At 43.3% G+C, this 72089-nt stretch overlaps 1 protein-coding gene across 2 annotated transcripts; it reads left to right on the top strand.

Moving 5' to 3' along the window:
* Positions 1–13931: 13931 nt before the first annotated feature.
* LOC141113686 (cytochrome P450 3A24-like) lies at positions 13932–69619 on the top strand. 2 transcript variants are annotated; one of them, XM_073606951.1, is made up of 13 exons: positions 13932–14157; positions 21322–21415; positions 26373–26425; positions 32788–32887; positions 33891–34004; positions 39295–39383; positions 39864–40012; positions 40134–40261; positions 41754–41838; positions 56763–56923; positions 58244–58470; positions 67104–67266; positions 67502–69619. In XM_073606951.1, exons 1-13 carry the CDS (start codon positions 14087–14089, stop codon positions 67595–67597), a joined length of 1530 nt encoding a protein of 509 aa, XP_073463052.1. In that variant the 5' UTR covers positions 13932–14086; the 3' UTR covers positions 67598–69619. The 2 variants fall into 2 exon arrangements, with proteins under 2 accessions (XP_073463052.1, XP_073463061.1); XM_073606960.1 differs by lacking the exons at positions 13932–14157; positions 21322–21415; positions 26373–26425 and adding an exon at positions 32156–32179.
* The last annotated feature ends 2470 nt before the right edge of the window (positions 69620–72089 follow it).

The following is a 72089-nucleotide window of genomic DNA, read 5'->3' as shown; positions in this document are numbered from 1 at the left end:
TTTTTCTGCAGCTCTGGGGCGTGTGTGGCACAGCGGGAGCCAATCAGCAGGTCCAGCAGACCCCGATGTCCGCCGGAAACCCGGCGATCATTCTGAGAGAGGCAGAACGGTGGTCTGCCTATGTAAACAAGGCAGATCACCGTTCTGCTTGTAAGGAACAGAGATCTCTCTCTTCCTGAAGTTAAGCCAACCCACACAGTAAGAAATCACTCCCAGGGAACACATTTAACCCTTTGATCGCCCCTGATGTTAAACCCTTCCCTTCCAGTGTCATTAGTACAGTGACAGTGCATTTTTACACTGATCACTGTATTAGTGTCCCTGGTCCCCAAAAAGTGTCACTTAGGGGGTTATTTACGAAAGGCAAATCCACTTTGCACTACAAGTGCATTCGCTGTAAATCTGAGGGGTAGATCTGAAATGAGGGGAAGCTCTGCTGATTTTATTATCCAATCGTGTGCGAGCTAAAATGCTGTTTTTTATTTTCCTTGCATGTCCCCCTCGGATCTACAGCGACTGCGCTTCCAAGTGCACTTTCAGTGCAATTTCAAGTGCAATTTGCACTTGTAGTGCAAAGTGGATTTGCCTTTAGTAAATAACCCCCTTAGTGTCAGGTTTGTCCGCCGCAATGTCGAAGTCCTGCTAAAAATCGCTGATCGCTGCCATTACTAGTAAAAAAATAAAAAGTCCATAAATTTATCCCATAGTTTGTAGATGCTATAACTTTTGGGCAAACCAATAAATCTACGCTTATTGGGATTTTTTTTAACAAAAACATGTAGCAGAATACATATTGACCTAAACTGATGAAGAAATTAGATTTTTTTTATTGGATATGTTTTATAGCAGAAAGTAAAAAATATTGTTTTTTTTTCAAAATTTTCGGTCTTTTTTGTTTATAGCGCAAAAAATAAAAACCGCAGAGGTGATTAAATACCACCAAAAGAAAGCTCTATTTGTAGGGAAAAAAGGACGTCAATTTTATTTGGGTACAGCGTCGAACAACGGCGGAATAGTTAGTTAAAGCAATGCAGTGCAGTATCGCAAAATATGGCCTGGTCATTGAGGGGGTAAAACCCTCCGGGGCTGAATTGGTTAAACAATGCACCAAAGGACTTTTCAAAATGCACGGCAAACACATCAATGTGAATAGTTACATAGGATTTAAAGGGGAATCATTTTCATGCACTTTTGTCACCCTGGAAAGGTATGTTCTAGCATGACAAAATTCCACCTTTTCGAAAGGGTCTGAAGAAAAGTATTTGCTTAATTCATGCTTTCGCAAACAGTGTGAATTAGAAGCCTAAGCCACGATACGAAAATCGGAAGTAAAATTTCGTCCGACGAACGATCTGACGATTTTCGGATTGTTAGTATGGTGCTTTTGACAGCCGATTCTGGTTTTTCGTCTGACAAAAGCTGGATGTGTAGACTATAACATTTTTGTCGGATGTGAACACAACGTCTGATTTTTGTATAATTAGTACGGTTTTCTTACAAAAAAAAAATCGTAAGAGCAAGACTACACATGCTCATAAACAAAAGAATACATACAAAACTATTCAACACATTACGTCACTTTTGAAGTTGTATTCTGTCGTCCGAAAATTTTTGTATGGTGAGTATGGATGGGCGAACGGTTCAGCCCGAGCATAAGTTCGGGCTGAACTTTCGTTGTTCAGTCGTTCGGCGAACAGCCAAACAAACGGGTCGTTCGACCGTTTGTCCCCCACCCAAACCGACCACAATGCATTGCGGCGCTGTGCATTGGAAGCCCCGATTGGATGAAACAGTGAAAGCTTCAGCCAATCAGGGCACAGAGCACTGTCAGAGTCATGATTGGACACTGTCATCATGACTTTATCCAATCATGGCTCATTCCCGCCCCACAGTATAAAAGTATTCTTTCAATGGCAGCCATTTTCAGTGTGATTTCAGTGTGGAGAGAGATAGAACAAGGCTCTGTTCAGTGCTATTAGTTAGTATGCTATACTGCTTCAATTGTCAGTGTAGAATAATAATTTAGTGTCAGTCTAGGGATAGTCTGAGTGTAGTGAGGAGGACCTTCATTCAGCTTTGCATAGTGTGTAGCTAGAGTAGGGACAGCTCAGATAGTTTCACTGTAGTGTAGTGAGACCGTGTCATTCATACATACATTAGTGTAGAGTAGGGATAGCTCATATAGTTTCAGTGTAGTGTAGTGAGACAGTGTATGTAATCTTTATATTGGTGTATAGCTAGAGTAGGGACAGTTCAGATAGCGTCAGTGTAGTGACAGTCGAACACGGTCTATTTGATTGCATTACTGCCAGTTTAACGCCATTTACTTCTGTGTGCGTTACTGCCAGTTTATGGCCATATAGTTCTGTGTGTGTTACTGCCAGTTTAACACCATTTACTTCTGTGTGTTACTGCCAGTTTAACGCCATTTACTTTTGTGTGTGTTACTGCCAGTTTAACACCATTTACTTCTGTGTGCGTTACTGCCAGTTTAACGCCATTTACTTCTGTGTGTGTTACTGCCAGTTTAACGCCATATAGTTTTGCATGCATTACTGCCAGTTTAATGCCATATAGTTCTGTGTGCATTACTGCCAGTTTAACGCCATATAGTTCTGTGTGCGTTACTGCCAGTTTAACACCATATAGTTTTGTGTGCGTTACTGCCAGTTTAACGCCATATAGTTCTGTGTATCACTGTACGTTTGGTGCAGTATAATATAGTATATCTGTGGAGTGTGTCTGTAGGGTGTGTAGTCAAATTAAAGTGCACCAAACACCTCTTTACATTGATTAAAGTGCATCTACACACAGATTTCATTTACTTCTTTACATTTGCTTATAAGCACCGCCCCCTCCCTCCCAATAATGTCTGGGAGGACAACAATGAGAGGTAGACGTTCCTTGGCACTGTAAGGGGGCTAGCAACAAATGTGTCCACAGGCAAAGGAGGACGTGGTGGTCAGTCCTCAGGCAGGGCATCATTTCCTCTGTTTAGTGAGTTTGGCCGTGTTATCCAGCCACAGCATGCAGAGGTGGTGGACTGGGTTACTAAACCTTCCTCATCCTCTGTCACGCAAGCAGAGACAAGTGTGCAGTCCCCTGTAGTTGCCAGAATGGATAAACCTGCCTCCTTGTCCACATCTATTCCTGCCATAGCCCTAACAGCCATTGAGGAGTCAGCTGAGTTATTTGACCACAGCATCAGCCACTTACTCCTTGATGATGCCCAGCCATTACTGGATTCAGATGTTGGTTCTGGGGTGGCAGGAACATGAGCCTAGAGAGAAGGAGGAACACTGGTAGACAAATTGGCATTCATGTTCCCCAAGCTGCAGCTGTATTGCCAAGTTGTCTCCAGTGATAATGATGAAGATGGAGGAGATGGAGATGATGATGATGATGGTGGTGATGATGAGGTCACTGATGCGACTTGGGTGCCAGATAGAGCAGAGAAGGAAACTGAAGGTGAGGCGGCACAACCCCTAGTAGGCCGACATCAAGAAAGAGTAGAGAGCAGCCACCCTATTCCATTACATTCTGCAGCTCTTATCTCCCGGCCCACTCCCCAAAGCTCAGCTGTCTGGGCCTTTTTCAGCACATCTGAAGCGGATCCACTGTTGCCATCTGCAAATTGTATCTCAGGCACATCAAACGTGGCAAAAACACCAACCATTTGGGTACCACATGCCTAACAAGGCATTTAACGTCCAACCACTAAGCCCATTGGCAAGAGCACCTAAAAGCCACACAAAAGGGGCACAAATCTGTCCCTCCTCCTCCTCCTTACCCAATTCAGACTGCCCCTGCGATACCTTTCAGCAGCCTCCACTGACAGGGATGATGGTATAGCACAGGGTGTCCCAGGTCCTAGCAGCACATCTGCCAGCAGCACACCACCAGCTGTAGACTGTAGCTAGCAAATTTCTCTGCCCCATCTGCTGCAGCAGAAAAAAAATACAGTTCCTGCCACCCACATGCCCATCATCTGAATGCAAGCTTGTCAAAGCTGTTGGCTCTCCAACTTCTGCCTTTCAGCCTGGTGGATTCTGCCCCCTTCCCTGAATTCGCACAATGTGCTGTACCACAATGACAGGTTCCCAGTCGCTACTACTTTTCACGTAAAGCCGTAAAAATCCACCTTACTGCTGACACGTGGTCCAGCAATCATGGGCAGGGACGATATATTTCGTTCACAGCACACTGGGTAACGCTGCTTGCAACTCGAAAGGATGCAGGACAGGGCTCGGTGCTGCAGCTTATTGTGCCCCCACGTCTCCATACAGCTGGTGGTGATGATGCCAGACCTGTGAGCTCTAACCCTTCCTCCTCCTCCTACGCCACCTCCATGCCCCCCTCTGCAGAAATGTCCTATGAACATCAGGTACCCCCTAAGCGTTCAAAGGGCTATTCCCAGAGTCAGGCTAAAAGGTGCCATGCAGTGCTTCAGCTGGTGTTTTTAGGGGACAGAAACCACACCGGAGCAGAGATTCTTGCAGCTCTGCGGGGACAGGCCAAGGAAGTTCATACCATGCCAGCTGGAGCCAGGAATGGTGGTGTTAGATAATGGCTCAAACCTCCTGTCCGCCCTTAGACAGGAGAAGTTGACACATATGCCAATTTGGTGGTGCATCGTTTCCTAAGTACGTACCCAGGGTTGCAAGATGTACTAAAACAGGCCAGAAGAGTCTGTAGCCATTTCAGGCGGTCATACACAGCCAGTGCTCGGTTGGCTGAAATTCAGTGTAAATTCCACCTGCCCGTAAACCACCTGATTTGTGACATGCCCACCAGGTGGAACTCAACTTTGGGAATGCTCCAGTGGCTATACATGCAGCAGAGGGCTGCCAACAAGCACCTGTGCCAGTACGGCACGATGACAGGCTTAGGCTGCCTCGGCTTTTTTTTCCCCACGCCAATGACTGATCATTAAGAAAGCATGCACTGTATTGTCACCATTTGAGGAGTCCACAAGGATGGTGAGCAGTGACAGTGCATGCATCAGTTACACAATCTCGGTTGTGTTCCTGATGGAGCAGACTCTGCGTGGCATTATGGACAGGGCACTGGAGGCAGAGCAGCAGGAGGAAGAGGAGGACTTCATTTCCTCTCAAGGCCCACTTTATCCAGACACCATGATTCCTATGTCACAGAACACACAGGAGGAGAGAGGGGAGGAGGATGAGGAGAAGGATACTGGCACTTTCATAGGCTTCGAAGAAGAGGAAGACATGCGTCAATCCTTAAGCGACCAACCCCAGGACACTTGGGAGTAGTACGTGGCTAGGAGGAGGAGGAAGTTCCAGATGCTGTCATCCTGAGTGACCCCGCTTCACAAGCCTCGGAAAATTTGAGGCGCATGGGTAACCTCGTGCTTCAAAGCCTGTGAAAGGACTCGAGAATACGTGGCATAAAGGAGAAGGATAATTACTGGTTTTCAACCCTCCTTGACTACCGTTATAAGGGGAAGGTCTCAGAACTCATCCTGTCCCCACAGAGAGTCCAGAAGATAAAATCTATTGAGGACATGTTAAAGAGGATTTTATTGGACGGTTTTCCTGACTCCAGTATGTTACAGTGTCGTAGAAAACTTAATTTTGAGTCTCCTGTCGGTCAAGAGAGGAACGTTGGAGAAGGCATCCGCCTAAGTGAGGCATTTTCAGAATTTTTTTAGTCCTCGCCGCCCAGGGCTGTCAGCTTCCACATCCCATCGGCAGCATCTGCATTACATGGTGGACGATTACCTCGGGGCCAAAATAGAAATGGAGAGCTTTCCAGCTGATGATCCATTGACTTACTGGGTCATGAGAATAGACCACTGGCCAGAACATACCTAGTATGCTATTGAGTTTTTGGGCTGCTCTGCATCCAGTGTGCTTTCAGAACGGGCATTCAGTGCTGCAGGAGGTTTCATTACTGATCATAGAACGCGTCCACAGACTCCGTGGACCGTTTTATAAAAATAAAACATGGACTTTTATAAAAAATAAATCAGTCCTGGATTACCAGCTATGAAGCCCCTGATGCCGATGTCACTGATTAAGTCTTTTTGGGATGTGGAATCTCTGCAGGACTTCGAGGCTGCCTAGCTTTGAGGGTGTTCAATCATTTTATCTGGAAGAATGTTTTTTGTATAGGTTTCATGGGCACAATTAACACCCAAAGACCAATTTTTCAGCACCTGTTTGACAGGTGCATATCATTGCAATTTTTTACAGAAGGCCAATTCTTGCTTTCATCAAGAGTACCTCTATAGGGTTACGGTGGAAAGGCACCACCAACACCCAAAGGCCAGTTTTTCAGCACCTGTTTGACAGGTGCATATCATTGCAATTTTTTACAGCAAGGTCAATTCTTGCTTTCATCAAGATTACCTCTATAGGGTTATGGTGGGAAGGCGACACCGACACCCAAAGACCAATTTATATGCACCCGGTACTTCTATCCAAAGTCAAAGTGACACCAGAATGTATCCAAAAAATCCATAATCTTGTTCCCAGTGCACTACATTGTGGTCTCGTCATATACACTGGCTCCCCAGCTGTTGCTGAGCAAAAAAAAAAAAAAAAAAAAAGGCAGCTTGCAGGGAAAATGTCATTTTTTTTTGGCTTTATAAATGCAATTATTGCTGCAGCAGATTCTAGAAATTGTACAGATCTGCCACTTTACAGGTAGACTAAGGGGACACCCCAGGCACTATATTGGAAGGAATTTTTCATTTTTATGCTTTCACTTTAAAAATCCAAAAATCACTGCTCATTTAAAAATGACATTTTTCCCAAACTTTTTTTTTTATTGATACATGTCCCCCAGGGCAGGACCCGGACCCCTATAACCATTGTATGCCCAATTACTTGCATTATAAGCCTTCAAAATGGGCACTTTTGATTTTTGACGTTCGGGTACCATTGACTTTAATGGGGTTCGCTATTGGGGTCCGAACTTTCGTGGTGTTCGAAAGTTCTGGTGCGAACCAAACAGGGGTCCATTTGGCCCATCCCTAATGGTTAGTAACCTCTTCACAGGGCATACCTGGTGGTCCAGTGTGGATGGCTTCCCTGGTGGCCCTGGGCGGCTTCCCTGGTGGTCCTGGGTGGCTTCCCTGGTGGTCCTGGGTGGGATCCGAGGGGGGGCTGTGCTGATAAACAATCAGCACAGACCCCCCCCCCCCTGTCAGGAGAACAACTGATCGGCTCTCCTCTACTCGCGTCTGTCAGACTGACACCCCGCAACAACGATCGCCGCAATGTGCGCCCCCCGGGGGCGCGCAGCGGGTCAATATCCTGAGGACGTCATATGACGCCCAGTCAGGGTATTGAAACCACTTTGCTGCCATCATTCTGCTATATGGCGGGAGGCAAGTGGTTAAATTATATGTACAACCAAAACTTTTTTTTAGATTTGTGTTCAGTAGGAAACCACTTGACCCCCTTTCATGACCAGGCCATTTTTGGCTATACAGCACTGCGTTACTTTAACTGACAATTGCACGGTAATGCAATGCTGTACATAAATTAAATGTATGTCCTTTTTTCTCACAAATAGACCTTTCTTTTGATGGTATTTGATCACCTTTGGGTTTTTCATTTTTTGTGCTATAAACAAAAAGAGACCGAGAATTAAAAAAAAAATATTTTTTTTTTTACTTCCTGCTATAAAACACATCCAATAAAAAAAATGTAAAAAATCTAATTATTTCATAAATTTAGGCCATATTCTGCTACATATTTTGTTGGTAAAAAAATCCCAATAAATGTATAGTTTGCGTAAAAGTTATAACGTTTATAAACTATGGTATACTGTATATACTGGGATTTTTATTTATTCATTTTTTTCTGCTAGTAATGGCAACAATCAGGGACTTATAACGGGACTGCGACAGACAATCTGACACTGACATTTTTGACACTTTGTGGGAACCAATGACCCTAATACAGTGACCAGTGCTAAAAATTTGCACTGTCACTGTACTAATGACACTGGCTGGGAAGGGTTTAAATATCTAGGGTGATCAAAAGGTTAAATGTATGCCTAACCAGTGTTTTTGTGTTTACTATGTCTGCTTTCATTAAGGGATGTGCTGGATTTTAAAATCCAGCACATCCCCTCTGACAGGACAGAACTCTGCCTTGTTTACAGGCAGAGCTCTGTTCTGTCATTCTCCTCGCCGATCAGCAGGTGCCGGCTGACCTCCATTGGTCAGCACCCACTGATTGGCTTCTGTTAGGTACATGATCCGGCACAGTTGAGTCACTTTGATGTCGTTATGTGGTCGACAAATGGTTAAACCCCTGTCAGATTATTTGCTGTCCATGAAATTTTTCTTTCACTTCCTGTCCCTGAGACACAACAGGAAATTAGAGGAAATCTACCAAACTGAAGGGAAATCCCCTCTTAGACAGCTGTCCCCAGTGTCTCAATTGGAAGGTTTACTAATTCTTGTTCTCAGGACAACTCTAAACTTTGGATTTCCTCTCACGTTCTTTCTTGGTGACAATGATCTCCAGTAGAAATAGAGGGGGGGGATCTCCCCATGGGGAGAAAGCAATAAAAACTTGACAGAGAATCAAACCCTCCCCACTTATAATTCATTGTATAGCCCAGTGGGCCTGTCTTAGACCTTCTTTACACCACATTGGATTTAGAAGAGCAGCAAATGCAGAGTATAGAAATATATATATGTAGATGTGCCACTCCTGCAGCGTGGACGTTTGATAAGGGGAAGTAGTAGAAGTAAATAGACTGCTGTAGACTGAATGCTGCAGAAAACTCCCTGCCCTAGTTATGAAGTGTGAACTGAGCCATTCAGCTTACTAAAAACTTGAAGATCCAGAAATTTGGGAGATATAAATGCTTTGCAGGGGCCTGAATACTGCCAGGAAGGGCCAACATGATAATGACCAAAAACACAGGAAGTACCGGGACATAACCTCACATATCCCAGGAGGCTGCAGGACCAGTCTCATGGCAGTCCGCGTCTTGCACACGTTCAGTATGGAATTGGCTGTGAGTCATCTTGAAATGAAGATGGCGCGGAGAAACAGGAACCCAGAATTATTGGCTGTGTAGAAGACTGTTTGCACTGATAATATCTTAAAAATCAGCAGCTATGATATTTGTATATTTCCCATGCCCTATTGGAGTTCTGCTTTAGAGCAGTATTAACCATTTCAGCTCCATAAGATTTTACCCCCTTCATAACTGGGTTATTTTTTGCTATTCGGCACTGCGCTACTTTAACTGGCAATTGTGTGGTCATACAATGCTGTAAGCAAACAATTTATATCACTTTTTTTCTCACAAATAAAGCTTTTATTTGGTGGTACTTTCTGTTATAAACCATATTCAATGAAAAACATTTTAAAAATAAAATTTCTTCATACATTACGGCCAAAATGTATTCTGCTATATGTCTTTGGTAAAAAAATCCAAATAAGTGTATATTGATTGGTTTGCCTGAAAGCTATCGCGTCTGCAAGCTATGATATATATATATATATACTGGAATTATTTTTTTTTTTTATATATAAAGGTAATGGCAGTGATCAGTGACTTATAGTTGGATGGCGAGCAATCTGACGCTAACTGACACTTTGTGGGAACTGGCTAACTGCCACTGACATCTCCAGTGACACTAATACAGTGATCAGTGCTAATAATATACATTGACATTGTACTAATGACACTAGCTGGGAAGGGGTTAACATATGGGGCAATCAAAGGGTTAAATGTGTGCCTAACAATGTTTCCTGTGTGTAGTGTGTGCTGATTTTACTAAGCAATGAGCCAGCTTTTATTCCCTGTAGGGATACAAAAACCGGCACATCGCCGCTGTCTGAAAAAAGCTTTGTGTTGTTTACATACACAAAGCTTTCTCCTACCACTCGTTCCGAAGATCAGCGGGTCCTGGCCATAAATCATTGGCTGGGAACCCTTGATCAGCATATGCTGGAGCCAGGGATAGCACAGCCAGACACATGCGTGCGACTCCTACCTGGAAATGCAGAATCACGTTTATATAACTTGATTCTGTGCAGCCGGCATACACTGTAGCAGCAAAACTACAGTGCTCGGTCGGCAAGTGGTTAACCCCAAAAATAAAAATGTAATATATTGCAGCTCACTGATCCTTAAATGCAATGGCTGCATTAGCTTTCTTGTTTGAGGGCTGGTTCACAAGAGAATTGAGTTCCGCGTTCCTGTGTGATTCCTGTGCATTCCCCTGCAGTGCGATTTTGCAGCCCATTAATTTGCAAGGGGCTGCAAATCGTATTGGAATACGCAAAAGGTAGTGCATGCACTACTGTACTCAGTATTATGGTAGCATGCGATCTGGGTTTTGTCATCTGCGTTTATCATCTGCGTTTGGGGTGCCATTTACATTTTATTTGCATCCACTGCAGACCATAAAGGCAGTGTTTTTTGAACACGGTGTGGGAAATGCGCATGGAACACACCTTTCCCATACTATGTTCTTGTGTGACCCAACACTTAAGCCCCGTAGACATGATCAGAAATTCGTACGTACAGCGCTCAGCCAGTCTCTGAGTGCAGGGATGACAGCTTCCGGTGCTGATGTCTGATGTCATCCCACACTGGCCAATTAAGAGGCCTGAAGACCTGCACTGAGAATAAGATGCCGGCACCGGTGAGGGACCATTGGACAGGTGAGTATTAATCCTTTCATTCCCACTTTAAATTGTTACTCAAGTCCATCCAAATCTACTAAACCTCTTTCCAGATTGGCAATGTGTGAAAAACAAGTATATTTTAGTGCAAAAGGTGAACCAGTATTTACATCTTTAATATAATTCCTTGGTAGGAACCAAGCTGCGGCAATTCAATAACCAAATGTCCATCCAGAACAATCCTCTTTATCTGGCTCCAGAGAAGGCAGCAACACAAAACAAGTGCAGCAGTGATTGTAGATCTACTATTACTGTCATCTAGAGCCCAGGTGAACATGCCAAACTGCACCCCCCCCCTAAGATGTATGGGCATTATGTTTCAGCAAAAATCCCCCGACAAAAACTCTGAGCACTAGTCTGCATGCTTACCCCCTAAGCATAAATCCCCCCTACTCCCAGTACAAATCCACCCCTTTCTTAAATCCCCCTTCCCAACACAAATCACCACTCTTAGCACTCCCCCACCCCCAAATTTTCCCTCCTAGAACAGTACTTACCCCCTGCCACCCCCCACATTCCCCCTGCCAACACAAATCCCCTCACGCCATTCTCCTTGTGGTGCCCCCCCCCCCACTTCACATAATACCACAGTGTCCAGGGCAGCTGTCCCTCCTGCCCACCCCTTGTCCCAACCCTGTATGCTGTTATCTTCAGTTTGAAGAGTTACGCTGGTCATACATTATACAATTTACTCGTATAATTTCTTGACCTCATATTACTTGGTTTTGGGTAAATCTAAAGGAAATTACAAGAAAATTGTATATTGTATGGCCAGCAAAAAAATCTTTTACTGCTTATTTAACCACTTGCCGACCACCCGCTGCAGATGTACTGCGGCAAGGTGGCTCGGCTGCGCAAATCACCGTAACCGTACGGTGATTCGTGGACTAGCTTTTGTGGGCGCGCGTGGCTCCCCCCCAGCGGGGGAGCCAATCAGCGGTCGATCGTTCCCAGAATGGGGATCTGCCAAAGTAAACAAGGCAGACCTCCATTCTGTCAGGGGATGACACTGAGATCTGTTGTCCTGCTAAGCAGGAAGACGGATCTGTGTGTTTCCCCAGACACACAGTCCCCCATACAGTTAGAAAACACAAACAGGGAACACATTTAACCCCTCGATCGCCCCTGATGTTAACCCCTTCTCTGCCAGTGTCATTAGTACAATAACAGTGCATATTTTTAACACTGATTACTGTAATATGTCACGGTTTCCCAAAAAAGTGTCAAAAATGTCAGTTAGGTGTCAGATCTGTCCACCGCAATGTCGCAGTCCCACTAAAAATCACTGATCACCGCCATTACTAGTAAAAAAAAAATAAGATAAATTAAAATGTCATAAATTTATTCCCTATTTTGTAGACGCTATAATTTTTGCGCAAACCAATCAATATACGCTTATTGGGATTTTTGTTTACCAAAAATATGTAGACGAATACATATCAGCCTAAACTGATGAATACATTTGTTTGTTTTTGTTTATATATTTTTTTGGATATGTATTATAACAGAAAGTAAAAAAATATTGTTTTTTTTTTTTTTCAAAATTTGCGGTCTTTTTTTGTTTATAGCGCAAAAAATAAAAACCGCAGAGGTGATCAAATACCACCAAAACAAAGCTCTATGTGTGGGAAAAAAGGACATCAATTCTGTTTGGGTACAATATTGCACTACCATGCAATTGTCAGCTTAAGTAACGCAGTGCCATATTGCAAAAAATGGCCTGGTCATTAACCACTTGCCGCCCGCCCACCGCCAAATGACAGCGGGGCGGTGCGGCTCTTTTTCTATATGTTCTTGTTCTAGATTCATATGACAGCATCCCAGGAAGGCCGCTCTCGTGAGCCCACAGGGGCACGCAGCACAGCGATCGCGGCTGCTCCCTGTTGCAAGGACACAGTGCGACCCTAATCTCTGTAAAGAGCCTCATCCGCGGCTCTTTAACCATGTCTAATCACAGCTGGTCACATGTAAACAGAGAGATGCCGGTAATCCGCGCTCCTCGCCTCACACTGACAGGGTGTGTGGCGAGGGGAGCCAATCAGCAGCATCTCCTTGCAGGGGACAACAAAACATGTAATCAGGGCACTATAATGATCACCAGTGCCCTGATTACATTATAGTGCCAACAGTGTCACCAATCAGTGCCAACAATCATTGCCCACCAGTGCCAGCCATCAGTGCCCACCAGTGCCAGCAATCAGTGCCCACAAGTGCAAATCAGTGCCCATCAGTGCTGCCTATCAGTGCAGCCCATCACTGCTGTCCATTAATGCCCATCAGTGTCAATCATCAATGCCCATCAGTGCCCACCAGTGCCGCCTATCAGTGCTCACCAGTGCAGCCTATCAGTGCCACCTATCAGTGCCCATCAGTGCGGCATATTAGTGCCTCCTCATCAGTGCCACCTAATCAGTGCCCATTAGTGCCGCCTCATCAGTGCCACCTCATCAATGCCCACCAGTTCAGCCTATCAGTGCCACCTTATCAGCGCCCATCAGTGGAGGAGAAAAATTACTTATTTACAAAATGTACTGACAGAAGCTAAGTTGAAAAAAAATTCCAAAATTGTTAGTCTTTTTTTTTTTTTATAGTAAAAAATTAAAAAAACAGCGGTGATTAAATACCACCAAACGAAAGCTCTATTTGTGTGAAGGAAATTATAAAAATGTAATTTGTGTACAGTGTAGGATGACCACACAATTGTCATTCAAAGTGTGACCGCGCTGAAAGCTGAATAATGGCCTTGGCAAGAAGGGGGTGTAAGTGCCCTGTAGGCAAGTGGTTAAACATTGGGTATCACTGACACCTTCCTGTGCTCTGGGCTTGTGTCTCCAGATTGACAATGCTTCTGCCCAAAGGAGTCTCTGTTGCTCTTCCATCACCAGGTGAAAAAGGAAAAAAAAAGCTTAACGAGAGAAAATGAATACAGCTACTGCATTTAAAGATTGGTAACCTGCAATATATCATAGTTTTGTTTTTTGGTTTATTGCCACTTTAAGAACAATGAGAATGAGCACCCATTTGGGATCAGTAACATTACATTATAAAAATAAAAGTATAAAGTACGGTATGTGTACCACAGACTCCAGAGATATAAGCTGAACATTTGATACTCTAATATTCCCTCCTTATCTGTACTCCCTCCTCCAAGCTTTAGTGCTCTCAGTAAAACATTAATATGTGCTTTCTCTGCACACACCCATACGCTGGGCCTCTGGCCTTGTCACTGATCTCCACCTATATTATGACGTCACCACCCTACAGGAAACAGTATATCAACAGCTGCCATAGTGCAGACAGTCAGAAGAGCAAAAGAAGAAGAAAAAGAAGAAGAAGAAGAAGAAGGGAAAGACCTAGAATATACAAGGGAAGGTCCAACAACTAAGGAAGATATAAACATGTATTTCCTCCCAGAGTTCTCCAAGGAAACATGGATTCTGCTAATCCTTTTGCTGGCACTTCTCACTTAGTGAGTATATCATTGTTTCCTAATGAACCAATTACTTTCACACACTCTGTCTGCACACGTGTGTGTATTTTATTTATATCGTTTTTGTATAATTCTTTTTTTGCTGTGTATTTATTTTAAATTGTGACTGCTTTAAAAAGGCATTGTTTTTTATTAATCAATTTTAAACCTTTTCCCCAAATCAAAAGCATGACATGATATGATATTCTTGTTGCCTTTTAAACACTGACTTCATAATGACACTTGAAAGTTGTCGGATTGATACAGGCAATGAGAATTTTTTTTTTATTATTAGAACAAATTTTTTACATGAGGTTCATAGCGACACTTCTACTATATATAAACAGCATCCTTCTGAAAAAAAAAAATCAATCAATATTGCCACAGCCCAGTAAAAACAGGACTGTCAGCTCTAATTATGGGATTAGTGTATTGAATATTATTATCACTTAACCCTATCCACGCTCAGCAAACTGAAATGAATGTTGCTAAACACTCAGAAAAAGTAGAGGAACTTTTTGGCTCCATGTACACGGGACTTAAAAAAAAAAAAAACAAAAAAAAAAAAAAACAGTTCCCTTGCCAGAAAAAAACGCTCATATAGAGCGTTTTTGTACAAAGTTTAGGCAAGTTTAGAAGGGTTTTGCATTTTTTCTGCCAGAAAGCTCCAATCAGAAACACAAACCAGAAGGTTTTTTTTCCTGCCTCTAAATGCTGAGCTTAAAATATACCTGTAATCATCCTAATGTGCATGGACACATAGGATAACATTAAGCTGCTTCTACAGACAAAACACAAAACTCCTATAGAAGCAGCGATTTTTAAGCCCAGTGTGCATGGACCCTTAGGGGCATGATCGCCTGTTTTGGCCTCTATAGACTTTAATTCGAACCCCTCAAAAATGCCTGAAAACGTGGATCTAACAACCATCTCCTCCTCCTAGGAAGTAAGTTTCCATTGGCTAAATAAAAAATGCTCAAGCCTAAAAATGCTTAATTAAATGCACAAAAAAACGCTTTAGGCTCCATGCACACTGGCTTAAAAAACGCTAGTTCTGCAGTTTGTTTGAGTTGTGTGTTTTGCCTGTAGAAGTAGCTCAATGTTATCCTATGTGTCCATGTACATTAGGACGATTACAGGCATATTTTGAGCTCAACGTTTAGAGGCAGGAAAAGATAAAAAAAAACCTTTTGGTTTGCATTTTTGATTGGAGCTTTCTAAAAAAAACAATGCAAAACTCTCTTAAACTTATCTAAACTTTGTACAAAAAAACGCTCTATATGAGTGCTTTTTTCTGCAAGGGGAACAGTAATTTTTTTTAAGCCCATTGTGCATAGCGCCTAAAGCCTCGTACACACAATCAGATTTTCTGATGGGGGTTGTGTGATGACAGGCTGTTGGCAGAAAATCCGACTGGCTGTATGCTCCATCGGACAATTGTTGACGGATTTTCCGTGGACTAATGTTGGATGGCAGACTTTAAAATTTTCCACGGACAAATGTCTGTTGTCGGATTTTCCGAGTGGGTGTACACAAGTCCGTCGGACAAAAGTCCAAAGTACAAACACACATGCTCGGAAGCAAGGACGAGCCAGAAGCGATCGGTCTTGTAAACTAGTGTTTGTAATGGAGAATTAACATTTGTGACGTGGCAAATTATGAAATCTCCAAATGCAGCGCACAATTCTCTTCTTCTTTAATGGGATAATAATGAAGTTGCTTTGCTGGTGAAACTGATGGAGTTTCGGCAAACGAATTTTCAAACAAAGAAAATTAGACATGCTATCTGCCAATAGAACTTAACCAAAAAGTGCATTCTATGTATCCAAAAATATAGAAAATATACCAAATCAAATCATTATTCAACCAAACAAAATAATGTCAAAGCAAGGGCCAATAATAAATAACACGTTATCTCCTCCAATTCCGCAACATGGCTGGTTGACGAATGGCCGTTCAGAAACGAACTGAAAAGCGCAGAACGAAAAGCGCAAAATGAAAAGCGTGAAATGAAAAGCGTGAAATGAAAAGCGCAAACTGAAAAGCGCTAAATGAAAAGCGTAAAATGAAAAGCGCAAATCAACACTCGCCAAACTTCTACTAATACGAAATTAGCAGAAGGAGCCCAAAGGGTGGCGCTAAAGATCTGAAAAAAACTTGTAGTACGTCACTAGGTTTCATGTTTGTTGGCCGACAATTTCTTGCCATTTGTATGCAAGACAAGTTCCTGGCCAACGCCCTTCGGACAAAAGTCTGAGGTTTTGTCTGTGGAAAATCGTGTGTACAAGGCTTAAGGCTCCATGCACATTAGGAGCAAAAAAAAAAAAAAAAAAGTCAGCGTTTTAGCTTAAAAAACGTGGCATAAAAAACACAAATTGAAAGCATATTGTACAAAGTTTAGGTGTGTTTATGAGCATTGATGAGCGTTTGAGTTTACAGGCATTTTTTGCACTTAACAACATTCCACTCTGCAAAAGTTAAAGGGGTTGTAAACTCTCAACTGCATAGGTGATTAAGGTGAAAAAACTTCTGTCACTTACCGGCCCCCTAGCCCCCTCGTTTTACTCACCTGAGCCCGTTTGTTCCCACGCCGGAGACGTGCAAACCCTCTCTGGCCGAGCTCTCGGCTCTTGATTGGATAGATTGATAGCAGCGCAGCCATTGGCTCCCGCTGCTGTCAATCAAATCCTTTGATGTGGGGGGCTGGGCTGGGCCGAGTCCAGCATTCTGTGTCTAAGGACGCAAATGCTGGACTCAGGAGCGCGCCCACACGGTAACCCCCCAAGGAGAGCACTTCTCCTAGGGGGTAGGAGCCGCGAGCGCCGTTGGACCCCAGAAGTCGAGGATCGGGGCCACTCTGTGCAAAATGAACTGCACAGTGGAAGTATGATATGTTTGTTGAAAAAAAAAAATCACAAGGGTTTACAACCCCTTTAACTCCCAAATAAAAAAAAAAAAAACGTTAAAACTTTATGTTCACAAGAGATAACAGGAGTTTAGGAGCAATTGACGTTTTTACAGCTCTTAAACTTCTCCAGAAAACGCGATCGAGAAGGTTTTTATTTCCTGCATCTGAACGTCCCTGTCAGAAAATGCCTGTAGTCATCATAATGTGCTTCTACAGGCAGCTGAAAAAAACATTAAATGCCTGTAGAATCAACTTTTTTTTTTGCCAGTGTGCATGGAGCCTTTGTGTCCATTTACTCTAGAAGCAGAAAAAAATGCCAGAACCTCTGGCAGAAAAAGCGGCAGAAAAAATGCCCATAGTAGCTTTTATTGCACAACAGTTTAGGAGAGTTTATGGGCATTTGCATTTATAAGCGTTTTCCTCCAAAACAGTTCCCTCTGCTCATTTTTCACTATAATCAATGTACACTTGAAAATGTTGATAGCTCCTAAGCGTGCGTGTTTATGAGTGTTTTGCATTTTTATGCCTGAAAACCCCTCTCAAAAAGGCATTTTTTGATGGAATTTTTTTTTTGCCTTTAAAAAGCCCTACTGTGCATGAGCACATAGGATAACATTAAGCTGCTTCTACAGGCAAGAGAAAAAAAAACGCAAATCTCCGGTAGAAGCAGGAGCAGAAAGACGGCTACGACACGGTCCTAATTTGCCGGGAGGGCATCCATAGACGTCCTCCCGAGCTCGAGCAGTCTGCGCACCCCCTGCAGGACTCTGTGATCAGCGAGTCTGAGACTCGGCTGATCACAGATCGGAGTAAGGGGTTGATCCCGACCCCTCACCACGTGATCAGCTGTCAACCAAAGACAGCTGATCATGTGATATAAACAGAGCCAGTAATCGGCTATTTTTTCTCCTCAAGCTGGTAGTGTGAGAAGAAAAGAAAAAGCCGATCAACGGCGGCTGTGAGAGGGACAACAGTCCCGATCTGGAGAGCCTCTGCAGAGGCTTCTGTGCCCACCTACCAGTGCCCACCAGCGTCACCTACCAGTGCCCACAGTACCACCGATCAGTGCCCACAGTGTCACCTATCAGTGCCACCTATAAATGTCACCAATCAGTGCCTCATCACCAGTGCTGCCTATCAATACCACCTACCAGTGCCCATCAGTGCCACCTACCAGTGCCCATCAGTTCCACATATCAGTGCACATCAGTGATATCTATCAGTGCCACTCATCAGTGCCACTCATAAGTGTTACCCATCAGTGCCGTCTTATCAGTGCCTATCAGTGTCGCCTTATCTGTGACTATCAGTGTCGCCTTATCTGTGACTATCAGTGCAGCCCATCAGTGCAGCCTCATAAGCGAATATCAATGAAGGAGAAAAATTACCCGTTTGCAAATTTTTATAACAAACAAAACTTTTTTTTTTTTTAAAGAATTTCTGTCTTTTTTTGTTTGTTTAGCAAAAAATAAAAACCCAAGTGGTGATTAAATACCACCAAAGAAAGCTCCATTTGTGTGAAAAAAATGATAAAAATTTCATTTGAGTACAGTGTAGCATGACCACGCAATTGTCATTCAAAGTGTGACAGTGCTGAAAGCTAAAAATTGGTCTGGGCAGGAAGGGGGTTTAAGTGCCCAGTAAGCAAGTGGTTAAGCACAGTGTGTATAGATCCTTAAAATTCACGTAAATACACTCACAATCAATAGTGAACCCGGGCTTACTGCTCTGAGCTTGTCTTTCTTTTGCAAAGGGAATCACGCTGTATAAAGTTTGTCACTGAATTTCGGTGATGACCTTAAAGGACACCATTGTCCTATATAACAAAATATTATGGCAACAAAATTATTGTTTAATTACAGGGAGGGACACAGGGAGTACAAGGAGAGGTAATTCATAAAATCCATCACTACCCTAGTCTCAAAATACCAACCTAATCGCCATCTCCGTTCTTCCCAAGACCTCCTGCTCTCTAGCTCCCTCATCACCTCCTCCCATATCCACCTCCAGGACTTCTCCCGAGCCTCGCCCATCCTCTGGAATTCCCCACCCCAATCTGTCAGACTGTCTCCAAATGTATCCACTTTTAGGCGATCCCTGAAAACTTTCCATCTAACTTCCATCTAACAACTGCACTATTTTCTCCATTAGCTCATCCCCCACAGCTATTACCCTTTTGTATAACTTGACCCTCCCTCCTAGATTGTAAGCTCTAACGAGCAGGGCCCTCTGATTCCTCCTGTATTGAATTGTATTGTACTTGTACTGTCTGCCCTAATGTTGTAAAGCGCTGCGTAAACTGTTGGCACTATATAAATCCTGTATAATAATAATAATAATAAAATGTAATCTATTCTTAGGGCCAGTTACTGTGCCAATTCACAAGAGAAATCTCCACCTTAAAAATAGGAAGAAGTTCAGGTGGCGTCTTCTAATGATCCCTGTAATGTCTGTACAGAGAGAATACATGGAAATCAGCAGCACACCAGGGCGGAAGACGCGGCTATCTGTAATCTGAGAAAATAACCGCTAAAATCTTAGTAGATTTATTCTATGGAGATGTAGCCTGTAAATAGAAATTGTATGTGAGCTGTAGGCTCATTTGTAAAACTGGACCAAAAGAAAATTAGTGCTATTCCTCGTGACAGTAATCTGCTAATATTGCTTATTTTTTAACCTGTACTAGAAAATTAAAAACTACAGTAGATCCGTATTGGCTGCTCCGTGCAACTTCTCCATGTTGCAGCAAAATCTTATTACTCTGCAGGTTCTGCAATTAGCAGTGAAGTAGTTCAGTCCATCCTAAAATACTTAAAGCCCAACCTCAGCCAAACTCTTTGTTGTAGTTTTGAATAGAGTAGGGAAGGGTTGAAGTGACACTAATCTCTGGTTTAAAAATATAAAGGTCTATTTGAGTATGTATCCTTAAATGCGTTTGTAAAGGGGAAAAAAAAAATAAAAAACAACAAAGATTTCTATACTTACATGCTCTGTGGAATTTCACACAGCGGTCCCAAACCTCCTCTTCTTGCATTACCCCGCTGGCGCTCCTGGCTCCTATTCTATGCCCAGTGCCCCCTTAGGAAGCTGCTTCCCATGGGGGCACTTGTGCGTGCTCACTCCCGAGCCCCGCTGCTGCGTCCATTGACACAAACAGCAGGACTCGACCCCGCCCCCTCGTCACTGGAGTTGATTGATAGGAGCAGAAGCCAATGGCTCCCGCTGCTATCAATCTGCCCAATGAGGTGGGAGACAGCAGCAAGCGCCACTGCTCTCGTGCGCATATAATGCATTAAGGTAAAAAACCTTGAGGCTTTATAACCACTGTAACTTTAAAAAGTGTCATCTATTGCTCTTAGCCCCCTCTAAATCTCCAAATTCCTTTTTTTTCCTTTTGCTGCTTGAAGACAGCTTCCTGTTAGAGGGTGGCTAAATTCATTCCCCATGATCCCACTGTATTTAGGAAGGTAGCCACCCCTTCTTGATTGCTCCTGAGATAGACTAGATCAGTGGAGGCCTGTCCATAAGGGGCGCAAGGACGCCGCCCCCCTAATCCATGCGCCTGGCCCTTAATCTCCATGCAGGGTGCCGGACACATGGATTTCAACGTTTTTTTTTTTTTTTTTTTTAAGCATGTGTTAACAGCCTGAAGCTCTAATTAGCTTCAAAAACGGTGAGCCCACCCACTTGTGTGACAGAAAAATTAATATTCGCTAATGTCTTCCTGCGTCTCCTCCCGCCAATCAGAAAGCTGGTCCTGAAACCCGCTTGGCCGGGAGTCCTAAGACCCAACTGGTCGGGAGTCCTAAGACCAGATTGTCCAGGAGGAGAAGCGCCCGCCAAGACTTGGGAGGAGATGCAGGGGGAAAGCAGCGACCTGGATGTGGTAATTGCGGGGCGACGGGTGAGCGAAGCGGCGATCGAGTGGGTGATTGATCGATGGAGCAACGGGGGTGGGTGGGGGTAGTGAGGGGGCCAGGTTTGTTTGCCACCCCCCTCCAAAAAAAAAAATGGAGCACCACACAAGGAGGCAGAAAAAAACACAATAAGAAACAATCACATGAAATATAAATTACAGGGCCATTCAGCAGTGGATGTGTATGAATTATATCTGCAGAAAAAGGGTCACTGTTTAGTGTCACTTTAAGCTGAACTTCTGTCTGTTTTTTTTTGCTGTTTTTCTATTTATTTATTTCCCCATTGACATCTGACTTTTCATGTTTACTCACATCTGTCATCTGCTGTTTTTTTTTCAGCTATGGGATTTGGCCTTACAGAATTTTCAAAAAGTATGGAATACCAGGTCCTAAACCCCTGCCATTTATTGGGACTTTTCTTGAAAACAAAAATGTAAGTATACAATCTTAACCTATTTATGGCAAAGTTTTATGTTAACCAGATTTAGAATTATCTTTAAAATCAAAGGGCTCGCTCACATATATGCAGTGACAGGTGTTTTTCTGCACAGGATAAACTTCAGTCATTGCAAAGACATAGAACACATTTGTTTTCTAGGGGCCCTAAAAGATATGACGCTGCTCCAGGTGGGTCTGCTATCACAATTCTCCACATATTCACATGTTCGGAGGCATTAGCTCAGCTCATCTAGGGGTGTATAGTGGGAAATCAGAAGAATCTGGACAGCTGCATCCAGAAAAATAATCTGTCTTTATTGAAGATACTGTATAAAAGCACCATCACACAGAATACAGCAAAAGACACTATGGGAATAGAGGGAAAATCCTTTTGTTTCACACCTCCACTAGCGCTTACCAATGACTTCCAATTTGGACATTTGGAAGGGCTGATTAAAGTAAACTAAGGGTTAATAAGGGGTTAAACAGAGGAACATTTTATTAAATATTTTTTTTTTTTTTTTTTTACTGGTCAGGTTGCTTTAACTGACATTATCTGCAAATCTAAATTCATCTCTTTGCTCTTTGATCTGCAGAGGAATGAACAGAATGATACAAATGTAAAAATATGTTACTTTGTATCTATGCATAATCTAGGTCTGGAGCAGTGTTGTTTATAAACACTGACTCAGGCTGTTTTCTTGACAGCTAGAGCTGACCACTTCTTTCCTAAAGCCTCGTATTTTCCACAGACAAAGCGTTGGACTTTTGTCCGAAGGGCATTAGCCAGGAACTTGTCTTGCATAGAAACGGCACACAATTGTTGGGCAACAAACACAAACGTAGTGCCATACTACGTGGTTTTTCATCTCTTTAGCGCCACCCTTTGGGCACCTTCTACTAATGTTGTGTTTGGTGAGCATTGATTCAGAGCATGCGTGTTTGTACTGTCGACTTTTGTCCGACGGACTTGTGTACACACGCTCGGAAAATCCGACAACAGACCGTTGTCCGCGGAAAATTTATAAGCCTGCCATCTAACATTTGTCCACGGAAAGTTGGCCAACAATTGTCTGATGGAGCGTACAGACAATCGGATTGTCCACCAACAGCCTGTCATCACACAATTCCCATTGGAAAATCCGATTGTGTGTACAAGGCTTTAGGCCAGCCATAAAGGGTTCGAATCTCAGCTGGTTCAGCAGGAACCTGCCGAGATTCAAACCGTTAATGGGCAGGCTGAATGTACCAAGTTGATCTATCGATAAACTTGGGTACAACCTGCCTGCCAGATTCTCTTGTGATTATCGCTAGCGGCTGCTATAGCTGTTAGTGATAATCACTGAATTCTTGTCTCCCCGGTGGGAGCAGACAGTGGCTCGGTAGTAGTGATTCCCCTATCAGCACCGTCTGTGTTGATTGGGGAATCATGCAAATTTCCTTCCTGCAACCCATGGTTGCAGGAAATAAATTTGCACCGTGTATGGCTGACCTAAGTATAAGTATGATTAATCACAGCCAACAAATATGGTATCCTGGGGGGGGGGGGGGCAGAGAGTCTGGACACACCCTGTGCACAATGATAACTTCTTTTGGGCATGTGTAGCACACCCAAAGCCTGCAACTAGTTACATGTATTTTTACTTTACGTTTTTAAATTTAAAGAAGTTAAGAAAGGGATTGAGCAATGCAAGAGATGTATTCACATTTGTACTACATTGATATATACTATATTTGACACATTTTGACAATTTTTGTTCAACTTGATCCAAACTAATAACTACTTTTATATGGTGAAAAAAGGAAGTGATACTTTATGGAAAACATGATACATTCTTTTAAGCCCTCCACACACATTACCAGTTGATTGTGTAATCTCCTTTATGCTAGCCATACATGGCGTGAATTTTGGAGGATTCCAATAAAAATATTCCATACCACAACAAAAAGTCAATAAAAAAAATGACTGAGCTGGGTGGAAAATCCCCAGTAGAACAGTGACTGAATCCAGAAGGAGTCACTGTCTGGGTATTCAGACTCAGGTGCTGCGGCTGTCTGAATACAATAGCCAGCAGTACAGACTACTCCATCTGTGTTGTTCTGGGTGGATGGAGGAACCTGTTTATTTTTCAATCTAATGCCGCGTACACACGATCGGAAATTCGGCCAGCAAAAGACCGATGAGAGCTTTTGGTCAGAAAATGCGACCGTGTGTATGCTCCATTGGACTTTTGCTGGCCGAATTCCAGCCAGCAAAAGATTGTGAGCATGTTCTCAATTTTTTAGTCGGAAAAAGTTCCTATCTGAAAATGCGATCGTCTGTAGCAATTCCAACGAGCAAAATTCCTACGCACGCTCGGAAACAATTCAACGCATGCTCGGAAGCATTGAACTTCATTTTCTCGGCTTGTCGTAGTGTTGTACGTCACCGTGTTCTTGACGGTCGAAAATTCAGCGAACGTTCGTGTGACCGTGTATGCAAGGCAAGCTTGAGCAGAATCTCGTCGGAAAAGCCGTCATATCTTTTTCCGACCAAAATCTCGATCGTGTGTATGCGGCATAAGGCTGGCCAAAGATGGATTGAAATTTGGCCAAATCAGCAGGGACCACACAAATTTCGATCCATCTATGGCCATTTCTGACAAAAGTTGATCTTAACGATTTGCTTTTGTCAAATGGGATGTTGGAAAATGTTCATTTGATCAGCAGCTGCAGTGCTGATTACTGTATTCTGACAGAGGAGGAGTCCCCGCTGTCAGAATACAACAACACAGTGGGAAGGATTCCTCCATTCACTTTGCATGTGTGGATGGGGGAATCCGTTCAGCTGTTTTTTGATCAGCTGTCTGGCTGATCGAAAAATAGATTTATATATGGCCTTCCGTAGTTTATATGGCTAGTCTTAGATTTACCAACCACTATGAAATGAAAGGAACCTACCTGATCATATATAAATATAATTACTGTTTTCAAACGACTTTGTTGGTAATTCTTAAGGATATTGTACAGTGTGTGGCTAGCTTTAGAGTACATCATTAGAGTACATCATTGGAGTACATCATTGGAGTACATCATCTGGCCACTAATCAAGGAAACTTTTATAGCACACAACTTTAAACACACTGCCAGAAATTCTTTCCTCGCACAATAAACTAAAAAATGTGTACACTGGTTTCCAGAAATAAGCAGTTGAGTTCAATGGCTATTGGCCAGAATCAGATCACGGTTGGTGCTCTTTGACTTTTCTGACCTGGATAGATGAAAACCTTCACAGTATAATGAGAAAATAAATGATACGTCTTTATGAACAGAACAGGAAACATACAAATCAAACATACTAATCAGGGAGATTAGCAATGATTAACTTATATATGAGACCAAACATAGCAGAGTAAATAGTTTCCCAGGTTACATATCGTGGGAATTACAATAAATGGAATAGGAACAGATTGTGTTTAGGGAACAAGGCTAAAGTCCAATCATTTCAGCAACAGTCTGAAGCCACATTTACACTAGCAGTTGTCACTGCTACAACTAAGAAATCTGTGGTTGGATCGCTTTTCAGCGATATTTGACAGGCGGCAAGGAGGCAATATGTGGCGTCCCCACTCCTTGTGTTAACCCCATATATGCTGCACCACTGCAGTTTCAAAGTCGCCCCATTCACTTGAATAGAGGATAATTTGCTAGAATGGGGTGATATTTTTTATTAGTAAAAAGCGAAAGTTAAAGATTTATTTAATTTGAAGAAAAACCAGAGTATTATTTTTTTTGTTCTCCAATAGTACCCCTATTCATGGGACCCTAATACTGTCCCCCAGTATGAAGAAGTTAGGGGTACATAGTACCCATTTTCATGGACTCCCAATAATGTCCCCCCAGTGTGAATGAGTAGGGGTTCATAATACTTCTACTCATGGGACCCCAATCCCACCGTGTGAATAAGTAAGGGCTACATAGTACCCCTATTCATGGGACCCCAATACTGCCCATTCAATGTGAATAAGTAAAGGGTACATAGTACCCCTACTTATGGGACCCCAATACTTATACTGCACCTACCCAATGTGAATATGTAAGGAGCACACAGCACCCATACTTATGGGCCCCTGATACCACCCCCATGGAAATGAGCAAGATGTACTGAGTACACCTACCCTTTCACGTGTCCTCCCACACATCCACATATTGCCATGCCATCCTATATCCCTGTTGCAAAGCATCACAGCCATGGCATATGTGGAACCCCATCCGCTACATTTGCAGCTTACGGAGGAGAAGTTAGGGGGCTGTAATCTTCCCCTAACTGCAAGTCTAAACATAATTTTATACACTTGCAAACTTTGTAGAAGCCTTTCGTTTGTCTGTGTTACATGTATGCAGAATTGGAAGTTTTGGCATTTCCTTAGTGGAATATGATCCTATAGACAAATGTCAGATGTTCAGGAAATAAGGGATTAAAATATTTCTGCCAATTTCTGTCTAAATACTTACAAAATTACTGTAGAAAGCGGTGTCAGTATTTTTAAAAGATCTGTTCTTAGTATAATTCTCACTGACACTGGAAACACAAAATAACCTTAAAGTGAAACTAAAGGCAAAATTTTTTTTTCAATTTTTTACAGAGTAAGGGAGGGTGCTTTCTCTTGACTTCCTGTCACATAGCTAAAACGGGGAAGGGCCCGGGGGTGTCCTTTAATTTCCTATCTGTTACTGGACAGTGAAAGGAGAAGTAGCACAGCAATGAGATCACCTTTCTGCTTTTCTCTTCCTATTAGCATGCTTCTTCTTTCTATGTGCTGCTTCTTCCTCTCACACTCCAGCCATAGGCTAAAACCAGGTCAAAGTTTTTTTCTCAAAATATACTGTATGTTCTAACTTATGACTGCAGTACTTCAAATCATATACTGTATTTTGCACTGTCTCACTTTCTGTGAACTTCTCTTTACCAGGGTCTTGCTGAATTTGACATGGAATGTTTTAAAAAATATGGCAAAATATGGGGGTAAGTTCTCTCTTTATTGTGTTACCCAAATACATTACCTTGCAGAAACAGCTGAGCAATTAGTTGTGTATTTTACTGGTCTTTGAAAGTGTAGGGCTCTGCTTCTATTCACAATATAGAGAACACATCATGTACATTGTTTTGAGTCCCACTCTAAATTTGCTTACTGGATCTTATAGGAGGCTACAGGTGTCTATAGACATTAGATGACGGTCTCCTGGATCGAATAACAACTTACAGTGGTGTTCCAGCCGCAAACATTTTTTAAAAAAAAGTCAGCAGCTACAAACACTGTAGCTGCTGACTTTTAGTAAGGACACTTATCTGTCCAGGGAGCCCGGGATGTCGCCCCCCGAGGCCAATCGGGTGCAGGTGCTACCATTCTAACTAAGGGAAATCAGCAGTGGAGCCTTCAGGCTTCACCGCCGCTTTCCTACTGCACATGCGGAAGTCGTGCGGCACTCTCCGATTGGCCCCGTCGTCTTCTGGAGCACACACAGGTCCCAGAAGGCAGCGTGGGAGCAGGAGGAAACGACACCCTGGGCCGCGGCGAGATAGGACGGAAGTACACTTAATACGTCAGAAAAGGCAAGAAAGAAAAAAAAATGTTATCCAAAAACGATTGATGGAGTGGTGGTCTTTCCTTTAAGATAAAGTTGTAAATGTGGGTGGAACTCCGCTTTAACATCTATGAAAGCACCCACAGATGCAACTGGCTAAGGGCATAGTAAGCATTTGGGTTTAGTGACCTGGCTGACCACTATGAGATGCATGATAGTAATTATAACTAAACTTGGTGATATGAAGATGTTTGAGATACATTTATGAATGTACAGATTGTGATTTTTTTAAACTTTTTTTTTTCTTTTATGTTGAGTTTCCCAGCATTCTAATAGTGTAGATCATTATTTGCAGGGTTTAGATACTAGGTTTCAGTCTGAAATTGTAGTTCCCTGCTGAAGGCACACTGGAGATGTGACACTAATGGGTCAGATAGTTTAGGTACTATGAGGAAAGCAGCTTTAAATTTTTATATAACCTCAGATATCCACAAAACCTTTGATTTTTGTATTACTACTAATACAAGGCCTACTGGTGTGCCAATCCCACATCAAGCTTTGAGTGCTCTGTGGCCAATATTTTGCATAGTACATAAGCACCATCATTTTAATGTGCAGATTTGTGTTTTTTTCCCCAGATAATGGCAATTTGTGGCAAGAAGTAGGGGCACATTATGAAACAACAATGCTAAGCTGCAGTGATTGTTTTACAAAGGGAAATCTGGGGCTGTGTGGTCATTGATGGGATTGAGATAGATGGTGAACTTGGAGCACTTTTTTTTAAGTTAGGTATTGTATATATCAGGGACGTGCAGTCAGGGGAGGCAGGTGAGGCAGGGCCATGAACATTAAAAAAAAAAATGGAGCTTCAAGGGTCATAGCTCGGCGACCTGGGGTCACAAAAATTGGGGGGGGGGGTATGTAGCTTAAGTCCTACCCCACCGCTGGTAAAAATTTGGGGCTCTTACGACATATGGTTCCAGAGATATGGGGCTCCTTGCACAGCCTATCAGAAACTACATACAGAGTGGCCACTTTAAATACAAGCTGACACACTCTGTTTGCAGCAGACTGAGAGGATGAGCTCACAGTGCCTCACTTCTTGTCAGAGGCACTGAGCTCAATGGACAGCTTGGCGTCTTGGACCATTGGTAAAGTACCACTGGTCCTAGCTGTCCAATAAAAATGCTGCAGTGGAGGCACGCCTCTCACTGCAGTGTCATAGAAGGGGCATGTGTCTAAAAGACAAATACTCCTTTCCAGCCCAGCCCTCTTAACGACAAGGAAAAAACATCTGTTTATGTGTATAAGATTTACGCACGATCCAATGTTTTTCTCACACAGTTAAGAGGGAGAAACTGAATCTGCAGAAAAGGTACTGTTATATTCATGCTAAACCATATACTTAAATGTTATATGTTATAACATAATTTATTATTTATCTATTTACTGTGAAATTACTGGTTGGAAGTTATAACTTCAAACTTCAGTAATTTGTCTAAGCCATCTGCTTGAGTAAAGATTTTGAAAATATAGTAAATAACCTTAAAAACAATATATTATAATTATTTGTATATTACTTACTTATGTTAATAAGCCCCTTGCCACCCAGGCCAATTCTGACACTTCTCTCCTACATGTAAAAATCATAATTTTTTTGCTAGAAAATTATTCATGACCCCCAAACATTATATACAGGTATATTGTTTTAGCAGACACCCTAGGGAATAAAATGGTGGTTGTTGAAACTTTTTCACACGGTATGTCACACGGTATTTGCGCAGCAATTTTTTTTTTACGCGTTTTTTATTTTTTTTTTAAAAAAACAGTTTCATGAATAAAAAAATAAACACTTACATTAGCCTGATTTTTTTGTATAATGTGAAATATGATGCTTTGCCGAGTAAATAGATACCTAATATGTCACACTTTAAAATTGCGCACGCTTGTGGAATGGCACCAAACTTCACTACTTCTAAATCTCTATAGGTGACGCTTTAAAATTTTTTACAGTTTACATGTTTAGAGTTAGAGAAGGTCTAGTGCTAGAATTATTGCTCTCGCTCTAATGATCACGGCGTATGTAACTTGTGTGTATCTGGCTCTGATACTAGCCAGTGCCTCACCAGCCACTGACCTCACTGCACGTCCCTGGTATATATATATATATATATATATATATATATATATATCACTTGATTCCACGCAGACTTGCGGATTCCTCAGGGATAACAAAGTGTTTCTGACTATGTTTGCTATTGCACAAAAGGAAATTCAAACTCACTGAAAATTCACTGTGTGCTGGATACTGGAGATAAAATTGTTATCTATGTCACTACTGACAAGAAAAATTGTTAAAGTAGAACTACAGGCAAATCTCTTTTTTTGGGGGGGCTAGCGTAAGGAAGGGTTATAACCCCTTTTAGGTTTCTTTTCCACCATATACAGTTGTGCTCATAAGTTTCCATTTACCTATCCTACCAAATCCTATATCGTGCATAAATGTCCCATTGCAGAGATTTCCCATCACTTCCTGTCCCATAACAGGAAAATTAAGGGAATTTCTTGGGGACCCCCGAAAATAAAACCGGGTCTTAGGCCCCTTTCACACTGGGGTGGTGGGTGCGTTGGCGGTAAAGCGCCGCTATTTTTAGCGGCGCTTTACCGTCAATTTTGCGGCGCTATTCGGCCGCTAGCGGGGCGCTTTTACCCCCCGCTAGTGGCCGAGAAAGGGTTAAAACCACCGCAAAGTGCTGCTGCAGCTGTATAGCCGCGCTGCCCCATTGATTTCAATGGACAGGAGCGGTGTATACACCGCTCCAAAGATGCTGTTAGCAGGACTTTTTTTAGCGTCCTGCCAGCGCACCCCTCCAGTGTGAAAGCCATCAGGGCTCTTTCAGGGCACTTTGCAGGCGCTATTTTTAGCGTTATAGCGCCTGCAAAGCACCCCAGTGTGAAAGGGGTCTTATATTAATTTTGACTACAAAAAATGCATTAGGGCTTATTTTCAGGGGATGTCTTATCTGTCCCCTGTCTTCTCTCTCCCTCTCCCTTCCTGTCAGCTCAGGAGTCAGCATCTCTGTAATCCCCAAAATAAACTTTAGGTAAAGTCCTTGTAAAATCATGTAATCCACTCTGTAAATGGATTATATAATGTCCAGTGTGTGTCTTTATTTAACATTGTAGTTGATGTGATAGTAGCCGTATTAGTTAAAATTGAGTACTGTCTGTGATACTTTTTTTATTTGCACTAATATACAATTTTTCAGGACAAGCTTGTCCTGAAAAATTGTATGTTAGTGCAAATAAAAAAGTATCACGGACAGTACTCAATTTTCTCTGTAACATTGTAGAAAATAACTTATTTACAGCACCGCTGGGCGCTCACATGACCTGCCGAAGCTCTTCTTCCCCACTCCGAGCAATGCTGAGGGAGATGCCAAGATCCTCGTTGACGTCAGCCGGAAGGAGAGCTCCGGCAGGTCACATGAGCACCCAGTGGCGCTGTAAATAAGGTATTTTCTACAATATTGTTACATAAAGACACACACTGGACATTATGTAATCCTTTTACAGCGTGGAATACATGATTTTACAAGGGCTTTGACTAGGGCTTATTTTCAGGGTAGGGCTTATATTGCAGCCATCCTAGAAAATTGAGATAGGTCTTATTTTTGGGGTAGGTCTTATTTTTGGGGAAACACTGTATTTCTTACTTTCTCATCAGATAAATATGAAATCTTGTAGGAAGAGTGATTTACTGGTTTGTGGTGAATAGCTTTATTAACCTGTGTTGTACATAGATCTGAGTAGCTGGAAATCAAATTATATTCACAAATAGCTGAATAGGACATGCATGCTTTTACCTCTCTCCTAGAAGATAGGGAAGATAGGGAGCCTTTGGGGTTTTCATGTAAGAGCAATCAACAAGTGAGACAGCCCTGTGTAAAAAGTTGGTCATACATGGCTTAAAATTTCTGCTGATTCTTGCTAAAAGGGCAAAATTTGAACCATGAGTGGCCAGCTCAACAAAAGTTGACTTTAAAATTTGAAGAAGCTAAGTGGAAAGCTATCAGCTGAACGGTGACTTCATCCAATTAGATGCTGTCACTGTTGGCTATTCAGGTAGCTGTGGATGCTGTAGCTGTCCGAATACAGTAGCCGTCAGTGCAGATTCCTCCATACGCATTAACCTTAAGGCTGGATTTACACTATCCTCGCATGTGGCTCACACTATCCTCGTATGCGGCTCACAGCAGGGGTCCAGTGCGTCCCCATTCACCTTTTCAGGTACGATTTCTGCCTGAACTTTTGGCTGAATTCAGACCTGAAATGGACCAGAATACTTACAGGGCTCCTGTGCAAATTCGCACAGGAGTCAGTCAAAATCTCCTGCTATTGCAAATTGGATGCAAGGAATCCACATCCAATTCGCAATAGTGTGAACCCAGCCTAGATATTTCTGTAAATATTGTTCTAGATCATGTACAACATATAATGTTGTTGTTGATCATGTCAAAAAGATCAGAAGTCGGATAAAAGCACAGGTCAAATGCATACAAATATTCAGGTGATTCAAAAATGTCAGAATCACAGATTTTTCCAATTGGGTTACCAATAGCTAGGAGATAATTGGGTTTCAATAGGGTAGTATGAATAGTGTTATACGTTTGCAATTGCTGTTTGCTGTTGTTTTTGCAGATCCTTTGCATAGATTGCGTGCCTCAGCCTCAGCCTTGTTATGTTTAACTGTGATGTCATATATTGATTGGTAGTGTTGGTGTTCAGTTGGTATCAGTGGCAGCATATAGGTGCCTTTAATTCAATACCTATATGTGCATGGTGTCCTGAAAAGTCAGAGTAGTTGACTAGCTAAGATTATTGCTGGTAAGTTCCCAGTATGACCTACAGGACCATGTATTGTGTTTTGAGTCTTGTACAATTAATGTCCATTACACCTTTCGTTATGTATAAGGATGTGCCCCTAAACTATTGTATGTATTTATTTTTTTCTTAAAGGTTATTGGGATTCTGAACCTACCACAGACTGAGTGCGTTGGGCCGGTTGTCCGGTGATCCATGTAGTGTCTCAGTTATCTGCTCCTGAGGCTGAGTGCGATGGTCCAGTAGGCGGAGATCCATGCTGTGTCTCAGCTACTATTTGAGCCCGATTAGGCTTTGGCCTGATTGTGTGGTACCGTTCTTCATGATTTCTTCGTTCTATTTCTATTTGTACTATATTTATTTTTTTCTACATTAGTTCTGGATTTTGGGCAAACCGTTTGCAGTGTATGGATTACGGTAACTGCAGTCTTCTCACTTACCTTGAGTTGAAGTGTAGTAGTTACTGTAAGTACTGCATTTTCTAAACTAAACCAGTGGGTTATGTCTTAGTATCAGCACCAATTTCAGATAACTGTCATTGTGCACTTTCATTATTAGCAGTAGCCCACCCTACAAATTAGCTTCCTTGTCAGCATCTGATGCTGAAAACTGTCTTAAGAAATGCCCGTGCCAGAAAAAACAACAGCAGCTGTTCAGGTTTAAATCCTCATCATTAAGTGACACTTGGAAAATAAACATTTGAATCTTCTTGGCTGCTATTATTTGCCTGAACCATTAAATCACAGATATTCATATTATAATTGTATACAGTTCTAGGTAAGTTGAATCTGATCACTGCAGCATACATTAGGCTACATTGCCTGCAATCACTGGGTATTGAATTGATCAGTTTCTGTAGATCATATAACATAAGCTCACATATCATCTTAATACTTATTCAATTCTTTTTTTCTGCAGGTTTTTTGATGGTAGACAGCCAGTTCTAGCTATTATGGATCCAGTAATCATAAAAGCCATTCTTGTAAAGGAATGTTATAGTGTTTTCACCAACAGAAGGGTAAGTGGCTGTACTGTATATGAATCTTACTACAGTTTGTAAAATATTTTTAGCTTTTAAGTGTTTCTCCCTTAGTGTGTTCTTTCAGCCAAGGCGCTTGTTTTACTTATTCTCATATCAATTTTTATTCATTTGATAAATCCTGTATAAAAATAATTTTAAATTACATTGTTAGGCCTCATGCACATAGCGCATACGCTTTTTTCAGCCTGTAAATGCTCCTCTTCAATAGGCCTGTAAACGCTTATGTGTGCATGGACACATAGACTTACATAGAGGTGCATGTACAGATTTAAAAAAAACCACTCAATGCCTGTAACAATGGCACTTTTAAGCTCTGTGTGCAGGTCTGCAGGAGGCCTCATGGCAAATTCTAAAAATAATAGATCTTTCTGAAATGCTGAGGTAGAGATGCCCAAAAAACATGTCAAAGTCATTATATTTCAGGGGTAACTACAGTGTTAAATAATGCACGTTTTTGGAGCTACAAAGCCCTTCCTTCAGGTATTATGACAGAAAAAATGCAGAAAATAGAGAAATGTATATTTTTCCATATTTATAATTTTACCTGCCTTAATACCTGAAGAAGGGACTTTATAGTTCTAAAAGCCTGTATTTTTAAATATTTTAGTTAGCTTCTAAAAGGCATAATTTTGACTATTTTTGCCTTCTCTGCCTCTGTCCTTATTCCTGGCTAGCATGGTTGCTTTCTGAATTGCTGAAGCTACACAACAACATAAGCAAATGATTCAATTTATCTAATGCTACAGATTCAGGCATATTGTTTCCCTTCTTCTACTGATCTCCATATAACAACTGCAATTGGCATTCAACAGCTGCAACTGGCAGCCCATTTAAAGACAGTTGCATGGGGAGTCCTTCCTGTATAGACATACAGGTTTAATGGGAAAATTGGCTGACTGAGTTTACTTTTCTTTTGTCCTCCAAAGAATTTGAATTTATTTCTAACCCAGTTCTCACCTGTACATTCTACCCAATTTAGAATTTTGGACTAAATGGGCCTTTAAATTCTGCAGTATCAATTGCTGAGGATGAACAATGGAAGCGAATACGAACTGTGCTGTCACCTACGTTCACCAGTGGAAAACTGAAACAGGTGAGTCTTACCTCTATACATAATATACTGTATATATAATTCACCACATCTTTACCAGTGCAATAAGAAAAATAGCAGTGAAACAATTATGTTCTTAGCAGTGCAACCTGTCACAAAGCTATAATATTGGGAATGGCTCTGTTGGGCTAGGTTTAGACTGCGTATAAACCGTCATTCTGCTAAAAAGCGATCCATGTTCAGATTGCCTTTCAGAGCCATTTGACTGTCCAATTTGCATAAGTGTGAATTCAGCCTAACACTTTTACAAATAGATAATCAAGCCTCCATAATAGTTACTCTGTTTTCCCAAAGCGTCTTTCAGGACAGCACCCGAGAGATCGTGACTCCACCCACTGGACCATAAGAAACACCTCCTTCCTCCAGATCTTTGAAGAGAGGCAACTCCCTACCACACATCAGATTTTGTGCTTCCTCCGGCCCGGAGGGAACATCTTTGGTGGGGGAGCCATGATCTCTTAGGGTGGTCCTTATTTCTAAGACCCCAGCCCTCCTACCTTACCAGGGCCTCTACAGTGGTAAGGATGGGCTCTTCTTTTCCTCCTAGGTGCGCGGGGAGAGCCATGTGATCCGGTGACCCTGCTCCAGGCTTCCAGGAGCGGCGACTGCATGTGCACCGCCGCCATTTTGGCGGAGGCTGAGTAGAGTCTCGGCCGGGCTGGAAGTGACACTCCTATGAGTGGGTCACTGGGTCAGCGCCTGGCATTTCCGGTGGCCGGGCGCAAGGCGAGGAGGCAGGGCAGGAGCTGGCTCCTATTTCCGCTTTCGGTTCGGTGCAGCAGCACTATGGGAGTCCGGAAGCGGAGTGTGAAGCCACAAGTGGACCGCTGCACACCCGATATGGAGGACATGGTGTCTGCAGCGGTGGGGACAGGCACCAGCAAGGCTCAGGTAGGGGGCAATTAACTAAGTCTGCCCATTTCCTTTCCTGGGGTTCCGGTCTTCTATTTTCTTTCCCTCTGGTGGCGGGGGCCTGTCTGGACACTGGAGGCTGTGTTTCTTCGTCTTAGTGCACCTTATGGGGTGCTCCACAAGCAGAGACTGGGTCTCACCAAGGGTCCCCTGTTTTTTTTTTTTTTTTTATCCCTTTTGTATTTTCTCTCTCAGGCCAAAAGCTCTGACCTGGGAAAAAAGAAATGCCCCTCATGCAAGGCCAAGATGGGAGAAAATTGGAAAAAAGCCCTATGCAGTACTTGTATTACTTCTTTAGTAAACGAGGAATCTGCTTTTGTGTGTGATGACTTGGTTGCCTCTGTAAAGAAGGAACTTTATGCCACTTCTCAATCATTCTGTGACTCACTGGTTAATCCGGCTGCGAGTCAGCCCTCCACATCAGCGTCCTTCCAAGGTTCACTTTCTGTCCCAGTGTTAGAAACTCTGTCTGAGGGTCTGTCTACCAGGGAAAAACACTTGCCTGCACCTTCCAATGACAGTTCAGAAGAGGAGGAGGTTGAAAGGGCAGAAGTGGTCTCCTCCAAGTTTAAGCTATCCCTGGAGGAAGTTGTCTCCTAAGAGCCATACATGTTACACTAGGGCCTAAGCGAAGAGAAAAAGGAACTTACACTACATGACCGTATGTATGCAGTTCTAAGTGAGCATAAGGGGAGAACATTCTGGTGCACTCTGTCATTTCGGATTCTATAAAGAAGGAATGGCAAGACCCGGAGCAAAAACTTTTTTCTCGAGTGCCCACAAGAGGCGCTTTCCTTTCAAGGAAAACCCCTGTGCAGTATGGAACAAGGTCCCTAAGCTCGATGCTGACTTCTCCCAGGTCTCTAGGTCCACCGACCTAGCCTTTGAAGACATGGGGATCCTATGGGATCCGATGGACAAGCGAATGGATCTTTTGCTCAAGAGATCTTTGCAATCGGTCATGGGCAATTTAAAACAAGGCCAAGGCTACGACATGTGTAGCTAGAAACCTGGAATATTGGGTTAACCAGCTAAAAGCTCATGTGTTAGCAGATTCACCCAAACAGGAAATTTTGGATTCTTTTACTACCTTGTCCTCCGCAGTAGCCTATATGGTGGATGCTTCAGCTGAGGCAATTAGAATGTCGGCTAGATCAGCAGGCCTAACAAATTCAGCAAGAAGAGCATTTTGGCTGAAGACTTGACCAGGCGCTGTGGTGTCAAAGAGTAAGCTCTGTGGGATTCCCTTTCAGGTGACCTTCTCTTTGGTCCTGATCTAGATACCATGCTGGACAGGACAGCCGATAGGAAGAAATCCTTCCCGGTAAGGAAGTAGAAACAAGTCCCAGGGGAGGAGGAAGAATTGGTCCACGCAAAAAGCTAAAGGCAAGGGCGGAATCCTTTTCCATCCTCCTGCATAAACCGTAAAATCCCAATGACTTGACCCTGTGGGTGGGCGGAAGGCTGTAAAGTTTCCTTCCGCAGTGGTCAGGCATAACGTCAAATTGGTTCATCCTGACCACTCTTTCTCAAGGCTACGCAATAGAGTTTACGGAATCTCCCCCAAGAAGATTTCTTGTGACAAATCCCCCAAAGGATCCAATGAAAGCCCTGGCCATGAAGTCCTTATTAAAGGAGCTAATGCAGCAGTGTGTAGTGGTCCAAGTGCCACCAGGAGAGTGGCAACAGGGATTTTAGTCTCACATTTTCTTGGTAAAAAAACAGGAAAATTCTGATTTGATCCTCAACCTAAAACCTCTGAACAAATCCGTGAAGTACAGAAGGTTCAAGATGGACTCTATTTTTTCAGTCAGAAATCTACTGACCCCAGAATGTTACATGCGTCAGTAGACCTATGGGATGCATATTTGCATGTCCCAATTTCACCCCAGTTCCAGAGGTATCTCAGGTTGGCAGTAGATATTGGAGGCGTGATTCACCATCTACAGTTCAGGGCCTTACCATTCGGTCTGCACCACGGATTTTTACCAAAGTGATGGCTGAAGCACTAGCTCCGCTTCGACTTCAGGAAATTGCAGTGATTCCTTTTCTGGACGATCTTCTATTCTTTGCTCCCTCAGGGGAGAAGTCACAGCAAGACTTAGTCAAAGCATGCAACCATCTGGAGTCTCTGGGTTGGATTCTAAACCTCCAGAAGTCCTCCCTAGACCCGTCCCAGGAGGTTCAGTTTCTGGGCTATCGAATCAATTCGATAGAACAGAAAATTTTTCTCCTGCTAGAAAAGGACAAAGTCCAGTGCACGGCTGCTATGCTGCAGACCAACAAACCGGTAACAATAAGGCAAATAATGTCAGAATTAGGAGTCGTGACCTCAACAATGCCTGCTATTCAGTGGGCAAGACTACACTTCAGGAGTCTACCAGCCTTTCTCCTAAAGTCATGGGATCACAGCTTCCCTGGACACGAAGGTGAAGATTCCAGCCAAGGTGAAAAGGTCACTATGGTGGTGGAGGAATCAGGAGATCCTAGCAAGGGGACTAGCTTGGGGCTTCCCAGTCGAAAGAAGACTAACAACGGACGCCAGCTCTTGTGGATGGGGGGCCCACCTAGTGGAAAACTTCGCCCAGGGAACTTGGTCCAAGAAGGAAGCGATAAGGTCCTCAAATTGGAGAGTTGAAGGTGATTGCTTTATCTCTAGTGATATTCACACAAGTTCTCCAGTATCACCATGTGCAAGTGTTGACAGACAATGCCACAGCTGTGGCTTATCTAAAAAGACAGGGGGACACAAGGAGCAGGTCCTTAGAAGCACTGGCAACAGAGATTCTTATATAGGCAGAGAAACATTTACTATCCTTGTCGGCAATCCGCCTAAAGGGGCCCCTGAACAGAGGGGTGGACTTCCTAAGCAGGTACCCCATTTAGGAGGCAGAGTGGTCTCTGTCGCTTGCAGCATGGTATCTGAATAGCAGCTCCTAAAGAGTAAGGGGTTCTCAGATCGTTTGGTTGCAACATTGCTATCGAGTAGTAAAAAAAGTAACAAGTGCCATCTATACTAAGGTCTGGAAGGTCTATAACTCATGGTGCAATTCATCTACCCAACACCCAAGAAGCCTTGCTTCCATCTTGGAGTTTTTACAAGATGGGGCAGATAGGAGACTAGCAGTCAGTACCGTGAAGGTACAGGTTGCTGCACTAGCAGGTTTTTTTAGAGAAATCTGTGGCCTCTGAACCACTGGTAGTTAGATTTTTTAAAGCACGATCAAGGCCACCGCAGGTTAAGGGTTTCCCAAAATAGGATCTGTCCCTAGTCCTGCAATCCCTAGCAAAAAGTCCATTTGAACCTCTGGATGCAGCATCATTTAAATGTCTCACTTTTAAAGCTGTGTTCCTGGTCGGCATTACTTCAGCAAGCAGGATCAGTGAGCTACACGCTCTGTCAATTAGGGAATCTTATCTCTCAGTGTTTCCGGATTGAGTTATCCTAAGGACAGACCCAAAATTCTTACCTAAGGTAGCCTCAATGCATAATCGTTCACAGGATATTGTGCTCCCAACCTTCTGTGCTAACCCATCAGGGGAGAAGGAGACTTTTTTTCATATGTTGGACGTCAAAAGGATTTTGTTATGTTATTTAGAAATAACAAAGGACAGATTTGTTATTTGTCCTTTTTTTCGGGCAACAAGAAAGGTTGCCAGGCTTCTAAAGGATCATTAGCCAGATGGCTGAAATTATCCATCCTGGAGCAAACTCGCATGCAAGTTTGTCTCCACCAGCTGGAATTCATGCACACTCAACCAGAGCGCTTGCGGCCACTTGGGCAGAAAGAGCTGGTGCCATCCCTGAACAAATTTTCAAGGCGGCAACGTGGCCAAGTTTTTGCACCTTTGTGTGACATTACAGGCTGGACTTCACATCTGCCAGCGATCAGGCATTTGGTGGGAAGGTCCTGCAGGCTGTTGTCCCACCCTAAGGGGATAAGTCTCTGTCATCCTCTTAGGTGCCGCCCTGAAAGACACTTTGGGAAAATTCAAGTTAGACTTACAGGTAAATTGTTTTCCATAAGTCTTTCAGGACAGCAACGACCCGCCCTATTAGTTTCGATGTACTATGCTGTGACTAACATATGTGTGTTTATGTGTTCCAGCCGGGGCTGGAGGTTCTCTTCTACAACTGATGTGTGGTAGGGAGTTGTCTCTCTTTAAAGATCTGGAGGAAGGAGGTGTTTCCTATGGTCCAGTGGTTGGAGTCACAATCTCTCAGGTGCTGTCCTGAAAGACTTATGGAAAACAAGTTACCGATAAGTCTAAGTTGAATTTTCTGCATTTGGCAATAGAAATTTGAAAGTCTAATTCTTGGTACCATAATATAGCTAAAAATATCTTGTCATCCCCACAGATGTTCCCAATAATTAAAACTTATGGAGCCCTTTTAGTGAAGAATATCCAGAAGAAAGTTGATAACAAAGAATTTATAAACATGAAGGAGTAAGTATGTGGTATATGAATAATTGAATACCAATCTAACAGAATGCTGTTTACAAAAAGAAATAGATATCCATTATATCGGAAAATTGATGACAATGAAAAGTTAATGTTGATTAAATTAAATTAACCACATTCATTGGGGCCCATTTGTAATATGACTTGGTACTTATTTGCTGTTGTTGTTTTAAGACTGAATAGTTAGCATCAGTCTACACTGAACTGCAATTTGTCAAATAAATATTTTTGACTGGATGGTGTTAGTATCTATTTTATGCATCTTCGCTTGAGTTGCCTTATCATTGGCTAGAATAATGGATGGGAAAGAGCTGTATGCACATGGGGCTAATGTAGTATTTTAATTTTTTAGCACAGCCAGTATAATTCTGTAGGAATATAGGATTTTAGGAATATAGGATAGGAGTGACACTGGTTGATATATGGGCTATTTTTAGATTACTAATGCTTTGTTATTTGTGTCAGCATCTTTGGAAGCTACACCATGGACATTGTTCTAAGTACATCATTCAGTGTGAATGTGGATTCACAGAACAATCCCAATGATCCATTTGTGACCAATGCCAAGAAGCTTTTCACATTTTCCTTTTTCAATCCATTGTTCTTAACTACATGTAAGTTATTCAGTCTCCTACTTACAAATATGTATTATCTAAGGCTGCAATCCTATATATTAGCAGGCATTTTGCAGAACATTTAACCATTAATTATATCTATGTTTTTTTTTTCTTGCAGTGCTATGTCCATTCCTTATACCTCTATTGAACAAACTGAATTTCTGCTTCCTACCTTTAAGTGTTCTCAACTTTTTCCAAGATGCCATTAAAAGTATCAAGAAAGACAGGCAGAAGGGTATTCATTCAGTAAGTAAACTTGAATTAGTTTTACTTAGTTTGTGTTATAAAATTTTGCAAACAGGTAATTTTTCTTCTTCATTGATGGGCACTAATAGCTGCACTGATGGGTACTGATAGGCTATACCGATGAGGCAGCACTGATGAGGAGACACTGGTGGGCACTGATGGGGAGGCACTGATGAGGCTGTACTGATATGTGGTACTGATGAGGAGGTACTGATGGACATCACTAATGGACACTGATTGACAGCACTGATGGGCATGGATTAGAAGCACTGATGGGCACTGATTGGCAGCACTCATGGGCATTGATGATCAGTGCCCTGATTATCAGTGTAGATGTCCCCTTTCACACTGGCCAGTTACTGGAATGCTGATAGCCGGCAAGTGTGTTTACATTGTGATCAGTTGTGATTGGACACAGCTGATCACATGGTAAAGGGCCGCTGTGATTGGCCTTTAACTCCAAACTGTGATCAACTGTGCCCAAGGGACAAAGTGATCACAGAGCGTGCCAGATGCGTGCCGCAGCGGGGGTCATGGTTCTGGAAGGACATCAATAGACGCCTTCCCAGACCTGGATGGCCTGCTGTAGATGTCATTTGGCTTAAGCACAGTCAGCAAGCGGTTATTTAGCTGGGGAGGAGGGGGCCTTTTTAAGATGTGAACAAATTAAGTTGGCTGTATGCATGACTTGTTCGTTCTTTTAAATAACAATAGTAGAAGAACAAGGATGCAGTTTTGTATTCATCTTGTATTTGCACAGTAAATTTTTTCTGAATATTTAAAAATTATTATTTTTGCTAATACTTCCATTAGTGATTGCTGTCTGCATATCTCTACATGTTTAAAAGAAATTAGATACAGCTATTGCATTCTCAAAAAAAAGAGTCTTATCATGGGAAAATGTTGGAATCTCATGTCAGAATACCATTTGTACATGAGAGATATAAGTGATGTTGATGGCTTTTGTAGGTCATAAAAAATGTATGCTCATAGGAGTTACATACAGTACATATGTATTTAGGATGGGAGTTTTTTTTATTTTTTTATTGTTTGTTAACTACTTATCTGCTATCCAAAAGCTATGGCTAACTCCTTGGCCATAGATGTACAGTTATGAAAAACTTAACTTGAGAGTAATTATCTACGCATCCTCCAGCAGGTCATCAAGTGCCAGTACCTGCTATGTTTCTTAATGACAACAAACGTGTGTAGTATTTTGATCTTTCCCTCTTCTGCCCTCTGACTACCCTCCCACTCGTAGAAAGATTTTCTGCGGGTGAGAAAATGTCTGTATGAATTAATGAGCATCGTTGATAGTCGTTTCTGCTCTCAGTATCACAGAGGTCTATAGTTTCACAAATGATTCTCAAATCAGTAGCCTCATTTATATTTGGGTGATCCTTAAACTGCTGTTCTTCAAGTCATAAAATAACTTTTCTGTGCATGTGATATAAAATATCAGCTCACTATTATCTTTCTTTCTTTTGCTTAGGACCGGGTGGATTTTCTGCAACTCATGGTTGATTCTCAGACCAAAGATAGGACATCATCAGAAGAGGAGAATCATGGTTACAAAGGTAAAACAAATTATATAAGATTTTTAGAACTAGAAGCACCACAGACTGCATATTACTATGGAGTTAATTATATATTTTCTGCAACAGCAATGCAATTTTCATTGGATAGAAGGTCTTCACAACAAATCTAGTTGAGGAACATCAAACAACTGCAATTCTGCATTAAGCTGTTCCCGACCAGCTCATGTACATATACTGCGGCACAATAGCACCGCTGTACAGGTACGGGGCACGCCCCCGCCACGCTCGCGACCATCGGATTCGACCCAGAACCGATCAATCTTCAGTTCTAGGCCAATGATTTATGGCCTGGACCTGCTGATCGTTTCTGACGAATGAAATCCTTCCCCTGCCTGCAAGTGTAAAGAGGAGGAGAGGAAACATCTCACAGTAAGTTGCACCAACACTACACCACAAGTACACGTAGGTACACTTGTCACCCCCCCCCCAACCGCCCCCTAGTTAAGCCCTTCATTCCCTGTCACAGTGTCACCCAGTGCAGTGTTCATATTTTTCTTTGATCACTGTACTGGTGTGACACTAATCAGCATTAGGGCAGTTAGTGGTAGGCCCAGGTAACCCCCCCAATAAAGGTTTAACACCTTGATCACGCCCTGTCACCAGTGATCACCGTTTTAGTGTTACGGGTGATGCTGGTTAGTTAGTTATTTTTTATAGCGTCAGGGTACCCGCCGTATATTACCTAAATAAACCCCCTGATCACCCGGCGGGTGATATCAATTTTAGCATCAGTTAGGGTCTGCGTCGCCCCAGGCAGTGTCAGATTAGTGCCAGTAGCGCTAACACCCACGCATGCACCATACACCTCCCTTAGTAGTATAGTGTGTACGGATCAATAACTTTGATCTGATCAGATCTATACTAGCGTCCCCAGTAGTTTAGAAGTCCCAAAAACGCAGTGTTAGCAGGATCAGCCCAGATACCTGATAGCACCTGCATTTAGCTCCTCTGCCCAGCCCAGCCCACCCAAGTGCAGTATCAATCGATCACTGTCACAGTTTTTTTTGGTAGCGTTTGAATCAGTCGCTGACAATCAGGTGCTCTTTTTTTCCCTGTGAGTCTCACTGGTTGTACCAGTAAATTTAGAGGCAAAAATGTCCAATAGAAGGTACACTAGTGAAGAGGCCTACACTTCACTGAGGATGACAGATGAGAGTGAAGAGAAAGTCACCCATCTGTCAGATTCAGGCTCAGAATATGATCCTGTAGACAGCAGCGGCACCCTGACAGATAGCTCTGACGATGGAGTAGTGGTCCCTGCCAAGGTCAGGCGTACCCAACCCCATTCTTCTGTTGTTGTTGAGGTGCAAGAACCGCAGGGCTCTCGTATGGAGCAGAGAGCCAGTACTAGTGCCGCTCATCCTTCTTGTGAACTGGCAAGCACACCAGCGGCCTAGTACATCCTGGTCGTACATCCAGCACTGCAGTAACACTTGGTGATGTGGTGAGTCCCATAAGTGCAGTTCAAGCTGGTGAGGTGGCAAGCACAAGTAGTGTACCACAGCCACCAAGAAGACAAAGACAGACCCGTCGAGCTCATAGTGCCCTTCCTGCTGCATTTTGCCAATCCAAATTGGGAGCCCACCACTTCTGCAGCACACGTACTTCCCCCCATTCACTGGCCAACCCAGAGATTTGAGACCTATTACGATCTCCGAATTTAAGACCTTCCTGGGCCTATCCCTCCTCATGGGTATAACTAAAAAAAGTGAGTTGCTGTTATATTGGTCCACTTACCAAATTCACCATATGCCCGTGTTCTCTGCCTCCATGACAAAGGACACAATACGAGCAGATCTTGCTGTTCATGCATTTTAATGACAATGAACACTGTCGTCCTCGGGGTGACCCTGGATATGACCGGCTCTACAAAATTTGCACCCTCGTAAACCACTTCAACCAACAGTTTGCAGCCTTGTTTACTCCCGATCAAGTTGTCTGTGTTGATGAGTCCCTGATTACGTTTTCTGGCCGCTTGTCATTCAAACAGTATATTCCCAGCAAGTGTGCCAGATATGGGGTCAAGATCTCTAAGCTCTGTGACAGGGCAATAGGCTATACATATAGTTTTATGGTTTACGAGGTAAGAGATAGTTACGTAGAGCCAGAGAACTGCCCAGACTACATGGGGAGCACTGGTAAGATTGTGTTGGACTTGGTGTCACCCTTACTCGGAAAGTAGTACCACTTGTACGTGGACAATTATTACACAAGCGTGCAACTTTTTAGTCACTTGTTTGATCAAGGAATTGGTGCATGTGGCACCCTGCAATCTAATCGTCGGGGCTTACCCCAGCGGCTTGTAGATTCCCGTCTTAGGCTGGGGGAGAGAGCCTGCTTGAGATGTAATAATTTGCTTGCTGTGAAGTGGAGGGCTAATAAGAACGCTTTCGTTCTGTCCTCCCTTCACGCAGACACGACGGTTCAAATTCAAACGGCCACTGGTGTTGTGGAGAAACCCCTCTGTGTCCACGAATACAACCTTACAACGGGAGGGGTGGACCTCAACGACCAGTTGATGGTGCTGTACTTAATTCCCCATAAGGCCAGTGCTGGTACAAAAAAGTGTCTGTAAATTTATTCCAATTGGCTCTGCTGAACGCTCATGTGCTATACAGAGCTTCAGGACAAACTGGATCCTTTCTTAAATTCCAGGAAGAGATCATCCCAGCCCTTCTGTTTCCAGATGGTGCTGTGGTTCTGCCAGCTGACCATAGAGCTGATCAAAGACCAGAACAGTCTCTATGACATAAGAAACGGGAAGCTACGGGCATTTCAAGACTTTGGTTTCGCCGGATTTAAACAGCGCCATTGGGAAATTAGGAAAGCATCCTGTCACACTAATCTTGGTGTGGTCAGTTGCTTTGAGTACAGAGGAGAGATCTAGGGTCTAATAGACCCTATTTTTTTTTTTTAAAGAGTACCTGTCACTACCTATTGCTATCATAGGGGATATTTACATTACCTGTGATAACAATAAAAATGATTTAAATAAAAAATTAAAGGAACAGTGTAAAAATAAAATAGCAAAATAAATTTTAAAAAAGCACCCCTGCCCCCCTGTGCTTGCGTGCAATGGCAAACGCAAGCGTCGGTCTCGTGTCATATGTAAACAGCAATTGCACCATGCATGTGAGGTATCACCACTAACGTCAGATGGAGGGCAGTAATTTTAGCAGTAGACCTCCTTTGTAAATCTAAAGTGGTAACCTGTAAAGGCTTTTAAAGGCTTTTAAAATGTCATGTTTGGTATCTATGTACTCAGCATAAGATCATCTTTTATATTTTTCCAAATATTTGGGCAATATAGTGTGTTTTAGTGCATTAAAATTTAAAAAAGTGCTGTTTTTTTTCCAAAGAAATTGCGTTTGAAAAAACGATGCGCAAAAACTATGTGAACAAAAAAAATTGCAACACCCACCATTTTAATCTGTAGGGCCTTTGCTTTAAAAAAACAATGTATAATGTTTGGGGGTTCAAAGTAATTTTCTAACAAAAGAAAAATATTTTTTCATGTAAACAAAAAGTGTCAGAAAGGGCCTGTCTTCAAGTGGTAAGAAGAGTGGGTGGTGTGTGACATAAGCTTCTAATGTTGTGCAGGCATGCTGACAGGCATGTTGAGTACATGGAATATTTTATATTTTGCCACAAGTTTCGGGAAAATGACAATACTTTTTTTTTTCAGAAAGTTGTCATTAAATTATATATTTCTCAAACATGGCATAGGCATATGTGAAATTACACCCCAAAATATATTCTGCTGCTCCTCCTGAGTACGGGGATACCACATGTGTGGAACTTTTTGGGAGCCTAGCCGCTGTAGGGGATGAGACTCAGTGCAGGGACAAACTCACAGTTTCTTTAGGAAAACGTGTTTAATCCACAGGATATTCCCAAACAGAAGAAAAAGGGCATCTTGCCCTTTTCCTGAAATTTGAACCTGTTTCATAGGCACCCCGCTACATATACCCCCCCCCCCCCTGCTCAAACTCGGGGGGTTGAGCAACTTGGGCAAACAGACTGTAAACTCTGGAGAGAGCATCCACATTAGCTTGTTGGCTACCTGGTCTATGTTCTAATAAAAATTAAAAATTCTGTAGAGCCAAGAACCATCTAGTAACTCTTGCATTTTTCTGCTTATTTTGGGCCATCCATTTGAGAGGGGCATGGTCAGTTAGGAGCTTAAACTGTCGCCCTAACAGATAATATTTTAAACTTACAAGAGCCCTTTTGATGACTAGACATTCCCTTTCTACATTGGCATATCTCTTTTCAGCAGGGGTCAATTTTGTGCTTAAGAATGCTATGGGGTGTTCCTGCTCATTCACCACTTGAGACAACACTGCACCTAATCCCACTTCTGAAGCATCCGTCTGCACTATAAATTCCTGTGTGAAATCTGGGGTGATTAAGACAGGGCTATTACACAGAGCTGTCTTTAGGTTCTGGAAAGCTTTCTCTGCTTCTGGGGACCAAGTTACCCCTGTGGACTTCCCCCCTTGGTAAGATATGTAAGGGGAGCGGCCAACATAGCAAAATTGGGGACAAACCTTCTGTAGTAGCCTACTAACCCCAAAAAAGCCCTGAGCCCTGACCTGTGTTTTATTAAGGGGTCTTGGCCAACTTTGGATTGCCTGGACTTTTGTGACTTGGGGTTTTACTACCCCCCGCCAATAATGTACCCTAAATACCGGGCCTCCTCTAATCCCACAGCACACTTCTTAGGATTGGCTGCCAGACATTCACAACGGAGGGTGTTAACAACAGCCTGCACTTTAGGTAAGTGGCTCTCCCAGTCTGCATTAAAAATTACCACGTCATCTAAATATGCAGATGCATAGGCTTGGTGGGGTTTAAGGATGCGATCCATCCTTAATGAAAAGTGGCCAGGGCCCCATGTAGGCCAAATGGCCAACTGCCAGTGCCCTTCAGGGGTGGAAAAGGCTGTCTTCTCTTTCGCACGTTCTGTAAGTGGTATATGCCAATACCCCTTTGTAAGGTCCAGGGTGGTGATATATCGAGCATGTCCTAAACGCTCAATTAGCTCATCCACCCTGGGCATTGGATAAGCATCAAATTTTGACACCTCATTCAGCTTTTGGAAGTCATTACAAAATCAGATGCTTCCATCTGGCTTGTGAATAAGGACGATTGGACTACACCACTCACTATGGGATTCTTCTATTACATCAAGCTCCAACATCCTCCTTATTTCCTCTGAGACTACTTGGCGCCGAGCTTCTGGGATGCGATAGGGTTTTAAGTTAACGTTCACCCCTGGCTTGGTCACAAAGTCATGCCTTATTACTGAAGTTAGCCCTGGAAGCTCAGAGAAGAACTCCCTATTTCTTAGTAGAAATTCCTTGGTCTCTTGTTTCTGGCTTACATACAGGGCCTCAGCGATCTCTACCCCAGGCACGGTAGAAGGACCCTCGGTAGTCATTTCCAAGGGTGCGTGGACCACAAGGGATTCGCTGTCTTTCCAGAGCTTCAATAGATTGACAGGGCTTCCTTTTGCCAGGCTGATGTACTCTATAGTTAACTTCCCCCACCTGTTCTACAACCTCGTATGGCCCTTGCCATTTCGCCAGAAATGTTCTCTCCACCGTAGGTACCAGCACAAGAACTCTGTCACCAGGTGAAAGGTTTGGATCTTGGCTGAATGGTTATAGACTCTAGCCTGAGCCTGCTGAGCCTGTTGCAAATGGGATTTAACAATGGGCATGACTTTTCCAATCCAGTCTTGCATTTGAGCAATATGTTCCACTACACTTTTGAGTGAGGTTGCCTCTTGTTCCCAGGTCTCTTTTGCTATATCTAATAGGCCTCTTGGATGTCGGCCATACAGCAACTCGAAAGGGGAAAAGCCGGTGGAGGCTTGGGGTACCTCCTGTATAGCAAACATGAGATAGGGCAAGAGGCAGTCCCAGTCCCTACCATCTGCCGCTACCACTCGTTTTAACATTTCTTTCAGTGTTTTGTTGAACCTTTCCACTAGACCATCTGTTTGTTGGTGGTACACAGAAGTGCGTAAGTAATTAATTTTAAACAATTTACACAACTCTTTAGTAACCTTCGACATGAAGGGCGTGCCCTGGTCAGTTAACATCTCCTGAGGAATACCCACACGTGAAAACATAAGAAAAAGCTCTTTAGCAATACTCTTAGCTGAGGGGTTCCTTAACAGGATTGCCCCTGGGTACTGGGTGGCATAGTCCAAGACAACCAGGATATACTGGTGCCCCCTAGCGGACTTAACTAAGGGACCTACGATATCCAGGGCAATCCTGTCAAAGGGCACCTCAATGATGGGTAAAGGTACCAATGGACGCCGGAAATGTGAGACTGGAGCGGTGAGCTGACAACCTGGGCAAGATTCACAGTACAATTTTACCTCTTTGTGTAAGCCTGGCCAATAAAACCATTTCAATATTCTATCCTTAGTTTTATCCACCCCCAGATGTCCCCCAAAAACATGAGAATGTGCCAGGTCTAGCACCATGCATCTGAGGCTGAGGTACTAGCAACTGTTCCAGTCTCTCTCCTAGTATTTCATCAACTCGGTATAATGGGTCATCTTCCATAGCAAAATGGGGGAATAGAGCCTCCTCCCCTGGCTCTTGAGGTATCCCATTTACCACTTTTACCTGTTTCCTTGCCTTAGCTAACGTGGGGTCCCTAAGCTGGGCCGTGCCAAACTTTTCTTGGGTCGTGGGCAGGTCCGGTAGGTCTAACTCCAGATGGGGGTCCTCTGTGTCACCTGCAAGGACCTCCAAAGGAAAATTTGCAGACTCTCTTCTTTTTACCTCTCCAGCGGTTCCGGGCACTAGGAATCCATTCCAGCTGGGGTCCCTGCTCCCTGGGCCTTTCCCCATAAGTCCCAGAAAAAAGAGAAGTCTTGTCCGAGGACAGTGTTATACATAAGATTTGGGGCTACTCCAACCTCATGGTCCATGGTGCCACAGGGAGATCCGATAGACACAATGGCCGTGAGGTAGCACTTGGTATCCCCATGAATACAAACAACGCCCATTAGCTGTCGCTGCAACTTTTGGGGGTTCACAAGACTGGCATGCACTAGAGTTACTAGACTGCCAGAACCCAGCAAGGCAGTCATCTGGCAACCGTCCACTTTAATGACACAAATCTGTTTCTCAGTGCCGCCTGGCTCTTGTGGGGTGCCTCCAGGTGTAGCAACAAAAGAGTTTTGCTGGGTCATACTGTAATCCATAGATTCCTGATTTAACAAACAACTGGCGGCCAGGTGCCCCAGTTCTTAGCAATGCCAGCACACTATAGGACCCTGGTCCTGGCGGGTCTCCCTTTGGTGATTGAGCCTCTTCACACCTTGCGCCTCAGGAACCTCAATCGCATTTACCACCTTTTTCCCCCACTTTAGGGTGGGATCGCCCTTTCCCAGGTTGTTGGGCTTCTGTCTCTTGGAGAAGGATTCTTTGGGTACTTCTTTGGGTACAGCTTTCCCAGCAAACCGCTGTATAGGGGTTGGAAGGGCTCTCACAAAGTGGCCCACTACGACTCTCTCAATGATTTGGGCTGGGGTGGCAACCTCTGGCTGTAACCACATCCGTGTGAAGTGAATGAGGTCATACATCTGGGACCTTGCAGACTGGTCCACCTTAAATAGTCACGCTGAGCTCTCACAGCCATTATTACGCCAAGGCGGGCCAGAATCTCATTTTTCAGAGTTTTATATTACCAGGCCTCAGCAGCATTCAGATCAAAATAGGCCTTCTGTGGGTCCCTGGTCAAAAAGGGGGCAAGGACCTCAGCCAATGGTTCCTGGGGTAGCCCTTCACGCTCTGCCACCCTCTCAAAAACTGTGAGGAAAGCCTCCACGTCATCCTCGGCCGTCATTTTCTGTAGTGCAGCCTGCAACATCTGCAACATTGTCCACACTTAGAACCTTGTCAGTCAGGGACTGTACCTAACAATGTATGAGCTTATTGAACTCCTTCTGCTCCTGCATAGCTGCTTGGGTAGCAGTTATCAACAAGCGGTTAGTTTCTTGTTGGTCTGTGTGTGCTTGTACCAGCTGTTTGATTATTTCCTCCATTCTCTTAACAGTATACTGGTACCAGTGAATTAAAAAAAAAAAAACTTTCCTTTTTTTTTTTCAAAAATGCTGCTGCAAGAGTTACAGTCTCTGGGTCTTGTGCCCGCTTCAAGCCACCAATTATAGGGGATCAGACTCAATGCAGGGACAAACTCAGTTTCTTTAGGAACACATCATGTTTAATCCAATGGATATTCCCAAACAGAAGAAAAAGGGCATCTTGCAATTAATCAAACAAAAATAAACTTCTGCTCTACCGAGCTTTACTGTGTTCGTAGTCTGACCAGTCCTTGGTTTTGTAGTAAGTGTCCTTACAAATGCAAATACTTTGTATCCAAAGTCAGGGAATAAGTAGCCATGCTACTAGTTGCCTCCTCACATGGAGACACACACTCTCTCTCTCTCTGAGAGCTGGGACCAGCTGCCTTAATCAAGACCTGAAAGGAAAACATTAAACTGCGGTCCATGGACTTGGGAGTCTGTCCCACCCAGATCTATATCAGACTCCCAATAAAACCAGCCCCGGAATGGACTTTACCAATACAGGGTAAAGAACTATCCTTCTTTACCCTGAAGTCTTTGCTGGTATTATCTTAGATTGCAAATCTAAGAATCCGTGGAGGAACATATATCTCATCAATCACTTTTGCTGAAATTTTAACCTGTTTCACAGGCACCCCGCTACACCGTGTACGGGACCCCAAAAACCAATCACCGCCTTCAGGATTTCTAATGCCTCGTACACACAATCGCACATTCCGACAACAAAATCAATGTTTTTTTCCGAGGGATGTTGGTTCAAACTTGTCTTGCATACTCACGGTCACACAAAGTTGGTCGGACTTTCCCCACATCAAGAACGTGGTGACGTACAAAGCGTACAACGAGTTGAGAAAAATGAAGTTCAATAGCCAGTGCTGCTCTTCTGCTTAATTCCAAGCATGCGTGGCACTTTGTGCGTCAGAATTGTGTACACATGATCGGAATTTACGCAAACTGATTTTGTTGTTGGAAAATTTGAGAACCAGAACTCAAATTTTGTGCAACGGAAATTCCAAAGGAAACTGTCCGATGGAGCCTACGTACGGTCGGAATTTCCGACAAAAGGCTCCCATCGAACATTTTCTGTCTGTGCGTATGGGGCATAAGAGTGTAAAATGGTGATTTCACTCCTCACTACCTATCACAATTATGGAGGCCATTAAGTGTCCAGATAGCACAACCCCCCCCCCCCCCCAAATGACCCCATTTTGGAAAGTAGACACCCCAATGTATTTGCTAAGAGGCATGGTGAGTATTTTGCAGCTCTCATTTGTTTTTGAAAATGAAGAAAGAAAAGGAAATTTTTTTCTTTTCTTTTTTCAATTATCAAAACTTTGTGACAAAAAGCAAGATCTGCAAAATACTCAACGTGCCTCTCAGCAAATAGCTTGGGGTGTCTAATTTCCAAAATGGGGTCATTTGGGGGGGGGGTGTTGTGCTGTCTGGGTAATTCATGGTAGTGAGGAGTAAAATCAAAAATTTACGCCCTTAGAAAGCCTGAAGGTGGTGATTGGTTTTCGGGGTCCCGTACGCGGCTAGGCTCCCAAAAAGTCTCACACATGTGCTTTCCCCGTACTCAGGAGAAGCAGCAGAATGTATTTTGGGCTGTCATTTCACATATGCCCATGGCACGTTTGAGCAATATATCATTTTAGTGACAACTAAAAACTGTGTAAATTCCAGAAAATGTACCCTAGTTTGTAGACGATATAACTTTTGCGCAAACCAATAAATATATGCCTATTGAATTATTTTTTACCCGAGACATGTGGCTGAATGCTTTTTGGTCTAAATGTATGACTAAAATTGAGTTTATTATATTTTTTTATAACAAAAAGTAGAAAATATCTTTAAAAAAAAAAAAAATGTTCAGTCTTTTTTCGTTTATATCAAAAAAAATAAAAACCGCAGAGGTGATCAAATACCACCAAAAGAAAGCTCTATTTGTGGGATGCAAATTTTGTTTGGGTACAGCATGACCGCGCAATTAACAGTTAAAGCAGCGCATGCCAAATTGTAAAAAGTGCTTTGGTCTGGAAGGGGGGTAAAACCTTTCGGGGCTGAAGTGGTTAAACTTAAAAAAAAAGAAAATGTGATATAATAAGATCAATGGCTATACTCGTGCATAAAAAGTTGAAAGTGTTTGTAGTTGCAGTGATCCAGGTTCTAGTTGTTTCCTGGCACAGAGTATTTTAATAGCAAAGAACAGCCATGAGATGGAATGAAGTGGTGTTTTTGCAACAAGACAAACTCTAGCATCTACTTCTTGGCCTGATGCACTATTGCAGTTGTTTGATGTTTCTTAAAGTGGAAATACCTGGTATTTCTTTCCCTATCCATCCATTTCCTTGAAGTGGAAATACGGTACACGGCATCTGAGCATCATAAACAAAAAAATATTTTAAAAGTAGAACTATAGGGAAAACTTTTTTTTTTTCATTTTGAATTACGTAAGGGAGGGTTCTAACCCCTGAAAGGTTTATTTTTGCCATCTTTGTCCTTTTGGGGAGATTTACCTTCACTTCCTGTCTCATTGTCAAAACAGGAAGTAAGAGTAAATCTCTGTTAATTAAAGGAATCCCTTGGGGACCCCCAGGTCACCAGAACTAGTGTCCCCATTGGAAGATTTCCCCTCCAGTACCTTTCTGGGGACAACCCAAAATGTGTGATTATCATTTATTTTCACTTTTAATGATAATGGTATAAAGGACAAATAAATCTCTCTAACGTGGACACAGACAGCAATAAAAACTGACAGCTGTTCTGATCTATCTCCACTCTATCAAAAATTTGAAAAAGTTTTGCCTTTAGTTATACTTCAATTCATTCTTAATATTAAAAACAAACTTCCCTACCTATCCATGTTGCTAGGCTTTATTTTGCTGAGAAATCACTTTGAAAAACACCTCCTAGCATTTCTGGTGGTGGCCATTTTGAGTAAGTGCTGATTATTCATGTAGCATTTGCTTCTTGGAATCCATCTCCCCTTAGCTCAGGCATGCAGGCAGGAGGGTGTGCTTAGCTGAGAAAACCCCTCCTCCCCTCCTGACGGCTCTTGGGATGTATGACATCATTTGTCTAGGCCTGGAAACCAGGAAGTAACTGAGGAAATGTAAAAAAAAAGATTAAAACAAGAAAATATAATATACTTTCCTATCTATTTACTAATGCTAGCAGCATGAAGATTAAAATAGTCAATGTTGATCAAGAGGGTGAAGTTCTTCTTTAACTAGCATACTTGTGAAGACCTTCTAGCCAGTTATTATTTCCTTACTTTTACTATGGGCATTTCTTAATAACTAATAATAGGTTTATTTTGAAATTTACACTTGAAAAAATATGTTAAAACAAATACCAGGTGTCTCCAAACTTTCAAAACAAAGGGCCAGTTTACTGCCCTTCAAACATTAGGACTGTGGCCAGTGGGAAAAGAAAATGCCCTGGCATCGGTGGGAGTAAACAATTTATAGCTCCCAACTGTCCCTGATTTTGAGGGACTGTCCCTGATTTGGAGCAATGTCCCTCTGTCCCTCTTTCCTCCTCATTTGTCCCTCATTTTGGTCTCATCTATATAGTTGTATATAAAATGCACTTTTTATCTTTCAAAAAGTGTTTCCCAATGCCAAACCTTTCATCCAATTTCTAAATTGCTGCATTTGTAAATTTCAAAAGCCAATATAAAGGAATAATAATGGTAAAAAAAGCACTTGTGGGCTTAACTAATATTTTTTTTGCTAATTGTCCTTTAATTGGGTGTGGCAGGGGGTGTGTCCTATGCTTACATACTTTAGCTAATAGGTGTCCCTTGTTCCCATCTCAAAAAGTTGGAAGGTATGACAATGCCATGGGCTTGGCAATCAGTGGGAGTAAAAAAATTACAATGTTGGTGTCAGTGGGAGGAATAGTGCCCCATCACTGATGTCATCAAATACAATGCAGAGCCCATAAACAAGCATTTAATTCTTGCAGTTTCAGGGCAGCTCCACTGTAAGGGAGGATTGTTGTTTTCACTGGAGATAGGCTGGAGCAGGGGCGGACTGACCATTGAGCCACTCGGGCACTGCCCGAGGGCCCTGGGCCACTAGGGGGCCCCATGAGGGTTGCCAGCCTCAGTAAAACCAGGGACAGTATGTATAAATCTGTGTTTTTTTTTACATCTGCCTGTGTATACTGTGTGTACATGTATGTGTATACTGTGTGTGTGTATACTGTGTGGCACAATAATCTCTGATTGCCTGGGGGCCCCATAATCTCCTATTGCCCGGGGGCCCCATGAGTTATCAGTCCGCCCCTGGGCTGGAGACATCTAAGGTACCATAAGATTATACAAACCAGTACATAGTTGCCAACATTGAAAAAAAAATATGTGGGACACTTTTTTGGCTGTAGGCGGAGCCGATCAATAATTGGGGGGCGGGGCATTCGTTTGTAGGTGTGGCCTAGTAAAAATAATCATTGCGGCGCGCTAAGCGCGCCGCGACGATAAATGGACGTGGCTTACGCGAAAAGTGGGTGTGGCTTGCATAAAAGTGGGCGTGGTTTGCACAAAAGTGGGCTTGGCTTACGTGAAAGTGGGCGTGGCTTAAATTGGCGTGGCTCAAGAGGGTGTGGTTAGAGTCTGAGATGAATGAGGGATGGAGAGGGAGAGGGAAAGGGGGAGAGGGAGAGGGAAAGGGGGAGAGGGAGAGGGGGAGAGAGGAATGACGGGACAGCAACCCCAGATCCTACACAACAATAGAAATATGTGTATTCTAGAAAGTTTAACAATCAGCAGATAAAGATACTCCAAACACCTGGTGTTAACGCTTCAATCATCCTGGCACCATGGTTGTTATGGTGTCAGGATGATTGAAGCGCATTATTTCTATTATTACATTGTAATATAAAATTAAATCATTCAACTCACCATAATGCCGAATCAGTGGGATCCCTGAGCGTGTCACTAGCCACGTCGCCTGCCACCAGCAGAGTCTGTCCTTGCATCAGGTGCCCCCGGCAGAGTCTGTCCTTGCATCAGGTGCCCCCGCCAGAGTCTGTCCTTGCATCAGGTGCCCCCGCCAGAGTCTGTCCTTGCATCAGGTGCCCCCGCCAGTGCAGCCCCCCCTCAGTTAGTGCAGCCTCCCCCCCCTCAGTGCAGCCCCCCCTCAGTTAGTGCAGCCTCCCCCCATCAGTGCAGCCCCCCCTCAGTTAGTGCAGCCCCCCTCAGTGCAGCCCCCCTCAGTTAGTGCAGCCTCCCCCCCTCAGTGCAGCCCCCCCTCAGTTAGTGCAGCCCCCCCTCAGTGCAGCCCCCCCTCAGTTAGTGCAGCCCCCCACTCAGTGCAGCCCCCCTCAGTTAGTGCAGCCCCCCCCTCAGTGCAGCCCCCCCTCAGTTAGTGCAGCCCCCCCTCAGTGCAGCCCCCCTCAGTTAGTGCAGCCCCCCCTCAGTGCAGCCCCCCCTCAGTTAGTGCAGCCCCCCCCTCAGTGCAGCCCCCCCTCAGTTAGTGCAGCCCCCCCTCAGTTATTGCAGCCCCCCTCAGTGCAGCCCCCCTCAGTGCAGCCCCCCCTCAGTTAGTGCAGCCCCCCTCAGTGCAGCCCCCCTCAGTTAGTGCAGCCCCCCTCAGTTAGTGCAGCCCCCCTCAATCAGTGCAGCCTCCCCCCCCCTCAATGCAGCCTGGCCCCCGCTCAGTGGAGGAGCGGCCGGTGTTCTGCCGAGAAAGTTCCCCTCGGCAATGGCGGACCCCCTGTACTGCGCAGGCGCAGCGCTTGCGCAGTACGGGGCTGGGGAACTTTCAGCAAGACACAGCGCCGGCGCCGTGTCTTCTGCTTGCTTCAGTGGAGAGGGGAGGGGCCGTGCAGCCAAAGAGCCCCCTTCCCCTCTCCACTCAACACTAGAGGCAGATAGAGCGGCGGCGCCCGCTGCTCCAAAAAAACAAAAAAAAAAACAACATTCCCGATTTTCCTTATGGAAAATCCCGATTCGGGATACTCTCCAATCGGGACGAGGGTCCCAAAATCGGGATTGTCCCGGGAAAATCGGGACTGTTGGCAACTATGCCAGTATGTCAAATTTTCTTAAAATAGCAATTTATTCATACAGTTAATGGCAGCAGTAAAAGCTGGTTTGCAGTAGGGTTTGAGTACAAACTCTGTGTTTAGTTAGGTTGTAGGTACAAGGGGGTTTCAGAACAAGCTGTTCTGTAGGTCTACAGAAGCAGATCCACACAGGTATCAAATACACAATTTTCACTCTTTTAGGGCGTACACACGGTCGGACTTTGTTCGGACAATCCGACAACAAAATCCTAGGATTTTTTCCGACAGATGTTGGCTCAAACTTGTTTTGTCTACACACGGTCGCACAAAGTTGTCGGAGAATCCGATCGTCCTAAACGCGGTGACGTAAAACACGTACGTCAGGACTATAAACGGGGCAGTGGCCAATAGCTTTCATCTCTTTATTTATTCTGAGCATGCGTGGCACTTTGTCCGTTGGATTTGTGTACACACGATCGGAATTTCCGACAACGGATTTTGTTGTCGGAAAATTTTATCTCCTGCTCTCCAACTTTGTGTGTCGGAAAATCCGATGGAAAATGTCCGATGGAGCCCACACACGGTCGGAATTTCCGACAACACGCTCCGATCGGACATTTTCCATCGGAAAATCCGACCGTGTGTACGGGGCATTTCACTTCTACTTCCTTTGCATCAACATGTAAACTGAAAAGTGTCAAGCCCTCCTTGTATCTGCAGTTACAATGTAATATTGCATCTATAATTACCAGGTAAAACTGTTCTTTTTTCATAGAACTGACTGACACTGAGATCATGGCCCAGGGACTTATCTTCATCATAGCAGGCTATGAGACAACTAGCACTACCCTTATGTTCACGGCCTACCTCCTCGCAACACACCCTGATGTCCAAACTAAGCTGCAAGAGGAAATTGAGACCCATTTACCTAACAAGGTAAACCATAAAGCTTTCTTTTGCTGTTCTTTTTTTTAAATACACTGCCTCCATGACCAGGACACAATTCCATGGACTCAAGTGTGTGTTCCGAAGAAAAGACACAACATTACATCCTGTGTTTAGAAAAAAATATTACTAATTATATAAAATAGAGATCAGACATATTGTAATGTTTATGTGCAGATTTTTTCCTCTAGTGGTTTAGGACAGACGACTCTACTAAACAACAACTTGTCAGAAACTCTATAAATGGTTACTTAGATACGATAATCAATTATCTACATATCAAGCTAGCCATAGGTGGATCAAAATTCAGCTGGTTCAGCAGGGATCAGTCAAATTTTGATTCATGTATGGCTATCCCCGTTTGACAGAAGTTGACTGTTAGATCGACTTGTTGAACAGGAATGTTGGAAAACTTTTGTCGATCTGCTGCAGCCACTGATCAGTGTATTCTGACAGTGAAAGAGTACCGCTGTCAGAAGCCAATGTCTCAGCTGGGAGGATTCCTTTATCCTCCTCTTATGTGGATGGAGGAATACGTTCTTTTTTTTAAATCAGCCCTCTTGCTGATTGAAAAAAATGAGACATCTATGGCCAATTTTAAGCTTGCCATACACTGTATGAATTTTGTCTGATTCCAAATTTTACTCAGTGGGCCTATTGGCTGCCTCCTGCCTGTCATCCCTTGGTTTAAAAATCGCAGGGGCCTAGCGGAAAATTGTCAGGCAAAAATGAATGCATTCAATCAGATGCAGTCGCGGTTTGTGTATTTTAACAGCCAACAGGACCGACCATCAAAATACAATAGGCACTGCAAGAGATTTGTCCCTCTGCATGCTGGGGGCTGAATGAATAAAAAAACTATCAGTGTATGGGCAGCTTCAGAGAGACTACTGTTTTCAGCCTTATCAGATGGATGGATTTCATTAGACTTGCACTGACAGAAGAAAAGTATATCGTGACCATCATGTAGCTCTCCTATAGAAGCAGAGTCTAATAGTTGCAAAGGACGCTGGGAAATGCAGCTTAACATGTCATTTGTGTAATATTTGATGTGTACGCAAGACTCCAGCGCAGCTGCACAAATATGGAAGTCAATGAACACATGTGCACAGAGGTAGGAATTTAAAAGGTTTTAATTACCGTATTATATACAGTAATTTAAAGCGTTGTTAAATAATTTTGAATGCAGTTCTACTGTGTTCCACTAAGTCTTTATTAGCATCCTTTAGTTCTACTTTAAGCTGATATATAACTAATACTATGTTGGAATTAATGTCCTGGCACATTAAGAATGTTTTATTTTTTACACAGGCTCCTCCCACTTATGAAGCTTTGATGCAGATGGAATATTTGGACATGGTGATTCATGAAACTCTGCGACTGTACCCTGCAGCTGGGAGACTTGAAAGAGTTTGTAAGAAAACAACAGAAATCAATGGAGTAACCATCCCAGAGGGAGTTGTGACTGTGATCCCAGCTTATGTTTTACACCGGGACCCTTCACTGTGGGCTGATCCAGAGGAGTTCCGACCTGAAAGGTAACTTATTTTTGCTACATATACTGGACCTGAAAGATTTTCTTGAAAGCCTGTGTAGCGGTACACCCGTAGGGGCTGCTGAGAATTGTGGTTTGTCTGTCACCCTGTCCAGCCCTGCATTCACTCTCAGGCACTCCGAGACATAAAGCAGTCAGTGAACTTTTTTTTGTTTTATTGAGGGGTATAACTTGGATGGGGATGGGAGCTATGGGACGCCCAGCGTGGATAAATAGAAACAGCAATTGGTTTTGGGACAACATGTACATACTCCTTCAGCTTCCTCCTGCACAAACTTTATTGAAGATCATTACTCCTCACTCCATGAGCACATCACTTGCTGCAGACTGTTGCTTCTAGTCACCTCCAGCACATCACTTGGTTCCCCAGGAACAGCTAGCACTATTTGTTGGTTAGGCCTGACACTGACTCATCCAGGCCTCAGCAATTTCCCTTTGCAGGCTGGGACCTTGGGCCCCAATGATGTAGCAGAAAGGTCCTTGTGCTAGCTGCCCCCTACTATGGCTACTGAAACTAAAACCAGTTAGCCCTCTTCAGGCCCTGCCAGCCCTCCTGGCTGCATCTGCCTCTTTTCACTGCCCCTTCCACCACAGTCCACACTTCTGGTTCTGTACCCATCTCAGCCTGCAAACTCCCAGTCCTCTCAGGCATGCCTCCCCAGTCCACCTGACTGTGCCTCACTCACCAGCCCTCCTGGCTGCGACCAGTTGTCCTCCCTGGAGTCTCTTAGCAGTGCTCTCTCCCGCTGTCCTCTCTTTGCTCTCTCTTGTGCCTCTGGTCCAGGACCTCTTCATATGTACCTGAAAGTGTTCCCGACTGCACCTGAGCCCAGGCCCAAGGTCACCCCCCCAGACTGGGAAGCTCCCTCAAAGGCCCTGACAGCCTCCGCACCCTCTCACTCCAGCTCTTCCACCCGACAACTCCTCCTCAGCTGGGCTGACCCTGGGTATTTAAGAAAGCCTGCCCCCTGCCAATCCAGATTGGGGATTGGTCAGGGCTCCTCAAACACCCCAGGTGGCTCCACCTCCCCTCCCACCTCTCTTTCCAGAAAGCACTAGAAGCTTCTGGAAGTAATAGGAGGTCCTGATGACACCACCTGTGAGTCACCCAGCCCTACCCATAGCCACTCCCCGCCCAGGATGAAAACAAACAGGCCTAGCAGCCAACCATGTCTTTTTAATTTACCTTTCCTCTTTAGCACACTACTAGAGGGTGCTACACATGTTTTCCGATTCCTAAAAACAATATTAAGGTAGTTATCCAGGAGAGAAAAAAATAAACTCAACTTATCCTTCTAAGCCTAGGTTCACTCTGGTGCAGTGTGAGGAACAGCATGTGATTTGCACAGGAATCACGCCACATTCCTGTTCAAATCACATGTGATTCTTTGCAATGTGATTTGAGCCCATTCATTTTGATTGGCTCAAATCGCACCACATCCACACCAAATTGATCACACCCATGCGATCCGATTCAGGCATTTACACTGCGTTTTGCGAGCCCGGACTGGCTACCACCCTAGGGGACATGTACCAATGCAAAAAAAACTTTTAAAAAATATTGTTTTTAACCACTTGACCACCGGGCACTTAAACCTCCTTAATAACCAGACCAATTTTCAGCTTTTGGTGCTCTCACATTTTGAATGACAATTACTCAGTCATGCAACACTGTACCTATATGAAATTTTTGTCCTTTTTTCACACACATAGAGCTTTCTTTTGGTGGTATGTAATCACCGCCGGGTTCTTTTTTTTGCGCTATAAAAGAAAAAAGACAGAAAATTCTGTAAAAAAATGCATTTTTCGTCGTTTCTGTTATAAAATTTAGCAAATTAGTAATTTTTCTTCATATATTTTGCCCAAAATTTATACCGCTACATATCTTTGGTGAAAATAACCCAAATTGGTGGATATTATTTGGTCTCTGTGAAAGTTATAGAGTCCAAAAGCTATGGTGCCAATATCTGAAAATTGATCACACCTGAAGTACTGACGGCCTATCTAATTTCTTGAGACCCTAACATGCCAGAAAAGTACAAATACCCCCCAAATGACCCCTTTTTGGAAAGAAGACATTCCAAGGTATTTAGAAAGATGCATGATGAGTTTTTTTAAGTTGTCATTTTTTCCCACAATTCTTTGCAAATCAAGATTTTTTTTTTTCATAAAATTGTCATATTAGCAGGTTATTTCTCACACACAGCATATGCATACCACAAATTACACCCCAAAACACATTCTGCTATTACTCCCGAGTATGGTGATACCACATGTGTGAGACTTTTACACAGCGTGGCCACATACAGAGGCCCAACATGCACGGAGCACCTTCAGGCGTTCTGGAGCGCCCAGGCCAATTCTGACATTTCTCTCCTACATGTAAAAATCATCATTTATTTGCTAGAAAATTAAATAGAACCCCAAAACATTATATATGTTTTTAGCAAAGACCCTAGAGAATACAATGGCAGTCGTTGCAACTTTTTATCTCGCACGGTATTTGCGCAGCAATTTTTCGAACGCGTTTTTTTTGGAAAAAAAACAGTTTTGTGCTTTTAAAAAAAAAAAAAAAACATTAAAGTTAGCCCAATGTTTTTGCATAATGTGAAAGATTAAGTTATGCCGAGTAAATAGATACCTAACATGTCACCCTTCAAAATTGCACACACTTGTGGAATGGCGCCAAACTTCGCTACTTAAAATCCCCATAGGCGACGTTTTAAAAATTTTTACTGGTTACATGTTTTGAGTTACGGAGGAGGTCTAGGGCCAAAATAATTGCTCTCGCTCTACCGAACGCAGCGATACCTCACATGTGTGGTTTGAACACCATTTTCATATGTGGGCGGGACTTACGTATGCGTTCGCTTCTGCATGCGAGCACACGGGTACACGGGGGAAAAATTTTTTTTTTTTTTTTTATTGTTCATTTTACTTTATTTATTTTAGTTTGACGCTTTTGTCCAAAAAATACATTTTTTGATCACTTGTATTCCTATTACAAGGAATGTAAACATTCTTGTAATAGGAATGTGGCATGACAGGTCCTCTTTACAGTGAGATATGGGGTCAATAAGACCCCACATCTCACCTCTAGGCTGGGAAGCCTGGAATAAAAAAACAAAAAAAACAAAACAATCCTGGCTTTGATCGTGAGTTGGTAGAAGCACCTGAGGGCGTCGGGAGGGGGGGACGTCCCCTCTCACCTCCCATAAGAATGATCAAGCAGTGGAACAACCGCTATGATCATTCCTATGGTGTAGGGAATCGCCGGCTGAAAAAGCTGATATTTGAATGATGCCTGTAGCTGCGGGCATCATTCAGATATCCCCGCACAAAGTCAAGAACGTCGTATGACGGCCGGCGGGCGGGAAGTGGTTAAAACACATTTTTTTTTAAACACAAAGTTGTCCATTTATACAATATTTCTAATACATAGCATGTACACACCAAAAATGACCCCCCAAAATAGATTCTTCTACTCCTCCTGAGTACAGCGATACCACATGTGTGAGACTTACACAGCCTGGTCACATACAGAGGCCGAGTACAGCCGAGTATGGCTGAGCATGGCAGAGTATGGCTGAGCATGGCTGAGCATGGCTGAGCATGGCTGGGTATGGCCGAGTATGGCAGAGCATGGCTGAGCATGGCTGAGCATGGCTGGGTATGGCAAGGTATGGCTGAGTATCACCGAGTATTGCAGAGTATGGCTGGGTATTGCAGAGTATGGCTGGGTATGGCAGAGTATGGCTGGGTATTGCAGAGTATGGCAGGGTATGGCAGATTATTGCGGGGTATTGCGAGGTATTGCGAGGTAATGCAGGGTATTGCAGAGTATTGCAGGGTATTGCAGGGCATTGCAGGGCATTGCAGAGTATTGCAGGGTATTGCAGAGTAATGCAGGGTATTGCAGAGTATTGCACAGGGAATTGCAGAGTATTGCATAGGGAATTGCAGAGTATTGCATAGGGAATTGCAGAGTATTGCACAGGGAATTGCAGAGTATTGCAGGGTATTGCAGAGTATTGCACAGGGAATTGCAGAGTATTGCACAGGGAATTGCAGAGTATTGCAGGGTATTGCAGAGTATTGTACAGGGAATTGCAGAGTATTGCACAGGGAATTGCAGAGTAGTGCAGGGTAATGCTGAGCATGGAGGAATGGCTAAGCATGGATGGATGGATCCATGGCTGTGACTGCACATGTCACAGAGCAGCGCTGTGGGTACTACACATCCAGTCCACAGCGCTGCTGCCATCCGATCTCTCTCCCACTGTACCGATCGGTACAGAGAGGGGAGGGAGGAACCGGCGTCATGACATGACACCGGTTTGTTTACATGTGATCGCTCCGTCATTTGACGGAGCGATCATCATGATCTGTTATGCGCCGGGTCCTCTGGACCCGACGGTCACGGATGTTCCCGTGTGCGCTCCCCAGGGGCGCGCGGGAGCGGTTTTCCGGGATCACGTCATAGTACGTGCTCCCAGAGTTATCCAACCACCCTGCAGCCGTCATTTGGCTATGGGCTGGTTGGTAACTGGTTAAAGGAGCAGTGATTTTAATGATGCTTAAAGTGAAACAATAAAAAAGAAAAATTCCTTTAATTAAGGGACCTGGGGGTCCCCTTAGTCTGCCTGTAAAGTGGTGTATTTGTACCGTGTATAGAACCTGCTGCAGCAAAACTGATATTTTAAAAGAAGCAATTACATTTAAATTGATTTTCCCTGCAAACTTTCTTTATTTGGACAAGCTGGAATTTATACACGGGGCATGTGGGTGGCAGGGAGTGTATTTTTTTTTCTCGCTGCAGCAGCTGGGGAAGAGAAGTTTGCCTGCTATATTCTACAGCTGGTGGTGTGCTGATAGTAGACGTGTTGCAAGGGCCTGTGACACCCTTTGCTTTACCATCATCCCTGTCAGTGGAGGCTGCTGAGAGGTCATGAGATATAGCGGGGGTAGACATGAAAGGTGAGGAGTAAGGAGAAGAATTGTGTCCCTTGTGTGTGGCTTTCAGGTGCTCTTGTCAATGGCCTGAATGGTGGGAGGTTAAATGCTTTGTCAAGCATGTGGTACCCAAATGGCTGGTCTTTTTGCCATGCTTGATCTGCTTGCGTCAGAGATTGCAAATTGCAACAGTGCGATCGGCTGCACAGGTGCTAAAAAAGGTCCTCTCTGCTGAGCTGTGAGAAGTGGGCCGGGAGATAACAGCTCCACAGTCTGATGGAATAGGGTGGATGCTCCCTACTCGTCTATGATGGCTGCCTCTGGAGGACATCCTGCCTCGTTTGGGTTGTTTCTCCCCCTCACTTTCCTCCTCTGCTCTATCCGGCACCCAAGTTGCGTCCATCCTCATTATCACTGGAGCCAACTTGGCAATACTCTGCAGCTGGGGGAATATGACTGCCAATTTCTTGTTTCTCCCCTCAGTGTTCTCCCCTCTCTGTAGGCCCATGTTACTCCCTTCCTCTACCTCAGAACCAACATCAAAGTCAAGTAATGTCTGTGCATCCTCAAGAGGCAAGTGGCTGACTCTGAGTTCAAATAACTCCATGCATGATACTGGGGCTATGGCAGGAGTAGCTGTGGACAAGGAGGCAGAAAAAAGCCACTCTGGCAGCTGCGGTGGACTGCACACTAGTTTCAGCTTGGGTCATAGAGGATGAGGAGGATGATGATGGTTTGCTAAGCCAGTCCACCACCCCATCTGCATGCTGTGGCTGGATAGCACAGGCAATATAAATAAACAGAGAAATGTGCCCTGCCTGAAGACCGACCACGTCCACCTTTGCTTGTGTAAACATACGCTGCAAAAAAATAAATAAAAGGACAAAAAAAAAACCCTTCAGCAACCAAATACATACAGCACTGTATACAGCACTAAATAAATGTTATGTAATGCTGTGTTAAACACTGCACTACACTAACACACTACACTATACTGACACACTATACTCACATACTACACTAACACTCTACAACTCAGAGCCAAATGTTATGTAAGGCTGTGTTAAACAATGCACTAACACACTACACTGACACACTATACTAACACTACACCAGTGGCGGCTGGTAAAGTTTTATGATGGGGAGGTGCCAGACCCCGCCCTTCCTTTTTGACCCTTCCCACTTCTCATACGCTCCACCCCTTATAGAATCCACTCATTCTGTCCCCTGTATTCCACTTGCTTTCACCCATAGTGTCAGAAGTATTCAGCTCGGCATCCCATGACAGAGTATACAGCCCCAGCATCACAGATCAGAGTATATAGCTCAGAATCACAGGACAGAGTATACAGCCCCAGCATCACAGATCAGGGTGTACAGCTCCACATCACTGATCAGAGAATATAGCTCACCCTCACAGATCAAGGTATACATCTCACAACTTTTTGAGATAGGAACGAGGGACACCTATTACCAAAGGTATGTAGACATAGGACACCCTACCACGCCCACTTAAAGGAGAATTACACACACAAAAAAGATTTGTTAAACCCACAAGTGTTTTTTTTTTACCACTACTATTCCTTTATATTGGCTTTTGAAATCTACAAATGCAGAAATTTCGAAATTTGATGAAAGGTTTAGCACTGGAAAAACTTTTTGAAAGAAAAAAAGTGCATTTTATATACAACTATATCGATCAGACCAAAATGAGGGACAAGTGAGGAGGAAAGAGGGACTTTGTTCCAAATCAGGGACAGTCCCTAGAAATCAGGTACAGTTGGGAGCTATAGCCCAGCCTCACAGATCAGGGTATACAGCTCAGCCTCACAGATCAGGGTATACAGCTTAGCCTCACAGATCAGGGTATATAGCTCAGCATTACAGATCAGGGTATACAACTCCACATCACAGATAAGGTTATATTGCTCAGCCTCACAGATCAGGGTATATAGCTCAGCCTCACAGATCAGGGTATACAGCTTCACATTACAGATCAGGGTATACAGCTCGACATTACAGATCAGGGTATACAGCTCCACATCACAGATCAGGGTATACAGCTCCACATCACAGATCAGGGTATACAGCTCCACATTACAGATTAGGGTATACAGTTCCACATCACAGATCAGGGTATACAGCTCCACATTACAGATCAGGGTATACAACTCCACATCACAGATCAGGTTATATTGCTCAGCCTCACAGATCAGGGTATATAGCTCAGCCTCACAGATCAGAGTATACAGCTTCACATTACAGATCAGGGTATACAGCTCTACATTACAGATCAGGGTATACAGCTCCACATCACAGATCAGGGTATACAGCTCCACATCACAGATCAGGGTATACAGCTCCACATTACAGATTAGGGTATACAGTTCCACATCACAGATCAGGGTATACAGCTCCACATTACAGATTAGGGTATACAGCTCCACATCACAGATCAGAGTCTATAGCTCCACATCACAGATCAGGGTATACAGCTCAGTCTCAGGGTATATAGCATGGGACTAACAACTCCCACCCCCATCGTGCTGCCAGCATGTTGGAACCTACCCGATTCAGGCTCGGGGCTGGGGCTGTGGTGTCTTCTCCTTCGCTTGTGCAGGCAGTGGCTCCGGTGTCTGCTCCTCCCGCTTCTCCTCTCTGTTGCTCCAAAGCGCTAGCCAACCAATAGGATCGCTTGACGCTGTGGCCAATCGGGAAACAGGTCTCACCACCTGCCTCCTGATTGGCGGGGAGGAACATTAGTGTTAAAATAGCGAAAGTTTATTCGCTATGGTCACACAATTGGGTGGGATCTCGCTTCGAGCCCACCCTATTTTGAAGCCTATTAGAACCTTTGGCTCTAATCAGGTGCTTCAAAAATAAACACCCCTGCCATAGGAATCCATGCACCCGGCATCCTGAAAGGGGCCGGGGCACACGGATGTGTGGCGCCGGCAAGGATTGGGGGGGCGGCGCCCGTGCACCATGCACGGGCCGCCACTGCACTACACTAATACGCTACACTCAAAGTCACAATAAGTGAACACACTAACTTGCTAGTAGCAAACTAAGCCCTGCTCTATCTGTGTCCACTCCAACACAATGCAAAAGCTTCCTTTGGGAAGTTACCTTTTATAGTGTGGGGTGGGACTATAAGCACTGAGCTGTGACTGGAGAAAGTAATCATACCTTTGTCCAATCAGGGCTCTGACAGTGCTCTGGTGCTCTAATTGGCAAAGCCTTGCACCTGATCAGCGGACAGGTGCAAGGCTTCATCCAATGAGGGCCCTAGAATGCACTGTAAAGCTCGGCGGGCGAACAGCCTGTCGAACGACCCACAAATTTGGGTGTTCACCAAATGGAGGGATAGGCAATGTTCGGGCCGAACTTTTGCTCGGCTCAAACTGTTTGGCCAACACTAGTCACCAAGCACCAGAGTAAAGCAGACCATAGATGAGTAATTTTTTCGTTTAGCCAGTGGGTGATGTGGATCATTCGGAAGTTGGATTTTTTTTTGCATTTAGGGATTTTTATTTTTAGTAGTATCAATTCCACTGAGATTTTAAGGACATGGGTCTGTATCTATATGCAAGGCCCCACCATATTTACAGGGCTACAGAGAGACATTGACAAGGTACTAATGCTTTTTTATTTTTTTTTTAGATTCGGTAAAGAGAATAAAGAAACCCAAGACCCTTACACCTTTCTTCCTTTTGGATTTGGCCCCCGCAACTGCATCGGGATGAGATTTGCTATGGTCAACATGAAGGCAGCCATCATTCTGCTCCTACAGAACTTCAGCTTCCGAACCTGCAAGGATACTCCAGTAAGAAATCACTTATCTTTATTACAAAAGTAAATTCTGCAAAGTAAAATTACCATTAGAGGTTTTTAATTTACCTAGTTGCAGCCAAAAGATCACTTTTCTGAAACAGTGATACTTACTGGGTAGTGATTTCTATATGGACAACAGCCTTTTAAATCCCGTAGAAGAAATAAGAGATCATGTAATATTAGAATTTACTTTACCTGTTCTGTTAATTCTGCCACTTGTATTACAGATTCCCCTGCAAATTGACACCACAGGGTTCCTAAAGACAACAAAACCTGTTATACTTAATCTGGTGCCCAGAGAAGACCAAAAGACAGGAAAATAGATCCTGAAGATAACAAAGAATGAATGACGTGACTCAGGATGAACATTTTGGATATCAGCGCAACGTTTAATACTTTTTTATATTAGATATAATATTGAGATAAAAAACATCCATTAGTCAAGTTTTAAAAGCTCATGTCATTAACTCTTTTTTTCCAGCATCGGACCAACAGTATATGTATTGGTTAAGGTCTAACAGCTGGTTATTGTGTGCATTGTATTGTCACTTCCCTGGCTACGTACAGATGTAAACATATTGCCTCATACCAATACAATAAAAAGAAATAAAGAACACATCAGACAAGTTTGAGTGTTGTGGGTTTTTGGTGGCTAATACAGTGGCTGAATTTGGTTTTAGACATTCGTGTTTAGAAATAAAAAATTGTGTTGATATTCACTATAATTATCCAATCAAGAAATTCATGTACACTTTGAATACCTAATTCATGGACAGATGAAATAAGTAAAGAGGAATTAACTTTTCCCAAGATTGGGTAATTGAAATAAATATTTACACAAGTTACAGTGTGAAGATTCTCAACTCCTCTTGTTTAAAGTGTAAGTTCACCTGTACATAAAATCTGTAAGGTGAACTTACACTGGACCCTCTCCCCATCCCCCCCTGGCCCCGCTATACCGGAGTCCCGTGATCCCCCGCTGTGAAACACCAAGATGTCGCTTTGCTGGTACGGGGATTTGAAATCCTCCTGGATTTCAGAGCTGACAGGATGGGCTTGACAGGTTATAATTGGTCAGCGCCTTCCATGTCCGTACACGCAGAGAGGTACGGATAGGAGATTAACCTAGTAACCCTGAGAGTCTGGGTGGCAGCTAGAAAGATGAGTCCCAACCAGTGGTCTCCCTTCTGTTCATTATGGGGAAATACTTCCTCCCCACAGTTTAGAATGATACCAGATCCACATCTATGGGCTCGGTTTGGAATTAAGATACTAAAGGATATAATGCCCACTGGAATACTTTTATCATTCCGGGACCTTGCGGTCAAATATAATTTCCCTATATGGATGATTTTTCACTACTATCAGCTGAGTCATGCGGCCAGAGCACAATTTTGCATCTTACCTAGTCTTAAGGCTGACCCTATAGAAGAATTGCTAGCACAGGAATCACTGGATAAACCTCTCTCCTTATATTTAGCACTTCTCAGAGTGGACTCCCCCAAAATGGAGGCACTATGGGAGAAGTGGCAGATGGATATTCCGACTCTAGATAGGGAAACATGGGAGAAGTATTTTGAGGATAGTGCCAAATTAGTGATCTCCTCTAGGGACAAATTATTACAGGCAAAATTTCTGCACAGAATTTACTACATGCCTCAGAGACTGCATAAGATATATCCACAGCACTCACAGAATTGCCCTAGGTGCCAGCCCCTTGATAGCATGTACTTCCATATGTTTTGGACCTGCCCTAAGTTGGTACAATACTGGACTGCAGTTCTGGGTTGCATTAATACTCGCTTACAATTGTCCATCCCACTGTCAGCCGAATTAGCCTTATTGGGTATTCAGGATGATGAACAGCGTCCTTGATACACCAAACTCTTGATTTCCTTTCTGTTATATTATGCCAAAAAAAGAGATACTGATTAAATGGGCTTCCCCCTCTCCCCCTACAGTGGAATCATCTGTAGATGCACTGCTACCCATGTATAAGTTAACATATAACAACAGGGCATGTCCTTGCAAATACGACTGGGTTTGGCAGCCATGGACAGAGCAGGATTGATTTTCATCAGCTCTCTAGCTGTCCATTCTCAGTCCAGCTATGCTGCACCATGTACTATTCTGTCACTTCCTCTCCCTGGATGATCCAAGTGCCTAATGTCATATTGTATTCATGCCATGATCCTCTGACGTGAGTATTTACTACTGAATTAGTTGTATGTCCTCCGACCTCTATTGTGTTATGTTTTGTCAATACTTTCGTATTATGGATTGTAACATACCATATTTTTTCCAATAAAGACCAACTTGTTTGTTAAAAATAAGGGTAAATAAGACCACTTGACAAGAAGAGTATTATTTATTGTTGCAGAAATCTGTACTTGTTTATTCAATGAAATATTGTGTTGCATTTAAAGGGTAGAAATCCATGACTCCAGTGCATCACAGAGCACATCATCAGTCCATCTAGTGACTCCTAGTGGAAAGCTGGCCATGCATGGGACCGGCCGAACTTCAATCCTTCAATGTATGGCCAATGGCCACTGTGGTTGAACAGTTTATCCGCCATGTTGGAGAATTTCCACTCAGTCAGCGTTGCAGGCTATAGCAGGCTGTAGGTGAAAAATAGTATATTGTATAAAGAAATAAACGTGAACAGCTTAGCTATGTACAAGGAAGTATTACATAGAAACAGACAAAGCTTAACAGCTGCATAAAATCACAAACAAAGCTTAACAGCAACACTCGATATTGTCAAATGGTAAAACCTCTGCATTATAGAAGACAAATACCTATAGAACTTTGGACAATACATTCAATCATCAGAAACTGGATAATTACCAACCAGCTAGCTTTTACAATATTACCACTCTCAGTGGATTAACAATAGCAGATCTCTCAGGCCCCCTCAATGTGCCTGTCCTAGTCCCCCCCTAGATGTCTCTCCCTCGGGTCTTCCAAGTCTCTCCATGAGGTCCTGTTAGTCAGGTCTCTCTCTCCTATTTTTATCCTAGTTCTTTCCATTTGCTATTGTTGAAGAATCTCTGACTGATCCAAACTACACAATCCTAACTTTCTAATGAAAGTGATTGGATGGAACTCAAGCTCCCTTTGAAGTGATAACTACTCAATTTTTCTATCCAAATAAAATTTCTCCCTCCTATTTGGAGACAGGAATTCTAGTGCCTGCTTTGAAAATCTTAAAGTTTGTTAAAGGCTAAGTTCACCTTTTTTGGGCAATATTTAAACTTTCATTACAAACAGCATTTCCTATTGTTATCTCTGTGCTTATCTGTGCATCCTAATGTGCTGATCTCATTCAGGGAAGCTTTGAAATTTCATATGTCTTTGAAAAAAATGTTCTGCTTCCATCACTTCCTGTAGGTCACGTGACATCCAGGAAGTTTTGAATCCCAGAATGCACTGCCTTCCTACATCACAGAAAAGGGAGTGATAGGGCGCATTCTCCACTCTTGACCACACCTCCCTCATTACTATACCACCTTCCACCCACTTTCTCTACAATCTGATTGTACAATCTCCTTTAGATCTCCATAAGCTATGTAGTGCAAGGGTCTGTCTGATTTGATGCAAACTGAATAGAAGTTCAGGTGGGTCCTGTTCCATAGTTCTGATAAATCTAAAGGAAATTGTACAGAGATTGTACAATCAGATTGCATAGTGTATGGTCAGCTTTATACAAGTGCATAGGAGGGAGTGGATGGAAAGGCCCCATTCACATTCTTGCATGCTTTATTTTTGGGGCGTTTTTGCTCATCACACATGCTCATTACACATTCACTTGACTTGCCCTACGCGTAAGAATTTCCCCAAAGAAACTCCAGAACTTTTTTTTTTTAGAGCAGAGCATAGTGCATTTTCTGTCATGCTTTTTGATGCGTTTGCAGCGCAATTCTGAAACACAAATGGAGGAAAGAGCAAGATATTTTAAAATAAGGATGTCCAAACTGGAGTATCAAAATATTAGCGCAAAAATTACACGGGAGTTGCTACAAAGAGTATCCCAATGTAGAATATCTTATATCCTGAAATTATTGTGCTATATCGGAAATGTATATCAAGATGCCTTGTAAACAGTAGCACAGAAAGTACTGGAATGTCTCACAATTCAATTTCAATAGAAGGAGGGTACAACAATACCATATAGTGGGGATCTTAATTACTTCAATACAATGGTATCACTTGCTGGGATCGCTGAGATCTTAACTATTTGCGTTGAGGTTGCTAAAAAAAAAAAAGGAGGAAAAAAAAATATGCCAAAGTACTACGTATTAAGTTCATCAGAGCAGCAAGACAGGTGAGGTAGGGTATTTGTACTGTACTCCAAAGTCCCATAAAAAACTGCCAAGAGTGGAGAGCTAGAATTATAGGCACAAGGATTACTGAAAAATGGAGTATTACCGTCCTGTATATTAATCCCTCCAAGTGCAAACGTGACCGGGTGAAATACAGTGATACTGTGCACTGATATTCAGGAGAAAACATATATAACAAGCATTTACAGCAATAATTGCTAAAACTTCTAACCCAGAAATGCCTGGGTATCCTGCTCCAATGTCCAATGTCTCTGAAGCTACAATGCCTAAAATGACTTACATAGTTACATAGTTACATAGTAGGTGAGGTTGAAAAAAGACACAAGTCCATCAAGTCCAACCTATGTGTGTGATTATGTGTCAGTATTGCATTGTATATCCCTGTATGTTGCGGTCTTTCAGGTGCTTATCTAATAGTTTCTTGAAGCTATCAATGCTCCCCGCTGAGACCACCGCCTGTGGAAGGGAA

This window comes from Aquarana catesbeiana, linkage group LG01 (assembly GCF_042186555.1).
Source record: "Aquarana catesbeiana isolate 2022-GZ linkage group LG01, ASM4218655v1, whole genome shotgun sequence".
In the NCBI taxonomy this organism is placed as follows: domain Eukaryota; kingdom Metazoa; phylum Chordata; class Amphibia; order Anura; family Ranidae; genus Aquarana; species Aquarana catesbeiana.
This window is presented reverse-complemented; position numbering and strand designations above follow the sequence as displayed.

Coding starts and splice junctions, on each gene's coding strand:
- LOC141113686 (XM_073606951.1), top strand. CDS start 14,087: ATGTATTTCCTCCCAGAGTTCTCCAAGGAAACATGGATTCTGCTAATC. Junction 34,005..39,294: donor CCAGTGGAAAACTGAAACAG/GTGAGTCTTACC, acceptor TCATCCCCACAG/ATGTTCCCAATAATTAAAAC. Junction 41,839..56,762: donor GGAGAATCATGGTTACAAAG/GTAAAACAAATT, acceptor CTTTTTTCATAG/AACTGACTGACACTGAGATC.